The sequence below is a fragment of the Populus nigra genome, chromosome 5, assembly GCF_951802175.1.
Source record: "Populus nigra chromosome 5, ddPopNigr1.1, whole genome shotgun sequence".
In the NCBI taxonomy this organism is placed as follows: Eukaryota; Viridiplantae; Streptophyta; class Magnoliopsida; order Malpighiales; family Salicaceae; genus Populus; species Populus nigra.
Genome location: NC_084856.1, coordinates 22,459,263 through 22,530,107, shown reverse-complemented (window position 1 = coordinate 22,530,107; position 70,845 = coordinate 22,459,263). Strand labels below are relative to the sequence as shown.

Below are 70,845 nucleotides of genomic sequence, written 5' to 3'. Positions count from 1 at the left end.
TTGTTTTTGAGTGGAATTGTTCACGCTATTGTTTTTTTATATACGAAAACCGAATTATTATTGAATTGGATTTTAAATCACTTATAAAATTTGTATATAGATAGAAATATTCATAGTTTTTTTTTTTAATCTTTCAGTGTATCCAAGTAGTGGAGAAGCAAAGTACCCACCTTTTATATATTTTGGCGAACACCATAATGATAATAATCATGATTAATTTCTACGAATAAAGAAGTGTTTTCCCCTTAATGCTAGGTCCACTACATGCTTATCTTCTTCATGAACTGGTATTCTCCAGGTCTGAAATATTTTATACGTACCTGGGGAAAAAGATAGAACACTTGAACTCCACATTTATCATTTCATTCCCATTTTTTTTTTATATATATATATATATATATATATATATACATACATACCTAAGCTAGCACACCCTGCAAAGTTTTTCACTACTTGGAGCCCCGTTTGAAAATGTAATCACACCTGCATGCAACCGTGTGATTACATTTTAGGTGCATGAAGGTGGAGGTGTCTTCGCTTCTCAACCGAACACGCTCAATGAGTGAAACCTCACCAATAAAACCTTTAGTCAAAAGTTCAATCATCAAGGAATAACAGCGTGTAATGTCTTGATCCTTGTTTCAATCCATGTCGAAAACCCACAAAAACTGTCATAATTAGAATTAAAAATAAAATAGAAATGTCAAAATTCATCAATGTTTTCAATAATCTCCACTAATTCATCATATATACCTCATCTAATCATTCACAATAATCTAACCAAACATCCAATATCTAAATGATTACCAAAAAAATCCCCTAAAAAAATAAAAACAATTTCATTTTTTTGTTTTTTAAATTAACCAGGTTTTGATTGGAAATTAACATTAAATCAATTTTCTCTTTATTTTTTTTTTATAAAACTAGATAAAATCAAACCCTGAGTTAACAAGTTTTCAGGACAATTTATAAGGCCAATTCAAGTTTAATAACCAAAACAACAACAATTAGGTTACTTAACAGAAATTCTGTAAATGGAAAAAGAATAGGAAAAATAAAGAGAGAGAAAGTCTTTTACAAGAAAAAAGAGAGTCTACACTACTGGAGCAAAAACAGTGTTTTGTTTTTGTTTTTGTGTTTTTACGTATAACAAAAGAATTCTCTCTGTGGATGCCCTTGTTATATATCTTCTACACAGATAAAAAGAGAGATCAGGAAATTATTATGGACTGTGATTTATCTCTATATTCTCTTTCTCGAATTCTCAGCTCCTTGTCTCCCATTCCTTGCATCAAGTTCTCCCAGATGATGCTATCTTTCCGGCATGTTGATCATCACCAGTTTCTTGCTCTCTAAGTTCTTCTTTAGCTTCAAGGTCTTGTAGTACTGTTTTTGCTTCATTCTTTAATTATTGTTTAAAGGATCCTTTTAGGTTTTGAAGGAAGTCTTGATGACAGGCTACATCACTTTGTGTTTTGTGTGTTGTCATGGATAAAAAATAAAGCTTAGAATTGTTAAACAACGGATGATTTAAGGAGCTTGAATGAGCTGCTTCTTCTTTCTTCTTTTGGATGAATCTCTTATGTGGGTTTTGTTTGGTTGCTTAGAAGTGTCAGAAAGTTCAAGAAAAAATATTTCTTTGAATCTTTTAAGGTTCATTCTGTTTCAAGTTTTAGTTTGTGTTAGTAACTTTATGTCTCCGAATTTGGTTTTCACTTTGTCATTTCCTTTTTCTCTTTGCATTTCCCCTCATTTTCTTGGCAAACAAACAAAAGGGGGCATTCTTTATATTTGCCGGTGATGAATAAAAAGAGTAAAAGTGTGAATGTCTTTTCCTCTTCTTTTCTTTGATCCCAGCAAATGCCAAGTATGTTGTCATGGTCCTCATGGATATTGAAGTAGGTCCATGCTCTTGTAATTTGATCTTTCTTAATTATTTTCTTAGGATTCTGCTGATGATGCAAAATATTAGAAGAGATGAAATTCAATTATTACCCTTCTGGTTGAATTTTCTTAGCAACCAAACACAAACAGTAATGGAATAACCTGAAAAGTTTAATGACAAGTTGCTTTATTGTTCTGTTATTCTTGGCTTTTCTACAGAATTCTATATGCAAATTGCAATGTTGGAATTCCATGTCAGATTGAATATTCTGTGTGATGTACTGATATGCTTCAGATTCACAGATTTTTGGTTTTTGCTATTATTAAATTGTAAAGATTCTTTATCTTTCTGAGTCAGACAATGTCCCTTTTTTGTTTCACTGACTGTAACAAATTATTCTTTTGATTCCCAGCTAAGAATTTTGAGTCAGGAATACTGTAACATAGCTTCCTTTCTAATGAATTCTTTATAATTTCCTTTCTTTCTCGTGATCACCATACATGGCTGTACGTGTTAAATATTTTTTTGGATGTTCAGGGACTTGAGTCTACAAAAAGCTAGAGAACCATACCATATTGTTGCGTGTGGTGGCAATTTGAATTGAAACATTTGCCATGGGGCATTTATCCTCCATGTTTAATGTATTGGCAAGGTCATTTTCATTAAGGAAAGTGAAGAATAATGGGAACGGTGATGGAAGAGAAGCCGCAGATGTAATGGTGAAAGACGCAAAAAAGAATGAAATGATTTTGAGGTCATCTGGCTATGTAAATGTTGACGGTTCGAAAAATTTTGCAGCAGTTTGCTCGAGGAGAGGGGAGAAAGGAGTGAATCAGGATTGCTGCATTGTCTGGGAGGTAAGCGATTAGCATAGAGCAACGACAATTATATATGCATTCTCTAATTGTGTTCTAATCTTGTTTCTCTTTATATGGTAGGGATTTGGATGTCAAGCAGACATGATGTTTTGTGGGATATTCGATGGCCATGGTTCATGGGGCCATTTTGTGGCGAAAACAGTCCGAGAGTCGATGCCTTCATCTCTTCTGTGCAATTGGCAGGAGACTCTTGCTCAATGTTCACTTGATCCGGACATCGACTTGGAATCAGATAAAAAGCATCAAAGGTTCAACATATGGAAACATTCCTACCTAAAAACTTGTGCTGCTGTTGATCAGGAGCTAGAGCAGCATCGGAGAATAGATTCCTTCTCTAGTGGAACAACTGCCCTGACAATTGTTAGACAGGTGATTCAAGTTCCTACTTCCTTCTGCATATTTCTATCGCCTTCAGAGACCAAATAATTGGGGGGGGGGGGGATCAAGAAAAGATTTTTTATAGGTCAAGATTATATCAGGATGGCAATATAATGTGTCTGATCATGTTTTTGCCAGGGTGAACTCATTTTTGTAGCAAATGTAGGCGATTCTCGCGCTGTATTGGCAACCACAGGAGAAGATGGAAGCTTGGTACCAGTTCAACTTACTGTTGATTTCAAGCCTAATTTACCCCGTAAGTTCCACTAATCCAGCAAGCTAGGCAACCTAAACAAGTCATTCTTACAGCAACGTTCTTCTTGTTTGCAGAGGAGGCAGAACGCATACTTCAGTGCAAGGGCCGCGTATTCTGCTTAAATGATGAGCCAGGTGTGCATAGAGTTTGGCTGCCAGATGCAGACTCACCTGGACTGGCAATGTCCAGAGCCTTCGGCGATTACTGTGTAAAGGATTTCGGGCTAATTTCTGTGCCTGAAGTGACTCAGAGGCATATAACTAGCAAGGATCAATTTGTTGTCCTGGCAACTGATGGGGTATGCATAAGTAGACTGCTAGCAGAACAAGTTTTCAATATCTAAGGTTTATAATCTTCATCAAATTTCAAAAGAAGCATAACAAGATTGCTATGCTTGCTTTCATTGTTTAGGTATGGGATGTAATCACCAATCAAGCGGCAGTAGAGATTGTATCATCAACACCAGATAAGGCGAAGGCGGCTAAGCGTCTAGTTCAGTCAGCTGTCCATGCTTGGAAACGCAAGAGGAAAGGGATTGCAATGGATGATATATCAGCTATTTGCCTCTTCTTTCACTCCTCTCCTTCATCTCAACAAGTTCATGCTGCTAGTTCACCGAAATAGTGATCATAAAATGTAAATGAGCAAGGTCGTCCTAGCTGCTCCTTGATGTTTCTTTACTTAAACATTCCAATTTAGTTGATTAGAGAAAGTGTTCGTGCCATGCAATGACATGCTAGTATAGTCCCTTCCTTAGACTCGAAACTGAAAATTTCTGGATGCCTACAAGCTCATCAACAGCACGAGTTTAAGATTACCGTAACCACAAAAGCTATCACAGTTGCAGAAACACACTAAGGTAGATCCTTTTATGGGCCCGTTGATGATGTTTTTGACTGAAGTAACACATCAAAAACTAGGCCCATTTAGGTTTTTCAAACGGCCCATTCAGTGCAAAGATTTTTTGTGGGTTTTGTTTGCAGCAATTACTCTGAACATAGGAAGGTGAGTAAGAGTGGCCCATTATGGCCTGTTCACGAAACTTTAGAGGCTTTATTTACCATGACCTCTGTTGGGTCAAAGGGAGTGCGATTCCTAGTTAATAAGGCCAAGGCCCATCATTACACAAGCCTATTTACATGGTAGGAAACACATCATCAATCAGTGAAAATACAGAAACGGGAATTTTTCTGGTCTACCATGTTGTTCTTAGATGGAGACACTAGGGTTGTTAAACCTTAAACATGACCGAAGGTTTAATCTAGTGTTTGCAATTTAAAATCTAATTTAGACCGAATTCCAAATAAAACCATAGTTAAAATCCGGCCCGATCCAGGATCCGGGCCTGGAACCGAGTCGGGTTTATAAAAAAATAAAGGAATTCAGAAACCCAGCTGACCCGATCAAAAATCCAATTGTAACCCGTTGACTATTTTTTAAAACCAAAACGACATCGTTTTGATTTATAAAAAAAATTGGAATTGACCTGGATGACCTAGGTCTTAGGCTGGGTCAACCACCGGGCCGGGTTTAAAAACACTGAATAAAACTATAAAAATTAATTTGATATGACTCGATCGACTTGATGGGTCAATCCTATTAAAAAACCATCTCAACCTAATAGTTTAAACTGTTAGGTAATATCACATGATATAATTTATATTATTCTCTAACACATTCCCTTAAGTGAAAGCTTTTTGGGTTTGAAACTTGCACAAACCTATATTATCATATACTTGATTTTTATCAAATAAATAAGGATGGTGAGATTCAAACTTGTGACCGCTTGAGTCATTAATGTTTTAATACCATGTCAAAGAATTATCTCAACTCAATAGCTTAAATTATTAGGTAAAATATCAAGAATATAATTTATATTATTCTTTAATCAATCTATTATTTAAAATTAATTTGACTTTTTTTCTAATTTTTTATAAATAATATCAATTTTTTTGTATTTAAACAATGTTTTTAAATTGACTTAAATTAACTCCCTGGAACTAATAAAACTAAGAGAAAGAAAAGTCTCAAAGTATTATTATCCATTCGATGAGCATTTATTGTCCTGATATGGAATGCTGATAAGACTAGACAGGTTCTCAAAGCATTGTTCATCCGAGGAACATTTCTTGTCCTGGCTCTGGAAATTGAATGTCAATGAGAATGCTATTCTAGTTTGTTTTTAAAGTATTTTTTTATTTAAAATTATATAATATATTTTTTATTTTTTAAAAATTATTTTTGATATTAAAATATTAAAATAATTTAAAAATATCAAAAAAATATTAATTTAAAATAAAAAAATAAAAAATAAAAATATTTTTGAAATGGAAAAATAACCATAGGACACCATTCATTAATTAAAGGTTGATGTGGCCAAACTAATCTAATAAAGACCAAAAAACAAAATAAATTAACACACATTAATACGATAAAGACAAAGAAACAAGATGAACACAAGCTCTCTTTTCACTTATAATTCGATGATTTTAAATCTTGAAAAGATTTTATAATTATAATTTTAAAGTTTTTTTTTATTTTCTTCAGTTGACAATGACAAATAGAGTAATCAAATGCTCCTTCTTGAAAGAGTCAAACATATTTATCAAAGAAAAGGGCTGGATTTCAGATTTCCAACATTGAATTAATCATTAATTGTGGAATCCAAACCCATTTCAAGATGAAAATTCCAAACTTATCCAAATCTCTTTCCCACCCAGTCCACCACTAAAGCTATTCTTATTTTTGTGTTTTTTTTATTTATTTAAGATGATGTTTTTTAAATCTTCCAAACAGGCTTTAAGTATCCTTCATTTATTTTTATTTAAGATGGTGTTATTTTTGCTTTATTTTTTATATTCTTATAATATATTTTATCACGTTAATTAAATCTTAAAAATAATTATTTTTAAAAGGTATACCCTGTATATCTTTGTATTTTTAGAAAATAAAGCGATTAATATCTGGGCATAATATACTCTTTTTTTTTCCTTAAAAAAAGAGTGTTTCCACGATTCAATATTTTTCAACGTGCCCCCAACTTACGTCTTAAAAGTAAACATTATTAATTAGAAGGAAAACACGGTCGTTTCACTAGCAATCCCATGCCATCATTCCAACTTAATACTGCCTGTCAAGATTTGGTGGCAAGCTAATCGACTCGTGAAGCAGCCAATTTTGATCTCCACCCAATCAAGCTTTGTTGGTATCTGTTAGACTGTTACAGTGAAAGTCAACAAAAAAAAAACCTTTTTTTTTTTTTTTTTATAGAATGAAGCTTGCTCGTCAATTCATATTGAGTTCTTTTCTCAAGCAACCTTGAAGACGCAGGACTTCTGAGGTGAATTTCGTGATTTTCAAAGTTGTTGTTTGGAAAAATAAATTTAAAAAAGTTTATAAATTATATTATTTTTATAATTAAGGTTTTAAGAATATAGTTTTAGTTAGATTTATATAAAATTATGTTCTGTATTAATTAACCAAGTATTTTATCGAAATAAAATATAGTTCAATTATATAACTCTTATAGTTTATATATTTGAATAAATTTAATAAGTTTATTTCATTATTTCAAAAGCGATCCTCAATAAATTTAATTAGAACTCCTTAACTATCAACCTAACATGGATATAAAATCTACAATTTTTTTTGTTTATTCTTTTTTAATTTGTTTTTTAATGTTTTTTTTTCCTTTACACTTTTTGTTTTTGAAAATTTATTCTACATGGACTAAGAAAATGATGTTTCACTATAACAATTATAATATTTTTCTATTTTTCAGCTAAGTTAAAAATTAGTTTGAGCTAGATTTTATATATTTTTATTAACACATATAATCTTTATTATATTTTATTATATGTATGCTTTGATTTTGTGATTCATGGTTATATTTTTTACTTGATTTAAAAAAATATGTTAATAACATTACGCATTAATTCTTTTGTGTCGGAAAAAAATTATTCAACCTGCAATTAGATAAGTTAAATAGACGTATTAACACTTTATTTTTTGTATTTATTGATATAAATAGTTTTCATAAACTTTTTGATTTATAATTAGAATTTTTTTAAAAAATATAAATTTGAAAAGTGTGTGTGATATATATATATATATATATATATATATATATATATATATGTATATACACAACTCAAATATTGAAATCGATAAATAAATATGGAGACAGGAAAGGTGGTGGGTTTGATGGAAGGCAGTGAGCTATTTTGTCGATAGTTTGAAGGTCTAACGTTACCTTATACCATTCAATAATAGACATAATTTCTCTTAGGTCAAAATATTCAACGTCAACCCAATTGTAAACCCTAAATCAGAAGAATAGTAATGATTTCATGAAGACTCATATCCTTTCTTGATAACGCGTACACGTGTTGTTGTAAAACTTTATGACCAAATATCATGTTGGTGATGAACACGTGAAGAAACAAAGTCCTAGTCATTCCTTTTCTTTTTTTTTTTAAGATAATGTGTTGTTGCATTAAAATAAAATTATATATATATATATAGTAGAAATAAAAAAGATATATATTTTTATATTTTTTATTATAAAAAATGAAAATTCAATTTAATATCTCGTTTTTTATATATTTATCTTTTAAACACTAATGAAATTCAATAGTGTATGCATTTCTCACTCGTAAATTCTAGAGTTTTTAGCTAACGAGATTGGTTTTATAGTTAAGAAATATGTAAATATTATAAATAAATTCTAATAGGTTTTGAAATTTTAGTGTGAATGGGTATATTTTTAATGAACAAAAGATTAATTTAATCTTTGGTGTATGGAAATTGATATAAGAATGTTAACTTTCCATGAAAACTATAAAAAAGTTTGACATAAATAAAAAAGGGCTTAATCGTATTAATATTAAAAAAAAATGAACCTTATTTTTTTTAAAAAATATTTTCTTTGGATTAATTTATCATGGTATTAGAATATTATAATTAATCTAGTATCTTTTTTTTTACGGAATTCATGAATCTATTATTGGACTACCACTAGTAATTCTATTGAATTTATTTTAATGAATAAAAGGTCTAATTTTTTTGAAGGGTTTTTTCAATAGTAAAAACTCTTATATCTAATTGATTTATTTTTTGCAAAAGTATTTTTTCACCCACAAAAAACTAATTTTCATTTTTGGGAACGATAATCCCATTCAATTTCTTATCTTGTCTTTTTGAACAATCAAAATATTACTACTTTAGCCCTCTAGTCAAACCTTCCGTACCATATTATATATATAAAATACTTTACAACTGCCTCAAAAAATCATTTTATGAATGAAAAGTCCAATATTCTTAAAGGATTTTCCAATAGTAAAGTCCTCTAATCAATATAAACTTGTTCTTTGAAAAATGATAACATAATTTTCCACAAACAAAGCTAATTTAATTAGTTTTGAGAATATATAATTTTCCTTACAAGTCCTTAATTATATATCTTGTGCAATATTCAACTCTATCATTTTTAATCCTCTTAGCCAAACCTTACACACACACACATTCACACACATATATAAACACGTGGCTCAAAATGGGGGTTGAAAATTCAAAAACATAGACTTCAAAATTGCTTTTTTTTTTATTAAAAAAATAGGGCAAGACCCTAGCACTTGCAATTGTGTATATAAGCATTGAAGGAGAGCTACACATTCACAACAAACACATCATATAGGCCTAATTAAGACAAAGACAAAGTGCCTAAAGTTTGCACTTTGGTCATTGTCATTCATTCTTTCCTCTCAAGAAACTTACTAAGCAAATTAATGGAGGGTCTAATGGATGATGACCAGTTTAAGATATTGCCTGAAGGCTGTGTTTCTACAATTCTTTCCTTCACATCCCCACAAGATGCATGCAAGTCTTCATTGGTTTCAACTATATTTCAATCAGCTGCAGATTCTGATATTGTCTGGGAAAGATTTTTGCCTATTGATTATCAAGATATAGTCTCAAAGTCCAATGTCCCTTTCAAGTTTTCTTCAAAGAAAGAGCTTTTTCTTCATCTTTGCAACTCTCTTCTCATTGATGGTGGTAGAAAGGTATGGACACCTTATCCTATTAAATTTGGTAGAGGAATATAGCTAGATTAATATTTCTTAATTAGGGTAGAAAACTAAGATATGACTTATTTAATCTTAATATTTCTTACTTTTAATTTGCGATGCAGAGCTTCAGGATAGAGAAATCATCAGGCAAGAAATCCTTTATACTTTCTGCAAGAGATCTTCACATAACATGGAGCAATGAACCACAATATTGGCACTGGGCTTCTCTACCAGAATCAAGGTCCCTTTTCTTTCTTAACAGTATCTTATATCTTTGATTAATTATCATGAGTGCTGGCTTAAGCAAAAGCAAGTACATGCATTGATATTTACAGCTTGGCTACTTCCTCGTTTCAGGTTCTCTGAAGTGGCCGTGCTCAGAACAATGTCCTGGCTAGAGATTGTAGGCAAGATTGAGACACAAATGCTATCCCCAAACACTAAATATGGAGCATATCTTATTCTAAAAATCAGTGAACGTTCATACGGGCTTGATTCAATGCCATCAGAGGTATCAGTTAAAGTGGGTAACAATCAAGGATCAACTACCACAGCCTATTTACGTCTTGCCCAAGAACATGCCAGGAAACAGCAAATGGAGAGACTGTTTTACGGGAATCGCACGGAGAGGTTAAAATCAAGGGTGGCAGAAGGGGATGGAAAAGTCGCAAGCGAAAGAGAAGATGGATGGTTGGAGATTGAGCTGGGAGAGTTCTTTAGTGGTGAAAATGACGAGGAAGTGAAGATGAGTTTGATGGAAGTAAAAGGTCATCACTTGAAAGGTGGACTTATTATTGAAGGGATTGAAGTGAGGCCTAAACATTAACCAAAATATTCAAGAGTTCTTTCTCAGAGGGGATCATGCGTCTCTAAGGATCAAGAGGCAACAGATTGTTCATGTCAAAAGAATAGACAAAATGCTTACGCTGTATGCTTTTTTTTTTTTAATCAATATTTTGATTCTTTCATTTTATTCTTATATATATACCAAGAAAACAAAATACAGTGTGTGTATGTATATGGAGAATTTATACACTAAATTTGATTGGAGAATTTTACGTTGCTCATGTTATAACTACTCGATATTTACAACACAGTGAGATAGACAAAAAAAAAAAAAAGAGAGAAAAAAGTTTAAAAATAATTTTTTTAATAAAAAAAGAGAACTTTTATCACTTTTTAATAGAACCGGATATTATTATTATTATTATTATTACGTATTTGTCTTTCTTTTATACTATAAGCATTTAATTATTACAGTTTAAACAACATGAATTTCTTTAATTTGACACAATTTGACACGTGAAAAAAAAATTATATTTTAACTCTAAGCTCTAATCCGAAAGTAAAAAAATAAAAAAAGTCGTGTTTTTTAAGAAGTTTTCTGAAAAGTCCTGTGAAAATGACCTCTTCAAATGGAGATGCACTTCAACCTAGCTCAAAGTCTGAATCTGTTCTGGATATGAGGATGTATTTAATATTTATACCAAAAAATTACCACAAATTAACTTATCAAGATTATTTTCCTAAATATTCATCCTGTCCTACACATAATTATTGAAATGAGTGACATATCCATGTGGAGGCACATGGCTTCTGACAATCCATGAACACATCCATGCTAGATGATGCTAAGAGATGACCTCATGTGTTCAATTCATGTCGACATAGTGAGAACAAGCAAGACATAATGACGCCACAATGAAGAAATTGACCTGTGCATGGCTGCCTGCCTGCCTTTAATTACCACCTATATATATGTATATATGTATATATGTATATATATATATATGTATATATATATATATATATAAACACATATTATTTGAAGACCCATTTCTTGTTTCTTAGTCTATTGTCTAGCATATGTTTTAGTTCTTACAAAAGGAATGGACTTGGATCTGTTGCCTGGAGATTTGTTTTCACACATAATATCATTTGCTTCTCCTCGTGAGGCATGTTGTGCTCCACCTAATTGTTTCCTTGTATTATAGAATATATTTATATAGGAAATATTGTATGTAGGAAATATTGTAGACATACTCTTGTGTGGTAACCTCCACTATTACTATTGTATATTGCCCTACCTATATATATAGAAAGGGTTGGCTAACCATCAGGTTAAGCCTCCCAATTATTCTCAACTTGGTATCAGAGCTTTCTGCCGTCAGAACTCTTTTCTTCCTTCCTTCCTTTGCAGCCGGCCCTCTCTTTACTTTCTCTACATGGATTCTACTACTGCCGCCGGCTTCTCCCTCTCCACAGGTGGTGCAGCACAGCCGGCCAACCCTCCCCAAGCTGCTGCCGCTGGTGCCCTTTCTTCTCCACAGCAGCCTCCACTTGCAGAGCTTGTCTCTGATTCTTCCTCCCAAGTCTCTGCCGTTCCTTTACCTCTCATGGGAACTCACACTACAGCTATTGTTCCTTTAGCGAACACTCACCAAGTTGTTTCGCTAAAGCTTACGAACACAAATTATCTCTATTGGAGAATGCAGATGAAGCCATATCTCCTTGGTCAAGGTGTTTTTCACTTTGTTGACGGTTCCGTGCCGTGTCCTCCATCTCATATTTTTGACAGTTCTGCTAGTTCTTCCTCCATTATCAGCCCTTCTTTTCTTTGTTGGAAGCAACAGGATCAACTTATTTTGAGTGCTTTGCTCTCCTCTCTCTCCGTGGATGTGTTGCATCTCGTGGTAGATTGTTCTACTTCGCATTGTGTTTGGCACACTCTTGAGAAAGCGCTTGCCTCTCCGTCTAATTCTCGCATCATGCAACTCCATGGCTCCTTTCAAGACCTTTGGCAAGGTGACTCCTCGGTTAGTCTATATATGCAGCAAGCCAAATCGTTATTTGATGAATTGGCTGCTGCTGGTCGTCCCATGTCTCTTGAAGATTTCAATCTTTATGTGTTTCGTGGCCTTCGTGGCGAGTTCAAAGACTTGGTAACGAGTCTCATAACCAAGGCAGAACCGCTATCCTATGCTGATCTTCACAGCCACCTTCTTACCCATGAATTTCTGCACAAGAACTCTTTCCATTCCATGGCTGCCGCTCCTTCTCTGCTGTCTTCTTCTTCTCTGCCGCAGCAGCCACCTCTGCTGCCAACACCACAGTTTTCTGCACACCATGCTATGTCTCATCACAGCTCTAACTTCAGCCGCAACAGGGGTCGCTCTAGAGGTAATTGGCGTCTCCATAGCAACCGTTCCACTCCCCAGAACAGGGGCCAATCTGCTGCAGATTGGTGACCAAACCACTGGCAGCAAACCAGGCGAAATTCCAGTGCTGGGCAGTGGTCTGGACAGCAGCATGTACGCTGCCAATTGTGCTCCGGTTTTGGGCACACAGCTCCCCATTGTTCCCAGTTTCGTAGCAGCTCTCCGCAGCCCTCTGCTCATCTTGCGGTTGGGAATATCTTTGCTGCGACTTGGTTCCCCGACACCGGCGCAAATCAACACGTCACACCTGATCTTGGAACTCTGACCGATTATGCACCCTATCTTGGTAATGATTATTTGCATGTTGGTGACGGTAAGGGCCTTGACATATCCCATATTGGACATACTAAATTACATTCCTCAAAACGCATGTTTACATTATCTAATGTTCTCCATGTGCCTCACATTACCAAACCGTTGTTATTAAAATCAAGGCATGCAATTCCAGAAAATGTTTCCCAAATTGTATTATGTACTAAAATAGTTCCAAAACACTCTCGTTTTGGGTGCGTGAGGGACACAAAAAAAAAAACTAAAAAGACTCGTAATTCATCTTGAATTTGAATTTTTCAATATGGTTCATGGGGTTCTAGGGATATGTTTGGATTGTTAAAGAATTATTTCAAATTAATAGCTTAAATTATCAGATAAAGTTCCAGGATATAATTATATTATTCTCTAATATCCCCCTCAAGTAAAAGCTCTTTAAGTTTAAAATTTGCATATACTCACCATATCTTGTGTTTAATTTTTGTCAAATAAATGAGAAGGATGATATTTGAACTCATGAACATTTGATCATCAAAGCTCTGATATCATGTCAAAAAATAATCTCAACCTAATAACTTAAGATATTATGTGAATTCTCAAAATATAATTTATATTATTTTTTAATATATACATATAATTATATACACGAAGACAAAGGTGGAAGTAGCATGTTTTTTTAAGTAGCATGTTTTTTTTTTCTTTCTACCCTTTTCCTTCAAGTTTTGAAGTACGTTTTACATTGCATTCTATATATTCTGAATTATAGAGTTCAAGGAACCTCGAGTGGGCTACTTCAAAATTTTAAACGTGGAGGTTCTATGCATGGCTGCTCTTTTCGAATTTAGTAACGAAGATATGCTCATCGAAAAACTTGCCAGGAATATGCAGGGAAGACCAATAAAGGTGTGTGTTAATCTTCCATAGAATGATTTTTTCTTTAGGATTCCAACCCCACAAAACCAGCTAGTTTCTGTGGTGCGGCGTGTTTCATCACCTACAAAAAAGGAAACCATCTGAAGCTGTCCTATATATTCTGCTGCGCTGACTAAAATTGCAACAACTTTCTAAGATTAGGGCAGTTTTTGGTCTATTAATACTAACAGTGAGATGCCGCAATAGAATCATTTCCCACAAGAAGCTCTTATTTTTCTCAGACAATGGGTTCCAAGAATCCTACTTTGATTTTTGCCATTGTCTTGTTCCTCTTCCTGAATTTTCCTTCTCGAACACAGGCAAGTGTAGGGGCATTAGTGAGTAAGGTTTGCATGCAAAGCGATAACTATAAATCCTGCGTTCAGATCCTGACATCCCATCCACAAATATTGGCAGCACATACTTTAAAGGCAATGGCAAATAATGGCCTGAAAATGGCAAAAAAAGATGCCATTGCTACAAGCAATTTCTTCACTGGCTTGGCCAACACAAACCCTGCGTCGAAGCAAGCCCTTGTGCTGTGTGCAACCTATTTTAAAGAGGCAGTTACATTCTTGAACCTCAAGGGGCTAGAAGAGGGTTCGGCAAGCTTGGATGTGCATTATGCTCTTGATCAAGCTGGATATTGCGAAACTGCATTGTCTACAGGCCATGTTCATATTGCTTCAGCTACTGATAGAATCCAGAAATGGAAGAGTGTCTTTTCTGCTGCCTATGCAGCAGTAATTACTGTCGAAAATTAATTCCTGATTTGAAGATTATTGCTATTATTAATGTATGAATTCTAGTATGAATTCTTCCTATTTCTTCATCTATATATTCAACACTCATGCATGAAATCAAGGATTCTGCTGAGTGCAGCCATGTATTATTAGTTTTAACAGGATTTATTTCATCAGAATCATTTGTTAGTTAGCTAGGGATGCAAATATTGTTGCTGTTGCTATTTAGCTAGGTATGCAAATGTTGTTGCTGCTAGTGTTTTCTTTCCCTTGTGGCTCCTCTGTTGTGATCAAGAATGTCTTCCAAAATATCTTTACTTGATTAATGTTTTGATCTAAAGAAAAGTAATTTGGGTTAACATCCTTCCCGAAGATTTCAAGGTAATAGGCTTCAGTCCTTTTTGCTGGATATCTCGACAAAAAACAGGTTGAGAAACTAAGACAGACGAGCTCTTAGTTACGATTCAAAAGTTATTTTTCATAAATATTTTAGGACAAATAACCCAAGATACAATCAATTCTAGCAAAAGAATGACTAAGCATTTGTTTTTATATAAAGAAATTAGGTGTCTGTTTGTGTTAGAATCAATAAATTAAAAGCTAAAATTTTAAGTTTTGATTAAAGCAAATTTCATCTTAATTTTCCAAACAAATGCCATTTGGTAGATCAATTTTTCCCTCCTCCATTTTAGTGATTTTATTGTCCTCTGCTGCATAATACAGCTCTTACCTTTCCGTGTCTCCTTCACTGGATTTCTTGTTCCACAAAATCAGCTAACTCTCTGTGATGCTGCGTATCCATCGGGCCAGAAAATAGACAAAAATATAAAATCTGAATGTGATCTAACCTGTTCTGTGTATCCTGTCAGGACAGCAGAACTTGCAATAACATTCTAAAATTAGGCATGTTTCTGCTCTCTAAAATGCCAGCAATTAGATGCAAATCCAACACAGAACATCACAGCAAGAAGCCTTTATTTTCTTTCGTTTGAACAATGGGTTCCAGGAATACTAATGTTTTGTTTTTTGCTGCCATTACCTTGTTTCTCTTCCTGCATTTTCCCTCTCAAACCGAGGCAACAATCCCAACAGAATTGGTGAGCAAGGTCTGCCCACAAAGCGAAATCCATAGCTATGAAATCTGCGTCAAATTCCTGATGGCCAATCCAAAATCATTGATGGTGACCAGTGCCTAGGCTGTTGCAGAGAATGCGTTGGATATGGCAAGAAGAGAAACAACTGCTACAAGCTGTTTCTTCGCTGCCTTGCTCAAGAGAAAAGACATTCACCCTGCATCCAAGGCAGCCCTCGAGAGTTGTTCATCCTTTTTCAAACAATCAGTTACATTCTTTAACCTCGATGGGCTATCAGGTGGGACTGCAAGCTTAGACCTGCATTATGCTCTTGATAAAGCCACGGAATGTAAATCAGAATTATCGGCAGCCCATGTTAGTATCAAATCTGTTGACACGCTCGAGGAATGGAGTAATTTCTATTCGTTTGCCTCTGCAGCCGTAAATGCAGTTGAAAACTCCGAGCATTGATTCCTGCTGATTTGAAGATTATAGAGGATGATATTAATGTATTATTGATATGAATTTGGTCTGCAATAAAAACTCGTGTAAGAGCTGATGTTGTTGTGTTTTCGTTCCCTTGTGTCTTCAATGTTTGCGGACAAGTATATATATTGAAGGAAACTTTTACGAAGGTTGAATATGAAGACAGTCCTCCAGAGTGTATTAGCAGGTTAAAACAATGGCTTAGCAAATAACTTTTCTGGAACCCAGTTTTTTACCATAATTTGAGATGAAAAACATGTTTAAATGATAAAACCAAGTTAGGTCCAAATTTGATCTTAAAATATTTGTTAACCAGTTTTGCGAGATTGAACGTATCTTTCAAACAGTACATTGGATAGAGCTAAAATTTTAGAGGAAAATATTAAACACATGAAAATATATTGTGGTAAATTTTCAGGTCAAATAGAATTCAGACACATAATATCATAGGTTCAAAGTTAGTAGACGAATCTTGTCAAATATATCAAATTAAACCTCAATGAACTGTTTGGGACATATCTGGAGTTACCGATGGAATTTTGCTGTGATTAAAGTTGGGATGAGAACTATACATCTGAAGCTTTCCAATCATATATCGTAGGCTCAGTAATTCATCCAGATGAAAGAAAATGATATGTTTGAAATCAGGACTTAAATCTGCCAAGAATATGCGAAAATTGGAGATTCTGGCTTCATGGAGGAATTTTAACATGAAAACATTTTTTATTATTCTATTTTATCTATTTATTTATTTTTAAATAATTATTTTTAATTTGAATTATTTCTAGTGTATTAAACATTGTTTAGGGGTTTAGTTTATTATTGAATTTATGTTAATTAATTACTAGTTTATACTCATTAGCTTTCAACCCGAAAGGGGACTTTTAGATTTCTGTTTACCTCCTATCATTCAATGATTCCCCTGTATTGAAAAATTTTGTTTTAAGACTTTTTATTTTTCATGTTATTAATTTATTAATTCATACTATTTATCTATCTCATTTTATTTAAATCACTCATTGATTATAATATCGTTGACTTACTTTATCAGATTTTAATGTAATTTAATTTCTTAGCTGGAATTGTCAATATATAATTAGTTAAAAAAAATAACTTATGAGTTTACTATCTAAGTTTATATTGTATTTTTCGTATTGTGTCAAAAAAATATTTTTGACAACCTTGTTCGTACTCATCATATTGGGTTTTGTCAGGATTATAGTTGTTAAAAAAAAACCTTGAAACTGTCCTGGATATCCCGATTTGTATTCCTTTCGATGAGTGTGATCCAACCTGTTCTGTATATCCTGTCAGGACAGCAGAACTTGCAATAACATTCTAAAATTAGGCATGTTTGTGCTCTATAAAATGCCAGCAATGAGATGCAAATGCAACACAGAACATCACAGCAAGAAGCCTTTAATTTCTTTCGTTTGAACAATGGGTTCCAGGAATGCTAGTGTCATGTTTTTTGCTGCCATTGCCTTGTTTCTCTTCCTGCATTTTCCCTCTCAAACCGAGGCAACAATCCCACCAGAATTGGTGAGCAAGGTCTGCCCACAAAGCGAAATCCGTAGCTATGAAATCTGCGTCAAATCCCTGATGGCCAATCCAAAATCATTGATGGCGACCAGTGCCAAGGCTGTTGCAGAGAATGCCTTGGATATGGCAAGAAGAGAAACAACTGCTACAAGCTGTTTCTTTGCTGCCTTGCTCAAGAGAAAAGACATAAACCCTGCATCTAAGGCAGCCCTCGAGAGTTGTTCATCCCTTTTTAAACAATCAGTTACATTCTTTAACCTCGATGGGCTATCAGGTGGGACTGCAAGCTTAGACCTGCATTATGCTCTTGATAAAGCCACGGAATGTAAATCAGAATTATCGGCAGCCCATGTTAGTATCAAATCTGTTACTCACAAGCTCGAGGAATGGAGTAATTTCTATTCGACTGCCTCTGCAGCCGTAAATGCAGTTGAAAACCCCGAGCATTGATTCCTGCTGATTTGAACATTATAGATGATGATAGTAATGTCTTATTGATATGAATTTGGTCTGCAATAAAAACTCGCGTAAGAGCTGATGTTGTTGTGTTTTCTTTCCCTCGTGTCTTCAATGTTCGCGGACAAGAATATGTTGAAGGAAACTTTATATTATTTCAACGAGTTCTTTTCATGGTATCAATCATGACATAATGTAAGAAATCAAGGTTTCTTAAGCCTAAAATTATAACCTTAAATAGCATAGAAAACTTTGCTTTGATAAATCTTGAACATTAATAAATTTAAACCTTTTATAATCTCTAAGAATATCATACAAAATTGTTTATGTAGGGTCTAAAACAAATCTAGTTATCGAGTACCGAATAAAATTTTGAAATTTAATTAAGAAAATAATCTTAAAATAACTTGGAATTTTTTTTAAATACCTTTTGAACTTAATTTGGGCATGATCCTGAACTTTGCTGGTGCTATCAAGCCGACCTTGTAACAAATTAGATATATAAAAAATACTCGTAAAATTTATATACAATTTAATAATAGGATTAAAAATTGTTTATTTTTATAAAAAAATTCACTTGATTTATCCAAACTTCCTTCTAAGATAAAAAAATAATTAACTAAGATGTGGATATAAATCAGCCAGTGGCCTTTCATTGCTTCTCACATCTCTGTTTGATTATCCAATAACAGCAGGGAAACACAATGAACTAGATGAAGCATAAAGGGAATTGTGCATCATCCTCTTCTGCCTATCTCATGAAATTAAAAACATACAAAATTATGCAATCCATGCAAAATTCTCCATGGTCCCTCTGGCACCACATTATAAATAATTATCTTCTCTTGTATTTTATATGCATTGAACTAGACTAGATAATTTATTACAACTTGTGTTTGGTAAATGTTGAACAAAATAAAACAATATATTATCATGACAAGTCGATCTGGACCTGACAGACCCGAGATCTAGACCTGTTCAGGTTTAAGAAAAAAATAGAGGAAAGATTTATCAGACTTTTCCCGATCAAAAACATAAATCAACCTAAGACTTGGTCGACTCGGGTTAAAACACAAATAGAAAGCCCATTGACTTTTTTTTATATTTATTTTGTCAAAAAAAGTTGCTTTGATTTTTTTAGAAAAAAATGGGTCAACTCAGGTTGACCCTCCTACCTCGTGACCTAGGCTTTGCTCTTGGTCGACCGTCGAGTCGGGTTTTAAAACTATAATAATAACCATTTTATCATTATCTTGACCCAATTCAACCTGAGTTGACCCTTCCATCTCGTGACTTAGGCCTTGCTCCTGGTTGAACTCCTAGTCGGGTTTTAAAATTATGATAATAATCATTTTTATTTTTACATTGACTCGGATCAACCTGAGTTAACCCTCTTGACTCGTGACCTGGTTCTTGCCCCGTGTTAACCTTCAAGTTGTGTTTTAAAACTATGATAATAATTGTTTTTATTCTTATATTGACTCGGCTCAACTCGGGTTGACCATCTTGACTCGTGACCCGAGCCTTGGCCTAGTCGACTCCCAAGTCAAGTTTTAAAATTGTAATAATAACTACTTTTATCTTTACATTGACTTGGGTCAACAATCAACCGAACTCGTGACTTAAGTCTTTTCCCGGATCAATCCTCAAGTCGGGTTTTAAAACTATGATAATAATCATTTTTTTCATTATATTAACCTTAGAAAACCCAGGTTGACTCTCTCAACCCATGACCCGAGCCTTGTCCTTAATTAACTCCTGAGTCGAGTCATCACTCATTAATCAAATTACTAGGTCAATTACAAAGGTATGTGTTTAAAAAAATATAAAGAAAGAATTAGCCTGACTTGACCAAGAAAAGACTCGAGTTGACTCGTGACCCGTGTAAAACCTAATGATTTTTTTTAATGTTTTGATCCTTTCAAAAAAATTGATTTTATATGAAAGACATTATAGTTATTTCATAAATAACAACCCTTGTATAGAGAATTTAACAAGCTTATCATGCTCTTTTTAGTAGGACAAAAATCTCTCCACTAAAACATCCTCGAACAAGACAAAAAATGATTTTTGTACTATTCAAAAAAACACCAAACAACTTCATTTGTTTACAAAACACCAAACACCAAAAGATTATCTTGTTCAATCTATCTTTGTCCAATGTACAAAACACCACCTAGGAGCCCATTTGTTTACGTAGTTGAGGCACTATCTTTGCCCCAACCACATATTAATCCCATTTGGTTAATAAAAACAGTCGGGTCTCATTAAGAACTCTTTCTTATATCTTTGTTAAAAAAAACTATATTTTATAGTATTTTTTTTAAACTACAACCTCAAAAGCTAGTATAATATCAAACACATACTAACATAATTTTTTATTTTTCCTTGTCAGTAGAAAATTTTCTTTTGTGGGAAATTTAGCATTCCCTTTGTTTCTATTTTATGAAGAAATCATCATTTTCTTCATAATGTTTAACAAAATGAGTGAGAAAAATAAACAATCTCAAGGATCATATAAAAGGTTTAATGTAAGACAATCCTCTAAAGTGTATTAACAGGCTAAAACAAATGGCTTAACAATTGTTTACAACTAATTTTTTTAATGTTGAAAGCAAAGTACAAATAACTACATTTTTTTAAATTATTGTAATGAATGAGGATTCAATACTAAATAAATCGAATCTCGATTCTTTATATAAATTGAGCATTTGGAGTAAATCGGTGCTAAGGGTATATCCTTGCAGTCGTACTCATTGTTATTAAAATTACGAGTTAACATAAAATCGTATAATTTTACAAATCAATATATATTTAACGTGCAAAATCGAACTAAAAACTCAAAAACCAGTAAAATCGGACTTAACTGATGCAAAATCAATAAAATCAGTAAACTCAGTTCGAGTTCACTAAATGTATGATATAAACCAAGTCAGATCCAAATTTAGCCTTAAAATGTCCGTTAACCGGTTTTGCAAGATTGAGCATATATTTCAAACCGTACATTAGATAGAGTTGAAATTTTATAGGGAAATATTAAACACATGAAAATATATTATGGTAAATTTGCAGGTCAAATAGAGTTTGGAAACATAATATTTCATAGGTTCAAAATTAGTAGACGAATCTTGTAAAATATGTCAAACTAGACCTCCGTGAACTGTTTGGGACATAATTGGAGTTACCGGTGGAATTTTGTTGTGATTAAAGTTGGGATGGGAACTAGACATCTGAAGCTTTCCAATCATATATCGTAGGCTCAATAATTCATCCAAATGAAAGAGAATGACATGTTTGAAATCAAGACTTAAATCTGCCAAGAATATGCAAAAATTAGAGATTCGAGCTTCATGGAGGAATTTTAACATGAAAACTTTATTTATTATTCTATTTTATTTATATATTTATTTTTGAATAATTATTTTTAATTTGAATTATTTCTAGCGTATTAGACATTGTTTAGGGGTTTAGTTCTTTATTGAATTTATGTTAATTAATTACTAGTTTAGAGTCTTTAGACTCATTAGCTTTCAACCCAAAAGGGGATCATTAGATTCATGTTTACTTCCTACCATTCAGTGATTTCCCTGTATTGAGAAGTTTTGTTTTAAGACTTTTTATTTCTCATGTCATTAATTTATTAATTCATACTATTTATCTATCTTATTTTATTTAAATCATTCATTAATTATAATATTGTTGACTTATTTTATCAGATTTTAATGTTATTTAATTTCTTAGCTGTAATAGTCAATTTATAATTAGTTAAAAAAATTACCTAAGAATTTACGATCGAAGTTTATATTGTATTTTTCATCTCATGTTTTAAATTTTTTTTTGACAATCCTGATCCTGGTCATCATATTGGGTTTTGTGAGGATTATAGTTAAAAAAAAACCTTGAAACTGTCCTGGATATCCCGATTTGTATTCCTTTCGATGAGTGGGATCCAACCTGTTCTGTATATCCTGTCAGGACAGCAGAACTTGCAATAACATTCTAAAATTAGGCATGTTTGTGCTCTATAAAATGCCAGCAATGAGATGCAAATGCAACACAGAACATCACAGCAAGAAACCTTTAATTTCTTTCGTTTGAACAATGGGTTCCAGGAATGCTAGTGTTTTGTTTTTTGCTGCCATTGCCTTGTTTCTCTTCCTGCATTTTCCCTCTCAAACCGAGGCAACAATCCCACCAGAATTGGTGAGCAAGGTCTGCCCACAAAGCGAAATCCGTAGCTATGAAATCTGCGTCAAATCCCTGATGGCCAATCCAAAATCATTGATGGCGACCAGTGCCAAGGCTGTCGCAGAGAATGCCTTGGATATGGCAAGAAGAGAAACAACTGCTACAAGCTGTTTCTTTGCTGCCTTGCTCAAGAGAAAAGACATAAACCCTGCATCCAAGGCAGCCCTCGAGAGTTGTTCATCCCTTTTTAAACAATCAGTTACATTCTTTAACCTCGATGGGCTATCAGGTGGGACTGCAAGCTTAGACCTGCATTATGCTCTTGATAAAGCCACGGAATGTAAATCAGAATTATCGGCAGCCCATGTTAGTATCAAATCTGTTACTCACAAGCTCGAGGAATGGAGTAATTTCTATTCGACTGCCTCTGCAGCCGTAAATGCAGTTGAAAACCCCGAGCATTGATTCCTGCTGATTTGAACATTATAGATGATGATAGTAATGTCTTATTGATATGAATTTGGTCTGCAATAAAAACTCGCGTAAGAGCTGACGTTGTTGTGTTTTCTTTCCCTTGTGTCTTCAATGTTCGCGGACAAGACTATGCTGAAGGAAACTTTATATTATTTCAATGAGTTCTTTTCATGGTATCAATCATGACATAATGTAAGAAATCAAGGTTTCTTAAGCCTAAAATTATAACCTTAAATAGCATAGAAAACTTTGCTTTGATAAATCTTGAACATTAATAATTTTTAACCTTTTATTATCTCTAAAAATATCATACAAAATTGTTTATGTAGGTTCTAAAACAAATCTAGTTATCGAGTACCGAATAAAATTTTGAAATTTAATTAAGAAAATAATCTTAAAATAACTTGGAATTTTTTTAAAATATTTTTTGAACTTAATTTGGGCATGATTCCTGAACTTTGCTGGTGCCATCAAGCCGACCTTGTAACAAATTAGATATATAAAAAATACTCGTAAAATTTATATACAATTTAATAATAGGATTAAAAATTGTTTATTTTTATAAAAAAAATTCACTTGATTTATCCAAACTTCCTTCTAAGATAAAAAAATAATTAACTAAGATGTGGATATAAATCAGCCAGTGGCATTTCATTGCTTCTCACATCTCTGTTTGATTATCCAACAACAGCAGGGAAACATACAAAATTTTAGTGTGCTAGCAATCCATGCAAAATGCTCCATGGTCCCTCTGGCACCACATTATAAATGATTATCTTCTCTTGTATTTTATATGCATTGAACTAGACTAGATAATTTTTTATAACTTGTATTTGGTAGATGTTGAACAAAATAAAACAATATATTATCATGACAAGTCGATCTGGGACCTGACAGATTCTAGATCTAGACCTGTTCAGGTTTAAGAAAAAAATAGAGGAAAGATTTAACAGACCTGACCCGATCAAAAACATAAATCAACCTATGACTTGGTCGATTCAGGATAAAACACGAGTAGAAAGCCCAAAAGCCCATTGACTTTTTTTATTTATCTATTTTGTCAAAAAGAAGTTGCTTTGATTTTTTTAGAAAAAAATATGTCAACTCGGGTTGACACTCCTAGCTCGTGACCTAGGCTTTGCTTTTGGTCGACTCTCGAGTCGGGTTTTAAAACTATAATAGTAACCATTTTTATCATTATCTTGACCCAATTCAACCTGAGTTGACCCTTCCATCTCGTGACTTAGACCTTGCTCGTGGTTGAACTCCTAGTCGGGTTTTAAAATTATTATAATAATCATTTTTATTTTTACATTGACTCGGATCAACCTGAGTTAACCCTCTTGACTCGTGACCTGGTTCTTGCCCCGTGTTAACCTTCAAGTTATGTTTTAAAACTATGATAATAACCGTTTTTATTCTTATATTGACTCGGCTCAACTTGGGTTGACCATCTTGACTCGTGACCCGAGCCTTGGCCTAGTCGACTCCTAAGTCAAGTTTTAAAACTGTAATAATAATTATTTTTATCTTTACATTGACTTGAGTCAACAATCAACCGAACTCGTGACTTAGGTCTTATCCCGGGTCAATCCCTAAGTCGGATTTTAAAACTATGATAATAATCATTTTTTTCATTATATTAACCCTAGAAAATCCAGGTTGACTCTCTCAACCAATGACCCGAGCCTTGTCCTTAATTAATGTTGGGAAAACTCGGAACAACTAATCGGATCAATTCAGCGGAATACACTTCACAAATCACAAGTCCCAATCCTTTTTCCCTCTTTGTGCAGTAAAAAACATAATCAAACAATGATCAAATATCATGCAACAATCACACAAATCAACACTAAGATTTTTACGTGGAAAACCCGATGCGGGAAAAACCACGGGACCGAAGTCCACCTAAAAAACTTCCACTATCACAAATAATGGGTTCACAATTGTTCTTCCTCAGATTCAACTAAGGGCTATAACATATATATCATCAAGAACTACTTATTCTCGGATTATAACAATATTAAAGAGAGTAATGTTAGAGAAAAGCTCACAACACTGACAGCCCCGTTTTCTATCAAAACGACCAGCTTCCACACCACCAATCTTCAATCCAACCGTTCAGAATGAAGAGGAACGTGTCTAGAAGCTGCTGTCAAAATCTCAGCCCAATCCAACGGTGAACGAACTAGAAATCGAAGAAAGAAGACAGACTGCTCTGCTGCCTCCTCTTCTTTCTTTCTCTCGGTTTTCTTCTCCTCTCTTGTTCAAAATAGCTGCTGCATCTACAGTACCCGACCCACATTAATTTAAATTCCAAGAGACAACATGTGTCTTGAAAATTAATGTGGTGGTCCCACCATCACATGGTGCGGGACCACACAACAAATCTCCCCCTCACGCACCATGTGAGGAATTCGCCATACTGGCGATCAACATGTAAGCTTCAATTTAGGAGGCTCTGATAAGCCTGCTTCCCTTTTGCAAAACTCAAACTTCTCTCTCTGTAGAGGTTTGGTCATCATGTCTGATACATTGTCATCGGTATGGATCTTCTCGACAACAAATGACTTCATCTCCATAGCATCTCGAATCCATTGATATCTAACCTCAATGTGCTTTGACCGAGAGTGAAAAGTAGGATGCTTACTGAGATGGATTGCACTTTGACTATCACAGTGCAACACAAAGTTCTCTTGAACTAGGCCAAGTTCATGTAAGAACTTCTTCATCCATAACAACTCTTTGCCCCCTTCAGTAAGAGCAATATATTCAGCCTCTCTAGTGGATAATGCCACACATTTTTGCAACCTTGATTTCCATGAGACTGCTCCCCCTGCAAACTTCATCAAGTATCCTGATGTGGACTTTCTAGAATCAACATCACCAGCCATATCTGCATCTGTGTATCCATCCTACACAGGTTTATCATTACCAAAACATAAGCTGAAACTAGAAGTACCTTTGAGATACCTAAGTATCCATTTCACTGCTGACCAGTGTTCTTTACCAGGATTGGAGAGGAACCGACTAACCACACCAACTGCATGAGCTATATCCGGCCTTGTGCAAACCATGGCATACATCAAGCTACCAACTATGGATGCATAAGGAACCTTTTTCATCTCATCTCTTTCTTCATCACTTGAAGGACACTGCTTAGAACTTAGTTTAAAGTGGCTTGCAAGTGGAGAACAAACCGGTTTGGAGTTGCTCATGTTGAATCTCTCAAGTACCTTTTGGACATATCTCTCCTAAGATAGCCAAAGTTTCTCCTTCTTCCTGTCACGTGTGATCTTCATGCAAAGAATCTGTTTTGCCGGTCCTAAGTCTTTCATTGCAAAAGACTTGCTTAACTCTTCCTTCAACATCTGAATCTTCTTAGCATCATGGCCAACAATCAACATATCATCCACATACAACAGGAGAATAATAAAGTTTCCATCTGGAAACCTTTTCATAAATACACAATGATCAGAAGTGGTCCTGTCATAACCATGATCCACCATGAAAGAATCAAACTTCTTGTACCATTGTCTTGGAGCTTGCTTTAATCCATATAGGCTCCTTTTCAACTTGCAAACTAACTGCTCTTTACCTTTTGCTTCAAACCCTTCAGGCTGCTCCATGTAGATTTCCTCATCTAAATCACCATGGAGAAAGGCAGTTTTCACATCAAGTTGCTCAACTTCAAGGTTCAAACTAGCAGCTAAGCCAAGCACAACTCGGATTGAAGACATCTTGACCACTGGTGAAAAGATTTCTTCAAAATCAATATCCTTCTTCTGACTGAAACCTTTCACAACCAATCTTGCCTTGTACCTTGGCTGTGAGCAATGTTCATCAATTTTTAACCTGAACACCCATTTGTTCTTGAGTGCTCTCTTACCTTTAGAAAGTTTCACTAACTCAAAGGTATGGTTTTCATGCAAGGATTTCATCTCTTCTTGCATTGCTTTCAACCACTCACTTTTCTTCTCATGTGACATAGCTTCATCAAAGCATTCTGGCTCTCCCCCGTCAGTAACCAATACATACTCATGAGGAGAGTATCTGGTGGAAGGTTGGCGAGGTCTAGTTGACCTTCTCAATTGTGGCTCATCTGGAGCTTCCTGCATAACCTGTTCAGGAATAACATCAATATCATCATTAGCTGATTCAGGATCACCAACTAATGGCTCATTAAGAAAACCACCATTTTCATCATTTTGCAAGTCTCCCCCATGATTAGCAGGCATCAAAGGTAACTGTGGAGTAGGTGCTAGATTTGAATTAGATGGAACAAAAGTAGTAGACTCTGTTTTCTCCTTCAGTTCAAAGTCTTCAATGGTTTGATCTTCAAAGAAGATAACATCTCTGCTTCTCACAATTTTCTTCTCCTTTGGATCCCATAACCTATAACCAAACTCATCATCTTCAGAGCCTAAGAAAATACATTGTTTTGTCTTGCTGTCAAGCTTAGACCTTTCATCCCTTGGAACATGTACAAATGCTCTGCATCCAAACACTCTCAAGTATGCATAGGAAACATCCTTTTCTTTCCAAACTCTATCTGGAACATCAAACTCAAGAGGAACTGATGGAGAAAGGTTGATCATGGCAACTGCAGTCTTCATTGCCTCACCCCAAAAGGACTTAGGCAGCTTTGCATGAGAGAGCATACATCTAATTCTTTCAACAATGGTTCTATTCATTCTCTCAGCCACTCCATTCTGCTGTGGAGTCTTAGGAACTGTTTTCTCCAATTTGATACCATGTTCCCTGCAGTACTTCTCAAAAGGACCCCTGTATTCACCACCATTGTCTGCTCGAACACATTTCAGCTTTCTACCAGTTTCTCTTTCAACTCTGACATGGAAATCCTTAAAGACATCAAGCACCTGATCTTTGGATTTCAAACAAATGGCCCAAATCTTCCTGGAGTGATCATCAATAAAACTAACAAAGTACAATGCACCTCTAAGAGACTTATCAATCATTGAGCAAACATCAGTATGAACTAAATCAAGAACATGTGATCTTCTATGTGGAGGTGATCTTTGAAATGCAACTCTATATTGTTTACCAACTAAAGAATGAGTACATGTGTTCAAGTTCATACCTTTTAAAGGAAGGTAGTTCTTCTTGGCAAGGATGCCAAGGCCTTTCTCACTCAAATGTCCAAGCCGCTTATGCCATAGATCAGTAGAGCAATCTTCAATTGCATTCACCCCCCATTTGATCACCTTGGCTTGTGACATGTAGAGACCCATCTTCTTCCCTTTAACAATAATTAGGGAATTTTTGGAGAGCTTCCATTTACCATCTCCAAAGTAACTGTGATAGCCTTCTTCATCAAGAGTACCAGTAGAGATCAAATGTAGGCGCATATCAGGCACATGCCTAACATCTTTGAGTAGCAACTTGCACCCAGTATTGGTTTCCAACCAAATATCTCCAATACCCACAACACTAGCCATCCCTTGATTTCCCATCCTAACTTGACCAAAGTCACCAGCAGTGTAGGATGTGTAAAAATCACATCGGGGTGTAACATGATAAGAAGCTGCTGAATCTGCAACCCAGGTGGTATCTTGACATGCAAGATTAACACAACCATCATCACACACAATGGCAACATCACCATCAGACACAACTGCAGCTGTACCATTCTCTTCATTCTTGTCTTCATCTCTACCCTTTTTATCTCTCTTATACTTTCTGCAATCTTTTTGCATATGCCCAGGCTTGTCACAATAATAACATTTAAAACCCTTCCTTGACTGAGATCTTCCTCTTGGCTTCCATTTGCCTTTTCTATTGCTGGATTCTCCATCTTGCTTGCCGTGAGAGAACATGCTTTGACTTCTCCCTCGACTTTCTGTAACAAGTGCATGAGACTCGGAAGTGCTTGTCCCTTTCCTCCTCTTCTCTTCATTGAGGATACAATCCTTCACTGTTTTCAAAGTGAGCTTTCCATTCAGAGTAGAATTGCTAAGTGACACTACCAAAGTCTCCCAACTATCCGGCAATGAACTCAATAGGATTAATGCTTGCATTTCATCGGCTAACTCAAGGTTCATCAATGACAGCTGATTCAAGAACCCTTGGAATACATTTATATGCACTGAAGCATCTTCACCATCTCTATACTTCAAATTCACAAGGTCTCTAATTACAAAAACCTTGTTTTGTGCACTCTCCTTGGCATATGTTTCTTCCAACATCTTTCAAACTTTATAGCAATCATGTTTTTGAGAAATATGATTAATGGACTTAGAAGATACCCATTTTCTAACATTGGCTGTAGCCTTTCTATTTAGTCCATTCCATTTTGCATCATCCATGTCATCAGGCTTTATTCCTTTACATTCAATCGGTAAAGCCAAATCATTGCAATATAAGTGATCCTCCATCATTGTTTTCCATAGGAAATAATTTGAGGAAGTGAGCTTTATCATACCCGAATCTTCCTTTTCCATTTTAACTGCACAAGAATTCAATCTACACAACCAAATGCTCTGATACCACTTTGTTGGGAAAACTCGGGACAACTAACCGGATCAATTCAGCGGAATACAATTCACAATTCACAAATCACAAGTCCCAATCCTTTTTCCCTCTTTGTGCAGTAAAAAACAGAATCAAACAATGATCAAATATCATGCAACAATCACACAAATCAACACCAAGATTTTTACGTGGAAAACCCGATGCGGGAAAAACCACGGGACCGGAGTCCACCTAAAAAACTTCCACTATCACAAATAATAGGTTCACAATTGTTCTTCCTCAGATTCAACTAAGGGCTACAACATATATATCATCAAGAACTACTTATTCTCGGATTATAACAAGATTAAAGAGAGTAATGTTAGAGAAAAGCTCACAACACTGACAGCCCTGTTTTCTGTCAAAACGACCAGCTTCCACACCACCAATCTTCAATCCAACCGTTCAGAATGAAGAGGAACGTGTCTAGAAGCTGCTGTCAAAATCTCAGCCCAATCCAACGGTGAACGAACTGGAAATCGAAGAAAGAAGACAGACTGCTCTGCTGCCTCCTCTTCTTTCTTTCTCTCGGTTTTCTTCTCCTCTCTTGTTCAAAATAGCTGCTGCATCTACAGTACCCGACCCATATTAATTTAAATTCCAAGAGACAATATGTGTCTTGACAATTAATGTGGTGGTCCCACCATCACATGGTGCGGGACCACACAACAATTAACTCCTTAGTCGAGTCATCACTCATTAATCAAATTACTAGGTCAATTACAAAGGTATGTGTAAAAAATAAAATAAAAAAAGAATTAGCCTGACTTGACCAAGAAAAGACTCGAGTTGACTCGTGACCCATGTAAAACCTAATGATTTTTTTTTAATGTTTTGATCCTTTCAAAAAAATTAATTTTATATGAAAGGCATTATAGTTATTTCATAAATAACAACCCCTGTATAGAGAAGTCAACAAGCTTATCGTGCTCTTTTTAGTAGGACAAAAATCTCTCCACTAAAACATCCTCGAACAAGACAAAAAATGATTTTTGTCCTATTAAAAAAAACACCAAACAACTTCATTTGTTTACAAAACACCAAACACCAAAAGATTATTTTGTCTAATCTATCTTTGTCCAATGTACAAAACACCACCTATGAGCCCATTTGTTTACGTAGTTGAGGCACTATCTTTGCCCCAACCACATATTAATCCCATTTGGTTAATAAAAACAGTCAGGTCTCATTAAGAACTCTTTCTTATGTCTTTGTTTAAAAAAACTATATTTTATAGTATTTTTTTTAAACTACAACCTCAAAAGCTAGTATAATATCAAACACATACTAACATATTTTTTTATTTTTCCTTGTCAGTAGAAAATTTTCTTTTGTGGGAAATTTAGCATTCCCTTTGTTTCTATTTTATGAAGAAATCATCATTTTCTTCATAATGTTTAACAAAATGAGTGAGAAAAATAAACAATCTCAAGGATCATATAAAAGGTTTAATGTAAGACAATCCTCTAAAGTGTATTAACAGGCTAAAACAAATGGCTTAACAATTGTTTACAACTAATTTTTTTAATGTTGAAAGCAAAGTACAAATAACTACATTTTTTTAAATTATTGTAATGAATGAGGATTCAATACTAAATAAATCGAATCTCGATTCTTTATATAAATTGAGCATTTGGAGTAAATCGGTGCTAAGGGTATATCCTTGCAGTCGTACTCATTGTTATTAAAATTACGAGTTAACATAAAATCGTATAATTTTACAAATCAACATATATTTAACGTGCAAAATCGAACTAAAAACTCAAAAACCAGTAAAATCGGACTTAACTGATGCAAAATCAATAAAATCAGTAAACTCAGTTCGAGTTCACTAAATGTATGATATAAACCAAGCCAGGTCCAAATTTAGCCTTAAAATGTCTGTTAACCGGGTCTGCAAGATTGAGCATATCTTTCAAACCGTACATTAGATAGAGTTGAAATTTTATAGGGAAATATTAAACATATAAAAATATATTATGGTAAATTTGCAGGTCAAATAGAGTTTGGAAACATAATATTTCATAGGTTCAAAATTAGTAGACGAATCTTGTCAAATATGTCAAACTAGACCTCCGTGAACTGTTTGGGACATAACATGAGTTATCGGTGGAATTTTGTTGTGATTAAAGTTGGGATGGGAACTAGACATCTGAAGCTTTCCAATCATATATCATAGGCTCAATAATTCATCTAAATGAAAGAGAATGACATATTTGAAATTAAGACTTAAATCTGTCAAGAATATGCAAAAATTAGAGATTCGAGCTTCATGGAGGAATTTTAACATGAAAAATTTATTTATTATTCTATTTTATTTATATATTTATTTTTGAATAATTATTTTTAATTTGAATTATTTCTAGCGTATTAGACATTGTTTAGGGGTTTAGTTTTTTATTGAATTTATGTTAATTAATTACTAGTTTAGAGTCTTTAGACTCATTAGCTTTCAACCCAAAAGGGGATCATTAGATTCATGTTTGCTTTCAACCCAAAAGGGGATCATTAGATTCATGTTTACTTCCTACCATTTAGTGATTTCCCTGTATTGAGAAGTTTTGTTTTAAGACTTTTTATTTCTCATGTCATTAATTTATTAATTCATACTATTTATCTATCTTATTTTATTTAAATCATTCATTAATTATAATATTATTGACTTATTTTATCGGATTTTAATGTTATTTAATTTCTTAGCTGTAATAGTCAATTTATAATTAGTTAAAAAAATTACTTAAGAATTTACGATCGAAGTTTATATTGTATTTTTCATCTCATGTTTTAAATATTTTTTTGACAATCCTGATCGTAGTCATCATATTGGGTTTTGTGAGGATTATAGTTGTTAAAAAAAAACCTTGAAACTGTCCTGGATATCCCGATTTGTATTCCTTTCGATGAGTGGGATCCAACCTGTTCTGTATATCCTGTCAGGACAGCAGAACTTGCAATAACATTCTAAAATTAGGCATGTTTGTGCTCTATAAAATGCCAGCAATGAGATGCAAATGCAACACAGAACATCACAGCAAGAAACCTTTAATTTCTTTCGTTTGAACAATGGGTTCCAGGAATGCTAGTGTTTTGTTTTTTGCTGCCATTGCCTTGTTTCTCTTCCTGCATTTTCCCTCTCAAACCGAGGCAACAATCCCACCAGAATTGGTGAGCAAGGTCTGCCCACAAAGCGAAATCCGTAGCTATGAAATCTGCGTCAAATCCCTGATGGCCAATCCAAAATCATTGATGGCGACCAGTGCCAAGGCTGTCGCAGAGAATGCCTTGGATATGGCAAGAAGAGAAACAACTGCTACAAGCTGTTTCTTTGCTGCCTTGCTCAAGAGAAAAGACATAAACCCTGCATCTAAGGCAGCCCTCGAGAGTTGTTCATCCCTTTTTAAACAATCAGTTACATTCTTTAACCTCGATGGGCTATCAGGTGGGACTGCAAGCTTAGACCTGCATTATGCTCTTGATAAAGCCACGGAATGTAAATCAGAATTATCGGCAGCCCATGTTAGTATCAAATCTGTTACTCACAAGCTCGAGGAATGGAGTAATTTCTATTCGACTGCCTCTGCAGCCGTAAATGCAGTTGAAAACCCCGACCATTGATTCCTGCTGATTTGAACATTATAGATGATGATAGTAATGTCTTATTGATATGAATTTGGTCTGCAATAAAAACTCGCGTAAGAGCTGACGTTGTTGTGTTTTCTTTCCCTTGTGTCTTCAATGTTCGCGGACAAGACTATGCTGAAGGAAACTTTATATTATTTCAATGAGTTCTTTTCATGGTATCAATCATGACATAATGTAAGAAATCAAGGTTTCTTAAGCCTAAAATTATAACCTTAAATAGCATAGAAAACTTTGCTTTGATAAATCTTGAACATTAATAATTTTTAACCTTTTATTATCTCTAAAAATATCATACAAAATTGTTTATGTAGGTTCTAAAACAAATCTAGTTATCGAGTACCGAATAAAATTTTGAAATTTAATTAAGAAAATAATCTTAAAATAACTTGGAATTTTTTTAAAATATTTTTTGAACTTAATTTGGGCATGAACCTGAACTTTGCTGGTGCTATCAAGCCGACCTTGTAACAAATTAGATATAAAAAAAATACTCGTAAAATTTATATACAATTTAATAATAGGATTAAAAATTGTTTATTTTTATAAAAAAAAATTCACTTGATTTATCCAAACTTCCTTCTAAGATAAAAAAAATAATTAACTAAGATGTGGATATAAATCAGCCAGTGGGTTTTCATTGCTTCTGACATCTCTGTTTGATTATCCAACAACAGCAGGGAAACACAATGACCTAGATGAAGCATAAAGGGAATTGTGCACCATCTTTTTCTGCCTATTTCATGAAATTAAAAACATAGAAAATTTTAGTGTGCCAGCAACTTTGTTATCAAACCCGATTTAGAGATTGACCCGATCAAGAAACCTAATCCAAGTTAATAATAGAATCTTTAGTTAGCTCACCACTCATCAATCAAATTAATAGGTCAATAATAAAAGTATGTGTTTAAAAAAAAATAAAAAAATGTTTCGCTTAACTTGACCACAAAAAGACTTGAGTTGACTCAAAACCCGTGGAAAACCCATTGATTTTTTTTTTCTATTCTTTAAAAAAATTGATTTTATATGAAAGGTAATATATTCATTTTATAAATACCAACCTTTATATAAAGAATTCAACAAGCTTATGGTGCCTTTTTTTAGTGAGATAAAAAACTCTCCACCGGAACATCCTTGGAAAAGGCACCAATTTTAGTGAGATAAAAAATGATTTTATGTACTATTCAAAGAAGCACCAATTCTAGTCTATCTTTGTCCAGCATGCAAAACACTACCTATGAGCCCGTGTTTAGCGACATTTTGCCTTAACCACGTATTAATCATGTTTGGTTAATAAAAACAGGTGGGTCAAAATATAAATATGTTTTGTACTCCTTTTACAATATGTTTTTTTTAATGTATTTTGAGCTTATTTAAATTTATTAAAAGTTATTTTTATGAGTTTTGCATACTTAAGGGACTTTGTGAATTAATTGTTAGAGATAAAAAATTCTGCATTTTATGTTTTGGACCTAGTTTCTTGTGACAAATGTTTTATCAAGTTAGAGTTCCCGAATGAGAACGTGGGCTTAATCTAAGTCTAAGTACACATGTCAAGCTTTCCAAGAAGGTATAATGGGCAAAAGTATGATCTCTTTTGGATCTCTAATCAGATCTGCAAACTCGAGCCAGAATCATACTCGTAGCAGGATTCTCTGCTTTCACACTAGATATTCAAACAAGAATATCTTGAGCTTTAGATATCAAAATCAGGCGATTCAAAATTCCAAATTCGTCTACACATCCAAGACTACAACTTTCATAAGGACTCCAAGTCAGATAAAATCTTTTTGAAGGCCAAACTCCGGATGCAATCTAAAGGACGAGATGGGTCTCCTGATTTAATCAAGAAACTAATGGTGCCAAGTATCCCACTACAGCTGAGAGTCTGACATAAAAACGGCGGGCCTTAAGACCCAGTAAAAATACAGATCAAGCCTCTAACATGCCATGAATGAATTAATACAACTGGGACGGTCGGATATTGTAAGAAACCAAATCAGAAACAAAGTCTAAGTTGCAGTAGAGTGGAATTACAGTAGAGTTGTGACAACAACAGAGTTAGTTCTCAACACAAAATTTGAGAGATCTATCCAACCTTAAAGATGAGATAAAAAAAGAATGAATTAAGTATCATGAAGACTTCTAATTAGCCTAATAATTCTAAAGAAATTCGGCAGCCAAGGGGGGGTAAATAGAGCAAAACACAGTTGAAAGTTGAAACAAGGGTTGCAAAACATTATTTTCTTCTCTGCTTTTGTCAATTTTCAAGCAACTATGAACTAAACTTTTAAATTCGGTTCAAGAAGGACACACACCATCTCCATGAGCAAGTTGTAAGAAGTAACGTTATCATTATAATTCTTTCAGATTCAAGCATTTATTTTTCTTTATTCAGAATTATGCTATTGATTGTTATTTAAGCTTATTGAATTATTTTGAGATGACATGTATGTTTTCTAGTTTATTTCAATCTGTAATTGTTGTTAGGAACTAGAGTAACGAGCAAAAGAATTAATTTAATTGCTGCAACTCTCATCTTGATTTAGGGAAGAATAAACTAAGTTAAATTGTCAAACTTTTGAACGTTTGCTTAGAATAAATGCAAAGATTTTATTCCTAAGACTACTTCTGATTGAATGAAAATTGCTTTCAATATTACATTCACTTGATGGTAAGAAATTGATTAGAGAACTTTTCCTAATTAATATACTCGTAATCTCATTAATTTCCCTTAGCTTTAAGGTATATCAAATTTATTTTCTTGACGTGAAAGAATATTATTTTACTTCAATGATCAACATATTTATAGGAATGAATGCATGAACACTTGAACTGATTTAATGGCATATCAATTTATAATTTTAAGAAATATTTTTTTTCTTGAATTTTTCATTTAAAACCCTCGTTCTTTCTCATTTCAGTATATTACAGAAAGATTAAACGAAATTTTCCTTAGGTTTGACCTGGTTTTCACAATCATACTATAAATTTATTTTGTTTGTGATAGTTAAGTCAAAATTATATTTTAATGGTTCCGACGACCAACTACTTTTTTTCAAATCTTTGTTAAATAAAAAACTATAATTTATAGTTTTTTAAATCTATTTTTTTCAAACTGCAACCTTTAAGCTACCATAATACAATTTTTAGTTTTCCCTTGTCAATAGAACTATCCTTTTTGTGTGAAATTTATCATTCCCATTGTTTTTATTTTATGAAGAAATCATCATTTTCTTCATCATGTTTAACAAAATGAGTGAGAAAAATAAATAATTTCAAGGATCCGATAAAGGTTTAATGTAAGACAATCCTCTAAAGTGTATTAACAGGCTAAAACAATTGGCTTAACAATTGTTTACCAAATAATTTTTTTAATGTTGAAAGAAAAGTACTAAAAACTACAAATTTTTTTTTAATTATTGTAATGAAGGAGAATTAAATACTAAATAAATCGAATCTCGATTCTTCATATAAATTGAGCATTTGGAGTTAATGGGTGCTGAGGGTATATCCTTGTAGTCGTACTCATCATATTGGGTTTTGTGAGGATTATAGTTGTTAAAAAAAAACCTTGAAACTGTCCTGGATATCCCGATTTGGATTCCTTTCGATGAGGGTGATCCAACCTGTTCTGTATATCCTGTCAGGACAGCAGAACTTGCAATAACATTCTAAAATTAGGCATGTTTGTGCTCTATAAAATGCCTGCAATGAGATGCAAATGCAACACAGAACATCACAGCAAGAAGCCTTTAATTTCTTTCGTTTGAACAATGGGTTCCAGGAATACTAGTGTTTTGTTTTTTGCTGCCATTGCCTTGTTTCTCTTCCTGCATTTTCCCTCTCAAACCGAGGCAACAATCCCACCAGAATTGGTGAGCAAGGTCTGCCCACAAAGCGAAATCCGTAGCTATGAAATCTGCGTCAAATCCCTGATGGCCAATCCAAAATCATTGATGGCGACCAGTGCCAAGGCTGTCGCAGAGAATGCCTTGGATATGGCAAGAAGAGAAACAACTGCTACAAGCTGTTTCTTTGCTGCCTTGCTCAAGAGAAAAGACATAAACCCTGCATCTAAGGCAGCCCTCGAGAGTTGTTCATCCCTTTTTAAACAATCAGTTACATTCTTTAACCTCGATGGGCTATCAGGTGGGACTGCAAGCTTAGACCTGCATTATGCTCTTGATAAAGCCACGGAATGTAAATCAGAATTATCGGCAGCCCATGTTAGTATCAAATCTGTTACTCACAAGCTCGAGGAATGGAGTAATTTCTATTCGACTGCCTCTGCAGCCGTAAATGCAGTTGAAAACCCCGAGCATTGATTCCTGCTGATTTGAACATTATAGATGATGATAGTAATGTCTTATTGATATGAATTTGGTCTGCAATAAAAACTCGCGTAAGAGCTGACGTTGTTGTGTTTTCTTTCCCTTGTGTCTTCAAGATTTGTGGGCAAGACCTGCATTAATGTATTATTTTTTTTATGATAATTGATCCCATGGTTCAATAATTAAAAAAAAATTCTAAGTTAATCCTCATATCAAATTTGATTTATGTTCGGGATTATATGATTTATCACATTAATGTATCCAAACTCAAAATTTATCGTCGAGTCAACCTTCCCAGTGTTTATCTTCACTTTGGGCTGAAGCTTAACCATAAGAAACAGGTTGGGCTCGTATGTCCTCCACTTTGGATCAACTGGGCTCATATGGCCCATGTTTCATATTCCAAGCACACCCCTTACGTTACCCAACTCGACCGAGTCTGCATCTGTAATTAACCATAAGATTAGGGATACAGTTGGAAACCAGATCTCTATCAAACCCTAACCCTAGCCTCCCATCTTTTCCCTTTTATAAACCCTAACCCCCGCTCTTTCTTCAAAACTTTCCTGCTGTTTCCCCCTCCTAACAAACTAGTTTTCAAGTTCCTCCTCTCTCTCTGTGTTTTTAGTTCTCGTTTTTTTTTTCTCTATGGATGTTTAATTGAGATTGCTTGTCTTAGCTATGATGATAAATGCTTATAATCCCAGCTCATTATGAGGCCTTTTTGTAAGGTCCGGGAATTTACACTTTCTCACATTTATCTGAGCCTTTACATTGTCTTTTACCTAAATTTCGCATCTGGGTTTATGGTCTTACTTGTGTTTATTCTTAATTTCTGTGAATTAATGTTCCCCGTCATACTTAATGCGGTGGTATCACTGATCGTACACCGACTGAAAACAGCACCATCAATTTACTGAGGTGACATGTTGTCTCTATGTCATAACATGTGTGCTTGGATTTAGTATCTTTGGTGTTTTTAACCTTCTGGGGTTGCTTTAAATCCTTGAAAGGCCATACTGGTTTAACTTAGCTTTCTTCTTGTTGAAAGTTTATGTTTTTGCTGTGTCATAAATTTTAGATTTTGCTTTAAATCTTGTCTTTCGTTTATTTTAACAATAGATTTTTGTAATGACTTAATGTCTTCGTGTGCTAGTCCATGCCCTGTTTGCTGTCAGATGGCTTTTAGTAGATTAAGGTTTGCTTATGGTAATTGAAACTTGAGTTGAATTGATGGATGTTCCCAGTGATGCTTAAATATGAACCATGCTAATGCTGATCATTGGATGACTGAAACTCTTTCTCAATCTTGCTGAGGGAACAATTGCTCTAATTTTTTGTTTACATTCTATTTCTTTAGTTCATCCTGGCTTTTGCATAGTGAACTGTTAATTAACTTGATGAAACAATCAAGTTCCCAATTTTATTTTCATGAAAAACTGCCTCCAAAGTGCGTGGTAAACTAAACATTCTGGTTTAGTTGTCCAAGTCCATCTACGAGCATGGCTCTAGAGATATCCTATCATCCTTTGGGCTAAGTTTTCTTTTCAGAAAGCCAATATCTTCAGATAGGCCTAGCAAGCATTTAGTCCTCACAACTGGCTCTGATGGGTGCTTGGGGTCAAGGTTCTAACTTCAAAGGGTTTGCTTAAGTAATGATGTCTTACTAATCCAACTACCAATTTTCCTTTAAATAAAAAAAATTAATAAATATTTTTTTCTTGGAGTGGATTCGGTTGGGTCTGGACTTGGTTACAGATGCCTCAAGATCGTGAATGTTTTGAATATTGAATACCGAAAGGGCCAAAACAGCTATAGCATCATGGAGATGTTTGAAGTTTCTTGGTCTGTATTGCGTTAGCTTTAAGTTATTTTATTACTTTTGAGGATCTATGTGTGATCCATTTTTAAATATTTTGCTGTTCTTGTTGCCATCTAGTACAGAGAAAATAGTAGGAATCGAGACCCCAAAAGAACCTCCAGGACATTGGCTAGCAGCATGGTGTTTTTCAATAGGAGAGGAATCGGTAACGTCGACGTCGGACTTGAGTTTTTGTTTGAGAAACCGAACATCTTTTGTTCATCAAATACTCGGAACATATCATTCTCATCTTCAAGACATGGGAAATCATGCATCATTAACTTGAAAATTAGTTCAATGAGCAAAGAACATAAAAGCGAGAAAAGTAACGAGGAAGGCGAAGATGAGAAAGGGTTTGTGACACTTGTTCGTTTAATAGAAGATAAATCCAACAACTCTTCTATATTGGAAGATATTGCCTAAAGAAGATGCAGTTTGTGCTCCTTTTGTGCATTTCAGTTCCTATAACTGTTATCAGAAATGAGAAAGGAAGATGGTGGGAGCTTGCTAATTAGGAGAAGACTGAAAGAAGCAAAACTTGGAGCTAGAGATTGGTTATGTGATCCTTCATCCTTCATTTTCATTTTGCATTTTTTCACCTTACCTTCAACCTTTGTATTGGAATGCCATAAGTTTTTTCACCTTGTGAAATCACGACTATCTGATCATAAAGTTTAGCAACTATATTTGTAAGAAAATAATATAAAATAAAAAAAATACACGAGATCACCAAATTAGTGGGGTTTATTACTTAATTCATATTCAATTCTGGTCGGATAGTCGTGATTTCTTGGGGGTTTTTTTTCCTTCAATATTTAGCATTTTCGTAGGAATTCCAATCTCTCTGGGTATATCAGAAGTTGCATGAAAAGTTGATTGCAAGTTTTTTAATCAGGATAATAATCCAGGCCCAGCAGAGAGATGCATGCTTTTTGTCATCAGATGGGCTTAAAAGTACGACACCAATCTTCTTTATATCTTGGTCCATCTTACAGATTGTAGGGATACTGAGCTTTTCGTTACTTTAAGTTGACTCAATAAATTAATTCAGTAATTTACTAATTCAAAGCTTGAGTTTCAGATCATCAGCCTGTTTATCTTAGTTAAAGCAATTGAATTGAAGCCATCATGTTGACATGGAAGCACTTGCTGCTGCTGCTGCTGTAACACGAAATAACATTCATGCTTGGCTACACACACAGAGCTCCACAGGAGCACACCATCCTCCCTTTGTCTTCTTCTTTTTTCCGTATTCGAACGCGCCTCTGGTTTTGTTCGTTGCCATGGATATTCTTCCACGAAATGCTGCATTACAGTGACATGATGGATGATGCGTCGGTTGCCTTGGCAACGTCAAGAGATTTACAAGTCTTTGAAAACATTGAATGTGGTCTTTTATCGTGGTTCCCGAATGCGCTTCCTTTCGCATTAAAAAATCGTGTTTGAAAATTCTTGATTTTAAATTATATTTTAATAATTTTAGATCTTTTAATGTGTTAATATTAAAAAGTAAAAAATAATAATAATTGCAGCACCGACCATTATAAAATAATGCAACTCTCTTAACATTGTGCGGCCAGATTCTAACTGACCAGCAATTTGATAGAGCAACATTTCTCCCCCGTTTCCTTCTCGGATACGAAACAAAAACGTCCTCCTATCCCAGTAAAAAAATCATTAAAATAACTTATTTATTTATTTATTATTATTATTATCATTATTATTTATTTATTTATTATTATGATCATTAAAATAACTTATGTGTCAGCTGATACTTAGATTTTAAAGACGTATTTTTCACTTCAAAATAGTTTAATAAATCACTTTAACCCAAGATTTAAATTTAAAAATCAAGGAAAATATCATATCTTTTCAACTACCAAACCAATCCATTGAATTTAAATCTATTTATTTAATTTTAAGCCATAGATTATATATTTATACCTTGAATTCATATGTAAATCTCAATATCATTAGTCTCAAGATAATTTTATTTGAAAAAAAAATGTGTTTAATACAATTTTTTTAATAAAAATAATTAGAAGTATACTTACCATGAATAGAAGGAACAAATAGGCACTAAACCCTGTTTTTTGGACCTGTTTGTTTCTGTGTTTCAAAAATGTTTTTGATAAAATTTAAAATTTTTTTATTTTTTTATTAATTTCAAATTAATATGTTTTTAATGTTTTTAAATTATTTTAATGTGCTGATATCAAAAATAATTTTAAAAAAATAAAAAAAATCATTAATATTTATTTTAACATGAAAAATTATTTAAAAAACAATTATAATTACACTACCAAACAAGCACTATTCCTGGTGGACACTGGACAGGTTGAATGCCAATTTTAGCAATAAAAAAGGGCACAGAAAATAGAAAATAAAAAAATCAATGCATGTGAGCACTAGGTTCTGTTCCGTGGGACCCACCGCCATTAAAGGAAGGTAAGCAGATAGGTACGGTCTCTCTGGGTCCCGCGAATACTAACCGTACAAAGGCTAGTAAGAAATCGTAGAAGGTGATGTACTCTTCTATTCACCTCACCAGAAAAGGACGGCAGGTAAACTATATCTTTCGTCCCTGAATCTTGATAAAAGCTCACTTCAGACCCTATAGTTTAAGATCTTAACTTTAACGGATTTGCTTGATTTGATTTTTGAAAAATACAATTTATCCCCATACCAACGAGTGTGTTTTTGGTTTGGAGTTTGTTCTAACGTTATAAAATATTTTTAAATATTTTTTTTTTACTTTTAAAAAAATTATACTAATTTTTTAGATGTTTTTGAATGGGTTTAATGTACTAATATTAAAAATTAAATTAAGTAATATAAATAAATATTTTTTTTAAAACACCCTATACCATAATACTAAATACATCAGAGAATAACCACAATAAAAACTATCATAATGCTTTTAAAATGTTTGTTTGCATTGAAATTATTAAATAATTACTTAGATAAAGTATTTGTTTTATACAATGATAAAATGTTTCGCATCTTTCAAATATTTTTTTTCATATATTAATGTTTAACATGATATGGAATAAAAATAATGGTTATTAAAAATCAATCCTAAGCACAATCACTAGATATCTAACAATCATGATCAATTTCGGGATTTAATTGAGAGTTTAAGACTATAAGAGTTGAAATAGAATACTTCTTCATCTATAGGGATCAAAAACTAATTTACCCTGAATAGAAGCTTGCTGTTATGTACTTTTTCCTGAATCTAATCTTTACCCGACACGTGTCGTGCGGTGGGACAGGGAGCACGGTTTTTACGACTTTTAATGCAGAAAAGTTCTTGACCAAAATGCCCTGATTATTTCTTCCACGTGGGCTGGTCTGGCTCAGCACATGTCCACGTACATTCGAGATATCAAACAGTTAAAGGATGTTTTGGTCAATTCATGTACTCCAAGAGAACCGCTTTGGATTTTTTCCGTTCTCTGAGCAATAATCAGCTGTGGAAGGCCTGTGAATCTCTAAAATCAACCAAGGAATAAAAATAGGACGTGTAAAGTAAAGTCAAATACTTGAATTCCTGCCATGATAGTCAAATTCTTGAATGTTTTGGCGATTTAAAATATTTTTTTAAAAAAAATTAAATTAAATTAATTTTTTTTTATTTTAAATTAATTTTTTTTTGTATTTTTAAGTTATTTTGATATACTGATATTAAAAATAATTTTTAAAAGATAAAAAAATTTTATTTTGATGTATTTTCAGGTGAAAAACACTTTAAAAAGCAACCGTTACTACACTCTCAAACAAAATAATTTTTGTTTTTATCCAATTAAAAAAATAAAATTTAGCTAGCAAAATAGCTTTTAATTCTTATACTTGATATTATATATACTTACATTTTAAACATTAATTTTATAAAGCTAGAATAATATTCTTTTTATTTTTTTAATAAAAAATATATTCCATAATAGTTTTAATTAAATATATATTTTTTAAAATTGTAATTAAAAATATTTTTAAAAATATATTTTTTGAAACTACAATCATAAAAGTCATCACAACACCAAATACATATTAAAGGGGTGTTTAAAAATGTGATATTAATTGATTTTTAAAGTATTTTTTTGCTTGTAAATGCATTAAAAAAATATTAATTTTAAAAAATAATTTTTTTCAAAAACAGTTTTGAAATGTAAAAAAAAAAAGCCCTAAGTTTGATGGAGTGCTAGTAATTTCTTTATTTTTTTTCTTACTGTTTTTTTAAAAGAAATTTTTTTAAAATTGATGTGTTTTTATTTATAACTTACAGTGAAATAATATGAATTTATTGGATTTTTCATAATTAAATTTAAAAATATTCTTAAAAAATTTTATGATCCATAAAAGCACAGAAATTTAAAATTACTCAAAATCAATCAAATTTAAATATGATACATGCATGGAAATTTTAAATGCATATATTTGCACATACCATTATCAATTTTTCTTTTTGGAATATGATTAAGTATTAAGGTTGGTAATAGGTATTTATGGGTATAGTTTTTAATATATTATATTCCAATATTTCATTCATTGATTTTTAGATATGCATATAAATGTTAATTGTCCTAATATTATTTACTATTTAATATAAAATAAAATAGCAGTACATTAATTTTGATATTATTTGTACCTTATTTTTTATTCATCAAATTAAATATAAATATCTAAACATTTTCCTATTTGTTGCCCATACCTAGGAGTTAGTATGCTATTGTGGTCGCCCAGACACCAAACCATTCTTCCATCTTCCCCGTCTCTACTTCTTCACTGCAACACAAACATTTTCATCTTCACCAACCTCATCAGATTTCCTTTCCTTCTCATCATCAACCGGTCACCGGAAAAAGAAAATGAATTGGATCTTCAAAACTTGTCTCAGCCTTGCTCGAAGCCTCTCTAAACCCTCCCACCACCCTCTCCTCCACCTCCGCCTCCTCTTCCTCTTTGTCCCCACCTAAACACCTCCACCACCCCAGAAACCAAAACACCCCACAATCCTTAATCCCCTAAAAAATCCCATAAAAAAAACACAAACCTTAATTTCCTCGAAGAACCAAGCTTTCTTGAAAAAAAGAAATCCTTCTCGAAAACTAGAAATTTTTTGCTCAAACTACGTTCTTCATCGGAAGAATCTAAACCCTTGCTTGCTTACAGCGTCGGAAAGAGAACTCATTTCTTAAAAATCAATGTCAACTCGGTCTACACCTATACTTTCTGTCTTAACAGAAGATTTACTCATTCGGGTCAATGAGAAACTCGTTCAAGAATCAGATCGCAAGACATGGAGGCTCGTTTGCAAAGAATTACATCGAGTTGACTCGCTCACACGCAAAACTCTACGTGTCCTTCATGTTGAGTTCTTATTAACTCTCCTCAAGAACTACACCAACCTCCACACTCTAGACCTCTCAGTCTGTCCACGTATCGACGACTGGACTATATCGTCGTTACTACATCATGTTGATCACTCGATATGGGCTAGGAATTTGAAGTGTTTGAACTTGAGTAGGGCTAATGGGCTGAAGTTTGCGGGGTTGGAGATGTTGGTGGGTGCTTGTAAGGGTTTGGAGAGTGTTGATGTGTCGTATTGTTGTGGGTTTGGTGATAGGGAGGCGGCAGCGATATCGGGTTGTGGAGGGTTGAGGGAGTTGAGGATGGATAAGTGTTTAGGAGTCAGTGATGTTGGGTTGGCTAAGATTGTTGTTGGGTGTGGAAGATTGGAGAGGTTGAGTTTGAAGTGGTGTATGGAGATTAGTGATCTTGGTGTTGAGCTTTTGTGTAAGAAGTGCTTGGAGTTGAAGTTTCTTGATGTTTCTTATCTCAAGGTTTGTTTGCGGTTTACCACGTTGATTTTGTATTTGTGTTTGATCTTGTTCATCTTGCGAAGTCACTTGGAGATTTAAGATCATAGTTTGTTTCATGAGAAAATGTAGATGCAGGATAATGTGGGTTTATAAGTTGGGGGAAAACAGGGAAAATGGAGAGAAACGTGATTTGTTTTTTTGAATTACTAACATTTTCCTTTTTGTTAGGCAAAAAATTGGATGGGATATATGTTGAGCGAATTTGGGAAAAATTTTCCCCTTGTTGTGTATTTTGCAATGAACTGGATTAAGTTAGTGTTAATGCATGTAATGAAACTTGATGGGTTGGCTTCAGGTGACGAGTGAATCGCTGCGTTCTATTGCTTCTTTGCCAAAGCTGGAGGATTTGGCTATGGTGGGATGCCCTTTTGTAAATGATGTTGGATTGCAATTTCTTGAAAATGGATGCCCTTTACTGCAGGTATCATACTTACAATGTGATGGGGTAAAATTGAAAATTGAAATTTTCAATTTCTTGAAAATTGAAGTAATCAATTCTTAATGTTCCGAGATTTTCATTTTCTTTTGGCTGCAGAAAATTGATGTTGCAAGGTGTGATTGTGTCAGTTCATATGGGTTAAGTTCATTGATCGGAGGACATAGTGGTCTTCTGCATATTGATGCAGGTCACTGCTTTTCAGTAAGTCAATGCTAACAATCTGTTGGATTTTTGGAAGTGATTATCTTTTCAGGTAAAATAAACTAAATTTAATCTGTCTTGCCGGCAGGAAGTTTCTCCAAGCTTTGTCAAGTGCACACAGAAATTGAAGAATCTGAACACTATCATAATTGATGGGGTTCGAGGTTCCGACACTATTTTCCAGACAATCAGCAGTAACTGCAAGTCTTTAATTGAAATTGGGTTGAGCAAATGCGAAGGGGTCACTAATATGGGAATTATTCAGCTGGTGTCTGGCTGTGTCAATCTGAAGATCATCAATTTAACATGTTGCCGTTCTATAGCCGATGCTGCAATATCTGCTATAGCAAAATCATGTAGGAACCTTCTGTGCCTGAAGTTAGAGTCTTGCAATATGATCACTGAGAAGAGTCTCGAACAGCTTGGATTACATTGCTTGCTACTTGAAGTGCTTGATCTCACCGACTGTTGTGGCATAAATGACAGAGGTAAGCTTTCAGGATATGAAGTCCATCATGTGAAGCTATTAGCATGTAGTTGATTTGATGACTTTGTTATTTGTAATTTGCAGGGCTTGAACGCCTTTCTAGATGTTCCAGGCTTTTGTGTTTGAAATTAGGACTTTGCACAAACATATCAGACAAAGGACTCTTTTATATTGCTTCTAATTGTTCAGAGCTTCATGAACTTGATCTATACCGGTAATTTAAGCCAAATAATTGTTGTGATTTTCCTCCCTAGTAGAAATGTGAGTTGTGATTTTCCTACCTATTAGATAGTAGAGTTGACTGTATTATTTGTTTTTTGGACACAGCTGTAAGAATATTGGAGATGGTGGTTTAGCAGCTTTATCAAGTGGCTGCAAGAAGTTAAGGAAGCTGAACTTGTCATACTGCATTGAGGTCACTGACAAAGGGATGAAGTCTCTTGGTTATTTGGAGGAATTATCTGACTTGGAGTTGAGGGGGCTTGATAAAATCACAAGTGTAGGTTTGACAGCATTGGTTACCAGGTGTAAGAGGCTGACCTATTTAGACATGAAACATTGCGAGAAAATTGATGATTCAGGGTTTCAGGTACTTGCCTATTACTCACGGAACTTGCGACAGGTATTGAATCGTGACTTCAACCTGGAACTGCTATTTCTATTAAAGTATCTATGCTTTTGTATGCAAATTAGAAAAGAAAAAAAATGCTAGAAGCAGTTTATATATCTCACGCAGGAGGTCACAAGACATATAAATGACATTTTGGGTTTTACTTTTTGGGGGGTTGGGGGAATCAGGATAATGCAATGAATAAAAATGAATGCATAGCCATTTTTTTATGGAAACACTAGGTATTTGAACGAAACTGAATAGAGCTGTCATATTCTAAATATCTACATCGCCTGATTTCTTTTCTGTTTCAAGTGGTACAAGTTAGTTTATTTTGGGTGTTAAGGTAGGGAATTCCATGCAAACACAATGAAATGTTTTGATGGTGGCAGTTAAATTTGAGCTACTGTGCTATCACGGACATGACATTATGCATGCTGATGGGAAACTTGACTCGCCTGCAAGATGTGGATTTGGTGCACCTCACAAATGTCACTGTGGAGGGGTTTGAGCTCGTGCTTAGAGCCTGCTGTGTCAGAATCAAGAAGATCAAGTTAGTTGCTGCTCTAAGTTTCTTGCTTTCCTCTGAAGTACAAGGGATTTTGCATGCCAGGGGTTGCAAAATTAGATGGGATTAGAGAAGTTTTAAGAAAGCACTAGAAAGTGATCCACTTGGCTCTATTCTTCCCTTAGGGAGGGTGTTTCATCATAAGCTTTTGGGTTCATAAGATTTCATGAGGAGTATTTTTCATGCTAATCGCTTTGTATAAGACTACAAGTAATAAGTTGAACTTGATTGGTGAGATCAACAACATTGCAATAAGAATCATTTGAGAATGAAGACTTTTTAACTCTTTGGTGTGCTTTGATTGAAAGCTCAGTTCTGGTGTCTTGACACAAGTCCTTGCTCATGAAGTCATGAGGTGATTGTCTTTCATTTATATGTTGAATGCAGTATTCAAATAGTTTGATTGGCTGAGGATGCCATGTTTCCTCCTGGGCTTAACATGTTTTGGGTGCTTCCTAATCCCTATATGTGTTGGGCTACATATATGCAAGCCACAATCTGTTCAAATACTACCAAGTCAGTGGGATCCTATCTGGGCTCGTGCACACTGCAAATTTTGCAGAGTGCAACAGACAGTATAGGATTCCACAGGTACAGAGAAGCGGTAGGCTTACCTAACAAGGGAAAAATAGTGAAAGAATATCGAACACCGTGCCCTCAGAAGTAAGCATAACTTGAACTTTGTCCAAGGAAAAAGGCAGGCAAGAAGGTATACTTTGCAACTCAAAAGGTTAAGCCCTTCCTTTGAAAGCAGACAATCCACATTCCCTAAAACGTTTTTCTTTAAAAAGGGCAACCAAACAACTCCTTTCCCCTTCCTATCTTTGCCCAAATCATGGCCTTGGCTAATTTTCTTTTTATTTTATTTTTCCTACCTTCTCTTGAAGCTTTATCCAATGTAACCTCATCAGAAGAACAAACATTAAATGCACAAGCTTTGACTATGCAAGCTTGTAGCGATGTTGAAAACCAGAGCTCATGCCTATCAAATTTTCAAGCTGAGCTCAAAAAGAGTGGTCCTACTGCACATTCTATTCTCCATGCTGCCCTCAGGGCAACGCTCGATGAAGCGATGCGAGCCATTGATATGATCACCAAGTTCAATGCGTTGTCTGTCAGTTATCGTGAACAAGTTGCGATCGAGGATTGCAAAGAGCTTCTTGATTTCTCAGTATCTGAGCTAGCATGGTCCTTAAAGGAGATGAACAATATCCGAGCAGGCATAAAGAATGTTCACTACGAGGGAAACTTGAAAGCTTGGCTTAGTGCTGCACTAAGCAACCCAGATACGTGCCTTGAAGGATTTGAAGGCACAGATGGACATCTCGAGAACTTTATCAGAGGAAGCCTGAAACAAGTCACGCAGCTAATTGGCAACGTCTTAGCTTTGTATACTCAGTTGCATAGCTTACCTTTTAAACCTCCACGAAACCATAATGGTACTACTACAAATTCAGGTTCAGATAAGTTCCCAGAGTGGATGACAGAAGGTGATAAAGAGCTTCTGAAAGGCAGTTCTCTTGGTATGCACATAGATGCAATTGTAGCTGGAGATGGCACCGGTCACTACCGTACCATCACAGAGGCCATTAATGAAGCTCCAAGCTATAGTAATAGAAGGTATATCATATATGTGAAGAAGGGCGTTTATAAAGAAAACATTGACATGAAGAGGAAGAAATCCAATATCATGTTCGTCGGGGACGGTATTGGACAGACTGTGGTCACAGGCAATCGCAATTTCATGCAAGGATGGACTTCCTTTAGAACTGCTACTGTGGGTGAGTATCTAAATATTTGTGCATGCTGTTCATTACTCGTTTTTGGCTTACATCTACATGTTGATGTTTGTTCTACAATGACGTTTTTTTTTTGCTTGTAGCTGTTTCTGGGAAGGGATTCATAGCAAGAGACATGACATTTCGCAACACGGCTGGACCACTAAACCATCAAGCTGTGGCTCTTCGAGTTGATTCGGATCAATCCGCTTTCTACCGGTGCAGCATGGAAGGCTATCAAGACACCCTCTATGCTCACTCTCTCCGCCAATTTTACCGCGAATGTGAGATTTATGGCACCATAGATTACATTTTTGGCAATGGTGCTGCTGTGTTTCAAAATTGCAAGATATACACTAGAGTGCCACTACCATTACAAAAGGTTACAATCACTGCTCAAGGCAGGAAAAACCCTCATCAAAGCACCGGATTTTCGATTCAAGATAGCTATATTTTTGCCTCACAACCGACATACTTAGGGCGACCATGGAAGCAATATTCCAGGACAGTTTTCATGAATACATACATGAGCGCTCTGGTCCAACCTAGAGGGTGGCTTGAGTGGTATGGAAACTTTGCATTAGGCACATTGTGGTATGGTGAATATAGGAACCATGGCCCTGGAGCATTACTATCTGGCCGGGTTAAATGGCCTGGCTACCACATCATTCAGGATGTTGCCACAGCTAAATTTTTTACTGCCGCACAGTTCATCGACGGCTTGTCATGGTTGCCATCGACCGGTGTCAAGTTCACAGCAGGCTTGAGCAATTAACCCACCTTATATATTATACAGTTATATACAATTACTTTTGAAGCTTTCTGTTCGAATTTTTCTTCAACACTACTTAATTTGTATGAAATTGAAGTTTAAAGGCCAATCTCGGCCCATCTATCTAGTGGGGATCCAATTGATCCAAATATGTGTATGTTTGGCTATAATCAAGGAAAATAACTAGTTAGTATTAATTACTTTTTAATTTTAGTAGGTTTTTGGTTAATATTTATTTCAGGATAAAAAGAACAAACACCGATTATGAATTTTGCTTCTTAAAATTTGTGATTTGTAATTTTGGATCTCTGGATCAATTCCATGATTTATCAATTTAAAATCTGATCTAAACATTATTTTTTAAAAAAATTAATCTAGTTAAATTTAAGTGATTTGAAAAATCAATTCATGAATTAATAAAACCCAAATAAAATCTAATTATATCAATTCTATGAATTTTTTTTAAAAAAACATAATTATATCAACTTTATGAACTGTTTTAAAAAAAACATTATATTCAGTTCGCATCTTGATTTCATCGGCCTGCACGCAATATTGGACTGGATTTTATAACTATATCAATCCTGTACCATTGTATTTTATATATGAAGACTGAAACCCATGACCTAAACATTAATAAGCACATGTATTTACACCACTCCCTCCACTACATGATTCAACGGCAACAGTGGTAGTAGCGGTGGTGGCAGGAGGAGGAGGAGGAGGAGTGTCTAGGTGATGAACACCTGAGGCAAAATTAAGCTTGATATTCATGGAACTCAAGTCAAGTAAGATTGTTGGATGGAGGTGTTTACATGGACACCACTACCTCAAAATAATTGATTAAGAAGTTGTCCTTGTACTATGAATCTTAGTTTTCTCTTCGTGGGGCTACATAATATCTTTGGGGGTGGCATTTTATTTTAAATACCGACTTAGATTTCGGAAGAAATTATTGAAATTCGATCCATTTTTTAACCAAAAAACTTAATTAAAAAGACTTTCAATTATAAGTTATACATAATTTATATTCTAATTAAGGTGTCATAACTATGGCCAAAACCAATAAAATATAAATGTAACTTTAACTAGTTATATTAAAAAGTCTTGGGATCAAGGGCTAGTAGGTGGCCTAGTAATTAGAATTTGGGATCAAGAAGTTTATTTTCCCTGTGATTTAAAGTTCGAGTTATGTAGTTGCTAATATGATAGTCACTGGAGGCTTACATGGTCATTAACTTTAAAGTTTGTAGGATTAATTGAGGTGTATGCAAGTTAGTATAAATATTCATGTTAATAATAATAATAAAAAAAAAATCTTAAAGAATTTAAGATTAAACATATTTGTGTTTGAAATGATTTTTTTTATTAAAATCTTTAGATATTGTTTAAAGACAATACAAACAAATAATATACAGAAAATGTTTTAATGTACTTTACATTTTTTTATTCTAAAATTATTAAAAAAACAAATTTATTTTATATTTTTATCTTTATTGGCTGAGGGGCCTACAAGAACTTTTTGTTTTTGCTAACCTCTCCTTGAATAATTTATAGTTTTGGCCATAAAACTAGTAAAATCTAAATTTTAACCCTCCTAGAAAAAAATTGATAATTTCCCATCTAATTAAATTTCCTAACCCTGCCCCATTTGTCCCCTTTGTCCTCCTGAAACACTACTTAAATGCAATCTTGTAACAACGGATTTGTGATCTCTAAAAAAACAACAGAAGTATTTTTAAGTTAGCTTTAATTATGTATCAAAACTAAATAGTTTTCCAATAAGATCTTTAATTTGTTTATACATTCACAAGAATTTATTTTCTTAGGATTTAATTTATGGATGACAAGCTTCATCTGTCCTTGTAGATTGTCATCTCTGGAGCTTGATTGAAAGGTTGAAGACAGTTAATTACCATACTCATCAAACTAAACTCTTGTTATAATTGGATCATGTATCTCCCAAAAACACCGAGAGAGAGAGAGAGAGAGAGATACAAAATTACTTCCTCCACTACAGTTGTGGTGGCACAAGCATGAAGATGAACGCGTTTTTGACAGGTAATAATGCAAGATTACAAACAATTCAATGATGTGTATAAAGCTCCATTTCAACATTTCCATTCACAAAATCTTGTGTCAGCCATGGCTTCCAAGCTAATCACCTTATGCACAACCTCTCTCCTTCTCCTGCTCTTGTGTTCACCCTCTCTTGCAAATTACTCGTTTTCATCCATCTTTAATACACCAGAAACCATTTGTGACAACACACGTTTCCCCCATTTCTGCAAATCTTCTTTACCACATAATAAGCCTGGAACCATACATGACTATGCCAAGTTTTCATTTCAACAATCTTTGTCCCATGCTCAAAGTTTTCTTTGGCTTGTTCAACATTACTCAAGGCTTCCCTCAACACTGTACAAATCCACCATTCTTGCCCTTGAAGATTGCCTGTTGTTAGCTCAAGAAAACATAGACTACTTATCATATGTAATGGAAACTTTAAAGTCTAGTGCTGATGATGCCCTTCAAGGCTACCAAGCTGAAGATTTACAAACCTTGCTTAGTGCAACTTTGACCAACCAGGAAACCTGCTTGGATGGGCTTCAATAAAGATCATCATCCTCAAGCATCAAGAATGCCCTATTAGTCCCTATCTCGAACGGAACCATGCACTATAGTGTTGCTCTTGCACTTTTTACTCGTGTTTGGGCTCATAGCACAATGAAAGGTAGATATTTAACCGAAAGAAAGCATGTGTTTTCTGACTTGGAAGATGGTGCAAGCAAAGGCTTGCCATTGATAATGTCAAGCAAGGATAAACAGATCTTCGAGTCGGTAAGTGGAAGAAGAGTCCTTAAAGCATCAAACCTTACTGGTGTCTTGGTGAGCAAAGTGGTGGTTGTGGATCCATATGGATCCGGGAAATTTCGAACCATTACCGAAGCTGTAGCTGCTGCACCGAATAACACCGTTGCTAGCAATGGATATTATGTGATTTATGTGGTTGCCGGGGTCTATAATGAGTACGTTTCCATACCGAAGAACAAGAAATACCTGATGATGATCGGATCAGGTATTAACCAGACTGTGATTACTGGCAACCGAAGTGTAGATGATGGATGGACAACATTTAATTCAGCAACATTTGGTAAGCTTAACATTTAACTAAGACTTGATTGATCAGGAAATCTTATCCAACGTTATGAGAGTGACAATTTATCTTTGCAGCTGTACTTGGTCAAGGATTTGTTGCAGTGAACATAACGTTTCGGAACACGGCAGGAGCAATCAAGCACCAAGCTGTGGCAGTAAGAAGTGGAGCAGATATGTCCACATTTTACAAATGCAGCTTTGAAGGTTACCAAGACACCTTATACACTCATTCACTTAGACAATTCTACAGAGATTGCGACATCTATGGCACGATCGATTACATCTTCGGTAATGCTGCAGTTGTTCTTCAGAATTGCAATATCTATTCGCGATTACCCTTGGACAGCCAGTTCAATACTCTGACTGCTCAAGGTCGGACTGATCCTAACCAAAACACAGGCACTTCAATACAAAATTGTACCATCAAGGCGGCTAAGGACTTGGCATCAAGTAATAGTTCAACAAAAACATACCTAGGCAGGCCATGGAAGGAATATTCAACAACTGTTATCATGTAGTCTTTCATCGATAGCCTAATCGATCCGGCCGGTTGGTCCGCATGGTCAGGAGATTTTGCACTTAGCACACTTTATTATGCAGAATTCAATAACACTGGTCCAGGATCAAATACTACTAACAGGGTTCAATGGCCTGGTTATCATGTGATTAGTGGGACCGAGGCGGCTAATTTCACCGTGTCCAACTTCATAGCAGGAGGTTTCTGGTTGCCAGGAACAGGAGTGCCTTACGTTGGTGGTTTACAGTGAATGTCATGATCATGATGATTTGCATGCTCTTTGTTCTTCCATTTTCATTAATTTGTTTGAATACCATAATTTTGTGGGCTAATTTTGGTACCCATTGTAATTTTTTTAAAGTTGTGTGACAGAATATTTATATAAACACATTTAACCACACATTAATTGTTAGTATGATTTAGAAGACATTACATGAATTCGATTCACCACTTGTGGTTGGTTCATAATTTAAATGGGGTCCCAGTGGGCAAAATGGTGGCTGTGGATCCATATGTAACAGGGGATTTTACGAGCATTAGCGAAGCTGTAAATGCGGCACCAAATAACTCTGTTGCTAATGATGGATATGTTGTGATTTATGCTGTGAATGTCTCTATGACACGAGTATGTTTCTTGAGGTTTAACTTCTAACAAATGCATTTATGAATTACATCGACATTGTGTCAAACGAGTTTTTCTATATAAACTAGGTCGGTTTAGCTACTATATAAACAATTAATGTTTTTTTTTTTTTTTCTCCCGATCAGTTTTAAGAATGATTGAATTTCAGAATATACAGTTTAAGGCTAGATAAACACTAGTTTCCATCGTTCTACCTACCGCATTTCCATCCCTAATAACAAGAATATTTGATGATGATTAGAGAAGATATTACAGGACGGAGGTAACCGGCAACTGGAGTGTAGCTGACGGGCGGGCTACATTTGATCCATCAAAATTCAGTACGCAGAAACTTGCAGCAATATGGATCATGCGACATGTTTATTATATATTGAGTCTAGTAGCCTTAATTTTATTGACAGAGTAAATGATCAGATCATAAGGTAAGGCATATGACCCCTAGCTTATTCACAGGGCCAACCAAATCTTGTGCTGTGCACCATGATTCATGTCCTCCGAGAAGAAGCTTCAGTATATTGTAGCCATTATTGAAGCCATTCTTGCATTGCATTTGCAGACTGTGACCTATACAGGAAGGTTGATTTCATACTTGGTCTCCAAATTTGCCGTATTTATCAGCAATTACCAGTGGACAAAATGTTCAATGCAATAACTTATCAAGGTAGAACAGATCAATGCATAATTGTTGCCATTGAAGCAGCTAACGACTTCCCTCAAGTAAGGGTACTACAAAAAAAACGCCTTGGAAGGAATACTCAAGAAGTGTTAACATGCAGTCTTCGTCGATAAGCTAATCAAACTGACTGGTTGGGCAGCATGATCTGGAGATTTTGCTCTAAGCACACTTTAATTATACAGAATTCAAATGACATTGTTCTGATGAAAAAAAAAATTTCTTTACGAAATATTTTGCGAACAAAAATTGTTGACCATTAATTAGTCTCTTAATGCAGTGAATAAACCTCCTCACACAGAAATAAAAACACATAAAACAGGTTCCGCATCAGAACAGCAATATATTTATTTCTGCAAGTCGCTATTGAGTTGCCATCTGCTATACAGCAATGCTAAGATATGACCTCAGAAACAACAGATAAGCTCAATGTGTGCATCTAATTCTAAAAATAAACAGACCAACTTTTTCTTAAAATTTGGATGGTGTATACTACACGTACGGTAGAATACGAGTATTTATCCATTATTAGAAGAGCTACATGTAAGTGGTCAATCACCTAAAATTAAGATGAAACACCAATAAAATTGTCCCTCAAAACTTCAAGCTGTAGAGCTCCATTTTTAGGAAACAATGACAATGATCTAGCTTGTCTTACGTTGTCCCTTTTTCCTCTGTACCTCAAATTTTGGAAAACTATCTTTCTTTCAATCTCTTATAAATATTCCTCTTCCTTGAATCACTTCAACTTAAGTAGTTCAGGCTTCAAAATCAAGGGGAAGGCCAACCGAGCTTTGCCCCACTGCAGCTAAAAGAAAACAAAAGCAAGGGAAAGATAGTGAGATCATTTTCTTCAGCTTTCTTGGCATTGAAGTTATTGATCCATAGTTTTATTTTCTTAAGATAAAAATGTCTTATGGGGATGATTCAAACAGAAAGAGGAGAATAGCCGTTATCGGCATCTCTTCTTTCCTCTTGGTAGCTATGGTTGTAGCTGTCTCCGTTGGCGTCGGTCTTGGCAATGACGGCAATGAGGACCTCAATGACAGCAGTCACAAAAGCACTAATCAAGTATCTGCCTCCATGAAAGCCGTCAAGGCCATTTGCCAGCCCACAGATTACAGGAAAACATGTGAAGAAAACCTCCAAAAAGCTGCTGGAAACACCACAGATCCTAGAGAATTGATCAAGATGGCATTCAAGATTGCAGAGAAGCACGTTAATGAGGCTTCCAAGAAATCAAAGGTTTTGGAGGAACTCTCAAAGGACCCAAGAACCCGTGGGGCCCTTCAGAGCTGCAGAGAGCTTATGACCATGTCGGTTGATGAGCTCAAGCAATCTCTTAACAAAGTAACAGATTTTGATATTACCGAGATAGAAAAATTGATGGCAGATGTTAAGACTTGGCTTAGTGCTTCCATCACATATCAAGAAACTTGCTTGGACGGATTCCAAAACACAACCACTAATGCTGGAAAGGAAATGAAGAAGGGATTGAAGCTTTCCATGGAGCTTAGCGCCAATCTCCTTGCCATCGTTTCCGGGATCTCTTCCGCAATCCCTTCATTGGAAAGTTTGGGCCAGCGCCGCCTTCTCCAAGATGATTTACCTGTTCTTGGACATGGTGATCAAATATTCCCCACCTGGACTGACTTTGGAAAGCGCAGACTTCTGGCAGCGCCTGCTTCGAAGATTAAGGCTGACATTGTTGTGGCTAAGGATGGAAGTGGAGATTTCTCAACTATCAGAGACGCATTGCATCATGTTCCCATTAAGAGCAGCAAGACCTTTGTGTTATACATCAAGGCAGGAATTTATCAGGAGTACATTGATTTCAATAAGAGCATGACTAATTTGATGGTGATTGGAGATGGCAGGGAGACTACTCGCATCGTCGGAAACAAGAACTTCGTCGATGGAATCAACACCTATCACACCGCAACAGTCGGTACGTAAGCCTGAATTATATTTCAAAATTCTGTACATTATTCCCAAATTTAACACATTCAACAACAATGTATTGGAATTTTACAAATTGCCTGATTGCTTGCAGTTGTCCTCGGAGATAACTTTGTGGCCAAGAATATTGGTTTCGAGAACAATGCTGGTGCCATCAAACATCAAGCTGTGGCATTGAGAGTTTCGGCTGATTATGCTCTCTTCTACAACTGCTCAATGGACGGACACCAGGACACAATGTACACACACGCCAAGCGTCAATTCTACCGCGACTGCAGCATCTCCGGCACCATCGACTTCGTCTTTGGTGACGCTTCTGCAGTCTTCCAAAACTGCAAATTCTTGATCCGCAAGCCATTGGAAAACCAACAGTGCATTGTGACAGCTCAAGGCAGGAAAATGAGGAGGCAACCATCAGCTATTATCATCCAAAACAGCACAATCACAGCCCATCCTGACCTATTCCCTGAAAGGAAACTATTCAAGTCATATCTCGGCCGTCCATGGAAGGAATTCTCAAGAACAATCATCATGGAATCCTTCATTGACGATGTCATCCAGCCCGAAGGATGGCTACCTTGGCTCGGAACTTTCGGACTCAAGACTTGTTGGTACACAGAATTCAACAACAATGGTCCTGGTTCTAGCAAGGCAGCTCGTGTGAAGTGGAATGGTATCAAGACCATCGATCGTCAACACGCCTTGGATTTCACACCAGGAAGGTTCTTCAAGGGCGGTGCCTGGATCAAGACTACCGGAATCCCCTACACACCTTTCTTGGCCAGAAAATGAGCTCGGAGAAGGGATTGATTTGACAGTGTTTTTCCTTTTCTTCCTCTTCTAAATTTTCGTGATCTATTTGCATGTAATGCCAATTATTGTTCCCCTGATTAGACCTCAACCGAAGTCTACAATGATTATTTATTAACTTAAATCATTAATTAGATTACTTAATTACTTGTCTCCCTCTCCGTTCTTTCTTTCAAATATTGAAAACGAAAGAAATATTTTTTCACAATCTCCTGTTCACAATTTTTTTTTTTTGCAGATATACATTGATTTGCTTATCTTTATCTTGTGCAAGATTAGAGCCATGTATAAGTCAGGCCATGTAATGATAATGGACATAAACAATTATTATTATTATTATTATTAACGTGGGTGTCCGGGTCAATTTGCGAGCACACAATTAATTTCATGAGCTCTGAAATTAATAACCATGTAAGTTTTCCGTGGTCATTATATTAGCAAACATGAAACAATTTTAGATACCTTAGTAGTGGTTGTTTTATTTGAAAATATATTAAGATAAATTTTTATTTTTTAAAATATATTTTTAATATTAATACATCAAAATAATTTTAAAAAATATAAAAAATAATTTTAAAAAATTAAATTTTTACAAAATAAAAAAAACTTTGTATGATTCCTTTGTTTAACTAGGGCACCTGAGTACTTTTCTCAATCTTGGCCCTAATATGATGCCCTCGAGCGAAATTAAAATGGATAAATTCTATAATTTTTTTTTTAAAAAAATCCATATACCATTTTTTTAATGTACTTAATTAAAACAAAATGCATTAGCTAAAACACTAATAAAGTACTGCTAAATTGTCATTTAATTGATTTAATTAAAGGTGACATGAGGAATCATATAAAAATACTAAGTTTAAGAGTATTTGTATGTTTTTTCTTATTAAAATATTAAAAGTAATTAATTTTAAAATGGATTTTCTGTACATTCTTAAAAAAAAAAAGAATATACAAGGAAAAAAACAGTAGATTTCACTTAAATATTTATGATTTTATTTTCCAAGCGTAAAAGTCACATAATTGTTTTTCCTCACAAAATTAATATTGAGTTGATAAATATTACAGATTTTATGACTAAGTCACTCAATGAATCATGCTTCTAAATTTTCCGGTACAAAATATCATATGTTATACTAATATTTTAGTATTGTTACATGATATAATAACTTTAATATTAAAGATATGTTTTAAAAACTAAAAATTATGGCAATTATAGATTCCAATTACTATTTGGCAAGTTTGATATTCCAAGATATGTTATTTTAGAAATTATATATTGTAAAATACAAAATTTGAGCCAAATACTAAAGACAAATAAAATATGGACTTACCTTTTCTTTTTCTTGTGTGATCTTTTTAATTTCATCATAATATTTTTTTTTAAATAAACATTAAAATGAATTTTAAAGGTTAATATTAAAGAGTAATTAAGAAGATATATATATATATATATATATATATATATATATATATATATATATATATATGATAAGGTTATTTTAATCCTTGCAATAAATGATGGAATAGAAACAATAAATTATGGGGTTGGAATGACACTATCCTTGAAGAAAAAACCAATCTTATTTCTAATTTCTAAAGAAACCTGTTTGGGAAAGAAATGATTACACATCAAAGTTATAGTATTCAACTTACACATATTAGGTTTTTTTGGATTTTCCATGAGATATAAAAGAGATAGAATAGTTTGGGTTTGGGAGTTATCATAGTTATAAAAATCAATTTGAATCTTGACCCAGTTTATAGATGAGAAGAATAGATTTTATAAATAAATTTAGGGTTGACAGTTGAGTTTTGATAAAAAAAATTAGATTTTATTAATTTTATTTTTAAAAAGTCAACATGTTAAGAGTTAGGTTTTGACCGGATAAACAGATCAACTCAGGATTTTGATTGGATAAGACAAGTTCTTTTTCCTGTTTTTCCTTCAACTGGAATGTGTCTAAGCCCTCAAGTTGATCGAGTCTGAATTTTACAACTATAATTATAATTATAGATCGGTATTATAGTTAGGGATGAAAACAAAAACAAAAAAAATATGATATATTTTCACCTAATCACCATTCACTTCTCAATTATATCATATAATGAAGTGAAGATTCAATCTATTAGGTTTGCAAATTAAACTTGATTTTAAATTTTTTGGCCTTTAAATTCATTAAAAAGGGATTTACTTATCCTGAAACATAAAAAATTTGTTTTTAAACTTTCATACTCATATTAGATATATTTTGATACATAAAATTTTTTATAGTTTTTAAACTAAGATTTAGAGAAAGTTTTGAATCATAAGTTAACTCAAGTTTATTTGTTATTTATTTTTTTAAAATATTAAAATAATATTATTTTAAATAATATTTTTTTAAATTAAAAAGTTTTTAATTGTGTTATGAATTAATTAAAATTTTTAATTAAATCATAACAGATTAACTTTTCTTATTTATTTTAAAACCTCACCGGGGCAAGCTCCGAGGCGGTCATGCCAGTCAAGTTTAATTATATGGGAAGATCCAACTATGAATTTTGTTTTAAGGATCCATTTGATAATCTTATAATAGTTGGGGACCAAATAAGTTATTTTCCCAAAATATAGAACTAAAATAAACCACTCCTCACAAAGAAACTTTCAAAAACCGACTTCTTTAAAGGCCTTTTCAATCTCCCAAATCTTCATCAAACCCTAATCAATCAGTCAATGGCGGCCTCATCTTCTCTGTCCTCTGATTCCTCCTCCTCTTCCCGCAACCGTCGTCGGCACCGCAATCGTCGGGACAGAGATTCTCTCAAGATCCGAAAAAAGAGTAGCAGCAACCATAAATCCCAGTCCAAACGCCGCCGTAAACACCACCACCGCCACTCATCTTCCTCCGATTCTTACGATTCCTCTTCAGATTCTTACTCCAGGTTCTATAAAACAAACCCACATGTCAAGTTTCTTTCTTTTTTCGATTCTCTGTGTTTTTCCCATCCAGCTTATTTTTTTTTTAATTATCGTGTTAAATTGGGTTTGCTTTGTTCGGATTGGCTTCTCTGTTTAATCATGTAAATTATGATCGTTGTGGGTTTTTGTTGTGATATTTTAGATTCTTGTTGGTGTAATTGCATTTGCTCTGTTGTGTATAATTTCTTGTAAGAACATGACTGGATTTTATTTCGGGGAAGAGTAGAATTTGGAGCTTCGCACATTAATGTCTGCTAAAATTATCCCATGTAGGCCTTTAAAGTATGCTACCTTTTGGTTTAATTAATGTTAATGATGGTGATCAAAGTGTTAGATTTAAGGAATCTGATTGAATAGGAGACTACATTATGAAATGGAACCGTGTGGAATAGTAACGCTCCAATTGTTTTGAACGTGAATTGTGGTGTAATTATTGATGAAGTTTGTTACTTTTTGGTGTAATTTTATGTTTTTCTAACTCAATTTTTGCTGGCTTGGGTTTTTGTTTCTTGCTTTGGAATGTGGTTTGATGTGTCCATTGCTATATCTTTAGTTGGAAATTGCAATGATTTAAAATACTAATTAATATCTTGTGTTTTGTTATTGGTTTAATGAGATAGTTCTGATAGTGAGCACGAGACATCTAGTCGTTCGAAGAAGCACAAAAAGAATGACAGATCGAAGAAGGTGGTTGTTTGATACTGCTATTGTTTTTTGATCTTTTTTATATTCTCTGCTTGTGTGACAGTTTGTGTTAGTTCTTTTTTGTGTTCTAGAACAAAGAAAAGGATCGAAGTAAGAGTCATCACCATAAACGTCAGAAGCAAAAAGTTAAAGAGGTAGGCCTGTAATCTCCCGTTTGTTTTTTAGTTCCATATGGCTGTTCAGTTTTAAAAAAATGTATTGCTTTCCATCTATCTATATCATGGTGATTATACTTTAGAGCATCTAAGAGCTGTAAATGCTGGGCACTTTCTTAATTTTGCACTGTTTTGATTGGTTATCCTATCTAGAAGTGATCACTAGTTAATTCAAAATTGTTGAGAGTAGATGTAAACATGTAATTTCAATGTCTGAGATACTTATATTAAGTTTTTGCCTGTGTTATGGTTGGCTCTTCGAAAATTGGAGCTGGGGCCTGGGACATGATGTCTGGGTGCTTGGTTGGTTTGCCTGGATTTTGTTTCAGCAGCAGGACGAGAGGAATAGCAGCCCTGTACAGCTTTCTAAGGTATATAGCAGTTTAGCGAATTGTGATTTGCTTTCTACCTTTTGCTCTCTTAGTTTTCGTTAACCTTGTTATTATCATGCCCTTGTAACAGTTTCTAGGGCGTGATAAAGAGGATGGTGTGCGTCGTAGCGCTGTTTCTGGTAAAAAGGTGAGTCTTCTCTCCTTTACTTTGCTGTGAACTTTAGAGAGATTGAGAGGTACACTGATATTTAGCATCCTTTATCCAATTTTCCTCTCTAGATTTTATTGAAACTTGAGAAATCAAAGGAGGACAAGGCGGCAGAAAATAAAAGGAACGAATTGTTGAAATTTCTAAATGCCAGTTGTGATTGATGTTTCGGAGTTTGGGGTCAAGTACACAAAGCCACTAAACAAATGGAGGAATTCCCCTAGGAGGGCAGTCTACTACAAGATCGTTGGGGACAAGGTATTCTAATGGAGGTGCATTACAGGTTATCCACCATGGATTTGCTTTTACCATTGAAAGTGTAAAACACTGTTAAATTGATCTCTTGAGCCGGTGTGGCTCTGACAGTGAGGATCCTGATTGTGGGTCTAGTGATGTATCAGGTGTATCAGGTCTGGTATTCCTGTAAACGTTGTTTTCTTTATTTAGATTTAAGATTTTTGATTATCCAAGCTGCAGATAGCGTTCACACATGCATATATATGGGCAATTTATTTCATATGATTTGGCCACCACTAGAGATTTAGGGGGTGTTTGTTTGTCCAGAAAGTGGTTTTCGGAAAATCACTTTCCAAGCTTTCTTGTGTTTGTTTGCCATTAGAAAAGTTGGTCAACGGAAAACACTTTCCAGTTAAAGGAAAATTTGGCTCGATTTTTAGGAAAGTGTTTTTTCTTTATTTTGGACATAAAATACTTTTTAGAAATTGTGAAAAATTTAGAAATATCATATTATTTGCTGATTATATCAAATTTGGTCATCAAATTTTTGATTGTTATGTATATTTTATTTAATTTTATTCTTTAAAATTTAATATAATTTGATTTTTATATAAATTTTGGTCTTTATTTTATGATTGTTGTTTGTTTTTTTTCTTATTATTTTTTTAATTAAAATTTTTTATTTATTAAATTTGATCTTTATTCTTTTGATTGTTACTTATTTTATTTAAAATAATTTATGAAATTATAATTATAATTATTTTAATTTCATAATCTTTTAATTTTTTTATTTTTTAGATTTGATTTCTATTATTTTAATTAATATTTATTTTATTTGAGATAATTTATGAAATTATATTTTTTTTAATTATATTTTTTTTTAATTTTTTAATTTGTAAGATTTATTTTTTATTATTTTAATAAATTTTAAAAAAATAAAATTAATAAGTTATTTTTTAGTTTATTTTATATGAATTAACAAAATACTAGAAAATATTTTTTAATTTATTTTTTATTATATTATCAAATATTGAAAAATAATTTATTTTTTTAGAATTTATATTTTTTTAAAAATTATTTTCTAACAAAAAATAATTTCTAGAAATCCATTTTTTAATACTTCATGTTATATCTTTGCATGTTTATTAAGATAATATTTTTTTAAGCATATGACGTCCTTCATGATATAATAAACTATGGTTGTGATAATTTGTGAGAGTTTTGAGGCATTTCAGTGTCAAATCACTTAGTGTGATATTGATAAGCTAGGAAGCAATTGATTACTATCTCGAGTATCTCGAGACAGAAGAAATTGACACAATTCAAAGATGATATATATCTCAAACTTTCATGACATAAATTTATTCTATTCCAAAACTAACCTGTAGTAAAATAATTTTATGTTTATATCTAAACACATTTTTTTCCTTTTTGTACTTTCTTTTATGTTTTGAGATACTCATAGAGAACTCTTGGATTGTGCTTACGTAGGTGGGAATTATTGAATGTTATGAAATAAGTTATTATAGAGGTCTTGGATTGTTCCACGTAGTTGGGAATTATTGAATGCTAAGCTCGACAAGCCCTTTTTCCATTTAGGTCCCCCATTTGAAATCCCATATCTTGATTTCCTCTCTCTCGATCATGTGGGATAGCTCATGGATTTCTTACCAAGAAAGGGTATAGCTTATGGATATTCCAGTCTAGACCAGAGAATTTCCTAATTTAGATAGTTAACAAGCTTAATAATGATTTCCCTTAAACATGAATAGCATCCTCAAATCCTGTTGAGATAATACCAAACCATTGCACAATTCTAGACTCATGTGCAAAGTTGTCAATCCATGACCTGGGGTGAATGTTTAAGTTATAAGTTAGATGAGTTAACTTGAATAGATTTAAATTGATTAAAAATTAGAACTATATTTTAAAAAAATGATGTCTGGATTGCGAATTAATTGGTAGAATTTGACTGAATTAGTCCGGTTGTGCTTAGTTTAATGTCAATAGTTAGTTTAGTATCAATTGTCATGTGCTGTTTATTTTATAAGTAGAAATAAAAGAAAATAAGGGCAGTATATTCATTCGGTTATCCTACCTGCTCTCTAAATATATAACCTCTTCTAAGAAAAGGATGGACTAGGGTTTTACAAGCAGAGAGAAGTTCTGCCAGCCACATTTTTAACTCTTGGAGTCAGTTTAGATCTTCATGGGTACTATTTTCATAAGAATTCGTTTATCTCATGTAACTTCATGAGATTTTTGATGTTTTTTGCTGTGTTTAATGACTCGCACGTAGTTCTTCCTGGGAATCCATTTTGCAGTTTCCAGGATTTTATTTGTGCGTATAGCAAACTGAATACTATCCTTTCTGCTTGAGCCTTCTCCCTGATATTTTCATGGAGCTGTGCTCCAATGTTATTGGATTACAATTTTTTCAAGATATGAAACATTTATCATAGCTTTTTACTCATGTCAAGGCAGAGGAAGTGAAGAAATTCAATTCCAAGAATTTCCCTTGTTCACTTTTGATTCATAAACAGTCAACAAGGCCCACTTTTACAGCCAGAGACACGAATGTTTCCCTTATTTCACTTTGTATATTGGGTTATAGAAGAATACTTGAGTGTTTTGATCCTGAAAATCTAGACTCGTCTAAACAATTAATGTACGATAAAAGTTCTATCCCCATTTGATATTGGAAAGATTAAGGTAAAGAAACAGGTTTATGATGGCCTGATGCCTGGCCAAAGTCGGCCTAGTGAACTTCTTAATTAAAGGAAAAAATGATATCAGAATAATAAGTTCCAGAGTCCTGCCATGAAAAATCCCTTTCCTATAGTAGTTTAAATACATCAAGTAGGCCAAGTGGCCAGCATATATTTAAACTCGTGTTTGTGTTCTTCAATTGGTTGATCTTTCTTTCCATAAGGGCTGCTATTACTCTTTTTCCAACAAAGAATTAACAGAGAAAAGACCAGTTTTTGTTTTTATGGTTTATGTAATGGATGTTTGAAAAGAGTTGGTCCCCTCCCGTGGCAAGCACCAATTACTTATGCTGCAAGGGACCAACCTCCGAGCTTAGCTAGGCAGGTGAAAGAAAGTATGCAGAAATACAAGAGGCATGAATGGATAGGTGACTGATCAAATATTCAACTTGACAAATGAAGCGAGTAATACTAAAGTAAATTCATGCATCAAAATTCATATTGAATACGGCTTCTGTTTTATTCTCATGAAATTTTCAATGATACTTAATCTTTCTGTAATTTTTGAAGTACATTTCTTGTTTTGAGACCCAATGGAAGAGCTTGTAGATTTGTGCGCAGCAGCCACCTCAGGTTAATTTACGGCTAGCTTTTTGATGACAACTAAAGAAATAGAGACTTGCTTACTAAACTCTATTTTCATAGGTGTCAAAGGAGATATCGCGTTTGATTTTCCAGCAAACACACCCTCGCATGTCTCCGCCGAGTCTATGGCAGCTCCAACCCATGTACTGGCATCACCATAACGATTACAATCCAAAGCTGGCAGCGACTCCTTAATCTTTTCAATTGCAGTCAGGTAGAACGCAGAACAACTTTTAAGTTTTTTCAGAACGCATTGATCTGAAGTTGTTTTTAGCAACACACTGATGTGGTTGTGGATTCTGGTGCCATCTTGCAATGCTTTCTGTACTGCAAGCTTGGCCAAGCCATGGATACCAAGTCCTTTGTTTTCCAGGAAGAATACGACTGTAGATTTGCACAGCTCCTTGTCTAAGGTGTGGCTACAACCTTCAGTTATCAAGCGTTCATTCTGGACTAACAGATTGATGTGTTTTAAACCAGTCAAGCATAGCAGGCCAAACTTTGCTTTCATGAATGTAAATGGGGAATTTCGTTGTAATAGTTCCTCGAATCTATCTTCGCATTTCGTTGAGTTCGCCAAGGCATCCGTGATACATGTCTTGGCATCATCGTAATTTTTAGCATCCAAAGCAGCCAGTGATTTGTTAATAAGGCCAACTGCATCTTTGTAGTTGGTAGAACAACCTGTTAGGCTTCTCGTAGTGTACATGTCCGAAGTTTTGAGTAGCAACGAGTTGACGCGGTGGTATATTGCATTCCCATTTGATATTGCTTTCGTTAATGCAAGCTTGGCTAGGCCTTTGAAATCAGCATTTGGAATTGCATTCTTTCCTGCAAGTTCGGCTATGATTTTGAAATCAGCTTCTACTTTGATTTGATTCGTGGAATTTTTGTGGGCTTTAGCAATGAGATGATTGGAAGAGAGGACAAGAACTAGGACAAGGCAAAATGGAATGAGCCCATGTAAAGAACCCATGCTGTTCAATCGGTTCAAGCGGCCGGGATCGTGCAGGAATCAGTGTGTTGAAGGAAGGAATGGTTGATTGGAAAAACAAGGACAAATTAGAAGATTATATAGCCTTCATTTCTTACAACATTTTTCTGTTGTGTTCCTATTTTTACGTAGGAGAAAACTCAGAAGTTGAACCAAGCTATTTTTGAACTATTTACATGGCTGTCTTGATTCTAGAGTTGTTGCTTCTATTTTACATGGCGTTGTGGTTAAATTTGGGTTGAAGCTTTTAGGCTAAAAACAAGGACTAGCTTAAATTTTTGAACTTGTGATGTTCTGAAATATATGAGTTGGAAAAGGCAACGAAAGGCCTTGAAGACCTAAAATTAGATATAAATGAATGAGGAGTATTGTAGTAATTGAATAAATATAATAAATATAGATAGAAAAAAAGAAGAAGAAGAGATCTGAAAATTTTGAGAGAGAACCGGCAGGAGTGAAGGGAGAAAGAAGAAGAAGAAGAAGAGAAAATAAGGAAAGATAAGGGAAATAGAAAGGAGTTGAAGAAAATAAGTTTAAATGTAATATTTAGGTTTTTAAATGTATAAATGTGTGTTCTATGAGCTTTAAATTTCTGTTTTGATAAATGTTAGGGTTTTGAAGATTTTATTTTGAGTTTATTGTTGAATTGATTTGCATGTTATGTATTGATTGTTATGGGTAATGAGTTGTTAAGTTGATTTTGGAAGATTTTAGGTAAATATAATGATTTTGAGTTATGATTTGTGTAAATTTTGAATTTTGAGTTAGAAATCAGGAGACAACAGTAGGTTTTCTGTGGAAATTATGGGTTTGAGGTTGAAGATGACAAAATTTCGGGTTGGTCCCTGAATTTGTGAAAATTACAGTTTAGTCCTCAACTTTGGAAACATTATAGATTGGTCCCTGAAGCATATTCCGAGATTCTGGACAGAATAAAAAATGAATTATGAGCAAAATTCCAATATAGTTATGAATTTTTAACACTTTCAATTTGGTTCTTCCATTTGACAAAAATTACAATTTGACCCTAAAAATTTAGAAAAACATTCCAGAATGGTCTCTGGAGCATAATTAGAGATTCTGGACAGAAATTAGGATGAATTATAGACATAATTCCACTATAGTCATGACTTTATGATATTTTTAGTTTGGTCCTCCAATTTGTCAAAGTTACAATTGACCCTTAAAAATATGATAAATTCCAGATTGGTCCCTAACTGTAATATTAGCTTTTGCAGATTTGTTTGATGAATAAATTAAGGTTATTTAGTGAATTATTATCAGTTTTATTATTTTTTATTATTATGGATTAGATTTCGAGAAAACCATTTAATTGAGTTTTTAAAAAAAAATACTAGTTTAGTTTAAAAACATATAGGGTTATGAAATAGACCCTTAGTTAAGTGTATTAAATAGGTTGTATGTTCTTTCGAGTCAGTTTTGAATATGTCTTCTTTGTATTCAGATAATCATAATATTTTACCGGCGGGATATTAGTAAGATTTCCTTCGGTATCTGCTTTCGAGTTCTGTTTGCTTTCAAGTCAGGTGAGTGGATAATTTTTCATATGCATGAGAAATATTATAAATATTTTATTTGTTATTATGAATTGGATCATGCTTCTTAATAATATATGCTGATTATTATCCTTGTTACGATAAAACATGATCAATTGTTGAATATGAATTCTTGATATGAACCAATATATGCTTGAATTGACTTCTGAATTGATAGCTCCTCATTTGATTGATGTCATGAGTTGAGCTTTGAGATATGAATATGTCTGTTTGATTATGATTATAAATCTATGGTATGTAGTCAGAATACTCATGCTAACATGGTAGTGCTAGTCTTTGTGCACATCGTATATGAACCCTAGTTGGTCGGGGGAGTCATCAACCTGTGTGGACTGATCATCCCACAGTACGGAGCCTCATGCTCATTGCATTTTGATTTTCTAACGAACTTTACCTTATGATATTTTTGTTATGGCCTATTTAAGAAACCTTTTTATAAGAACCTAAGCCACAATTGTATATATATATTCCTCATTGTTGTATTATCTCATGTGTGTATATTGAATATTTTCTACTCACTGAGTTGTTGAACTCACCTTCTCATTATTTATCTTTTCAGGCTTATAGCTTGTTAGCGGGTCACTTTTGTTGAACCTTCAGAATCTGCTCTTTTATTGAAATTAGTACTTTTTCTATATGTCTATTCAATACTCCACAATTATGAATTTGTATTAACTTTTGTATTAAGACAATCAAATTGTTATGAAGTTATTTTTTTTATTAGTGTTGCATTGAACTCTGATTGAGTTATTTGAAGGATAAGTTTATATGTAAGTTTGGGTTCGCATAGGTATGGAACCTTGGAGGAGAACCTTGTCTATATGGCTGTCATAAATTCGAGAATCCGGTCGTGAGACTCATGAATTTGAAAAGAGCTAGCTTGTGACGCTTGAGGTAAATGAAGTTAAGGAAAAAAAAAATACTAACAAAGAAAATTGTGGGTCAAGGAATTAATTAATGCCTTTCAGAATTTTTGTTATCGTCTTCTGTATATCCCAAGTTCTGGTGTCAATCCTGATCCTATGAATTTTGATAGAGCTTTTTCTTGACAGTCCAGAGTGACAAGATGTTTGGCCAAAGGCCTGTGTATGAAACCAGAATGACAAGCTGTTCCTGACCTAAAAGAATCCTTGCTCCCCAAAGAGTTTCAACATATCAATGGGGAAAAACCTAGATTTTCCAGCCACATGTTCGTGTTCTTCAATTGAAATATCAAGAAGAATTCACTGTTGAAAACCCGGCGAAAAACCGACGTCCTGCATGCCCGCACGCGCCAACACGCACCGACGACAGCACTTCCCACACGCGCCCACGCGCAACACGCTCTCCACGCGTCGTCATCGCCCGATTGTCTGCAACTGAACCGGGTTGACCCGCCACGTCATCAGCCACGTCGTCAGACCAGTCAGCAGACACATCATCACCTACCACGTCAGTCCAAAACGTGTGTGCATCTGCCACATCAGCACAAGTGGGCCAGGTGAAGCTTACGTGCCTGACACGTCATCCTGCCACATCATTGATTTGGGGTTTGATTCAGTGCTTCGCAGATACTATTTTGGCCTGACATGCGGCTTCATCTGCACCGTCTGTTGACCTAAAACTTTGACTGTTAAAATCTGAGCCATCCGAAGTCCGATTTGGGTGATCTCAGTGTCGTTTCCAATATTTTTGGCCGTTCCGGACATATCTGTAAGGTCAGATTTGACATATTCAAATCCGAGATGTATTAAAAATGGAAGATGAAATAAAGGCCGCGGGAATTGAAAAATTTGATGGAACAGATTTTGGATATTGGAAAATGCAAATTGAAGACTATTTATATGGGAATAAACTTCATCTTTCTTTATTGGGGAGCAAACCGGAGAATATGCCAGATGAAGATTGACAAATTCTTGATAGACAGGTTTTGGGCATTATCCGGCTATCCTTGTCAAGAAGAGTTGCTCACAATATTACAAAAGAAAAATCCACTGCAAAATTGATGGAAGCCTTGTCTGGGATGTATGAGAAGCCCTCAACAAATAATAAAGTGCACCTGATGAAGAAATTGTTAAACTTGAAGATGACAAAAAGCACCTCTGTTACACAGCATCTCAACAACTTCAATACTATCACAAATCAATTGTCATCTGTAGAGATTGAGTTTGATGATAAGATCCGTGCACTCATTTTGCTAGCTTCACTTCCAAGAAGTTGGGAAGGTATGAGGACAGCCGTGAGCAACTCAGCTGGAAAATCCAAACTGAAATATGATGACATCCGAGACTTGATTTTAGCTGAAGAAGTGCGAAGGAAAGACTCAGGTGAAAGTTCAAGTTCAGGATCAGCTCTCAACATTAACACTCGAGGGAGGAGACAGGATAGAGGTTTATCCAGAGGCAGATCCAAATCAAGATACAGAAGTAAAAGCAAGTTCGGACCCAGAAAGCAGGTTGAATGTTGGAATTGTGGCAAACTTGGTCATTTCATGAGGAATTGCACAAAACCGAAAAAACCTGGAGCTGACTCTGCAAACGCTACCACAGATGAGGTGCAAGACGCTTTGATTCTTGCTGTACAAAGTCCAATTGATGATTGGATTCTTAATTCTGGTGCTTCATTCCACTGTACACCACACCATGAGATGATG

At 34.4% G+C, this 70,845-nt stretch overlaps 6 protein-coding genes, 1 long non-coding RNA gene, 1 other non-coding gene and 2 pseudogenes across 10 annotated transcripts; all 10 read left to right on the top strand.

Moving 5' to 3' along the window:
- Window positions 1-1,078: 1,078 nt before the first annotated feature.
- Window positions 1,079-4,126, top strand: LOC133693139 (probable protein phosphatase 2C 34). The gene is made up of 6 exons (XM_062114276.1): window positions 1,079-1,375; window positions 2,423-2,742; window positions 2,824-3,132; window positions 3,280-3,397; window positions 3,472-3,695; window positions 3,809-4,126. Exons 2-6 carry the CDS (start codon window positions 2,500-2,502, stop codon window positions 4,019-4,021), a joined length of 1,107 nt encoding a protein of 368 aa, XP_061970260.1. The 5' UTR covers window positions 1,079-1,375; window positions 2,423-2,499; the 3' UTR covers window positions 4,022-4,126.
- A 4,962-nt stretch (window positions 4,127-9,088) lies between these two features.
- On the top strand, window positions 9,089-10,433 carry LOC133693260 (F-box protein PP2-B15-like). Its single transcript, XM_062114442.1, has 3 exons — window positions 9,089-9,459; window positions 9,588-9,706; window positions 9,823-10,433. The coding sequence occupies exons 1-3, from the start codon at window positions 9,184-9,186 to the stop codon at window positions 10,289-10,291; spliced, it is 864 nt and encodes a 287-aa protein (XP_061970426.1). The 5' UTR covers window positions 9,089-9,183; the 3' UTR covers window positions 10,292-10,433.
- Window positions 10,434-37,842: 27,409 nt separating this feature from the next.
- LOC133693677 (uncharacterized) lies at window positions 37,843-39,951 on the top strand. Its single transcript, XR_009842149.1, has 2 exons — window positions 37,843-39,176; window positions 39,271-39,951. It is a non-coding gene; the product is annotated as an uncharacterized LOC133693677 (long non-coding RNA).
- Window positions 38,003-38,105, top strand: LOC133695505 (small nucleolar RNA snoR69Y; annotated as a pseudogene).
- Window positions 38,571-38,654, top strand: LOC133695510 (small nucleolar RNA snoR53Y). Its single transcript, XR_009842461.1, has one exon. It is a non-coding gene; the product is annotated as a small nucleolar RNA snoR53Y (small nucleolar RNA).
- Window positions 39,952-43,909: 3,958 nt separating the features above from the next.
- LOC133695014 (F-box/LRR-repeat protein 3-like) lies at window positions 43,910-47,662 on the top strand. Of its 2 annotated transcripts, none has more exons than XM_062116745.1 (7): window positions 43,910-45,035; window positions 45,370-45,495; window positions 45,610-45,714; window positions 45,803-46,202; window positions 46,286-46,415; window positions 46,529-46,790; window positions 47,204-47,662. In XM_062116745.1, the coding sequence occupies exons 1-7, from the start codon at window positions 44,397-44,399 to the stop codon at window positions 47,447-47,449; spliced, it is 1,908 nt and encodes a 635-aa protein (XP_061972729.1). In that variant the 5' UTR covers window positions 43,910-44,396; the 3' UTR covers window positions 47,450-47,662. The 2 variants fall into 2 exon arrangements, with proteins under 2 accessions (XP_061972729.1, XP_061972728.1); XM_062116744.1 differs by having other exon boundaries at window positions 46,529-46,823.
- A 133-nt stretch (window positions 47,663-47,795) lies between these two features.
- On the top strand, window positions 47,796-50,126 carry LOC133695015 (putative pectinesterase/pectinesterase inhibitor 22). Its single transcript, XM_062116746.1, has 2 exons — window positions 47,796-49,160; window positions 49,262-50,126. Exons 1-2 carry the CDS (start codon window positions 48,215-48,217, stop codon window positions 49,930-49,932), a joined length of 1,617 nt encoding a protein of 538 aa, XP_061972730.1. The 5' UTR covers window positions 47,796-48,214; the 3' UTR covers window positions 49,933-50,126.
- Window positions 50,127-52,074: 1,948 nt separating this feature from the next.
- On the top strand, window positions 52,075-53,855 carry LOC133693498 (pectinesterase-like; annotated as a pseudogene).
- A 1,975-nt stretch (window positions 53,856-55,830) lies between these two features.
- On the top strand, window positions 55,831-57,672 carry LOC133694537 (probable pectinesterase/pectinesterase inhibitor 21). The gene is made up of 2 exons (XM_062116076.1): window positions 55,831-56,869; window positions 56,975-57,672. The coding sequence occupies exons 1-2, from the start codon at window positions 55,831-55,833 to the stop codon at window positions 57,670-57,672; spliced, it is 1,737 nt and encodes a 578-aa protein (XP_061972060.1).
- Window positions 57,673-60,330: 2,658 nt separating this feature from the next.
- On the top strand, window positions 60,331-62,517 carry LOC133695229 (uncharacterized). 2 transcript variants are annotated; one of them, XM_062117123.1, is made up of 6 exons: window positions 60,331-60,615; window positions 61,273-61,339; window positions 61,429-61,491; window positions 61,845-61,883; window positions 61,975-62,031; window positions 62,124-62,517. In XM_062117123.1, the coding sequence occupies exons 1-6, from the start codon at window positions 60,407-60,409 to the stop codon at window positions 62,214-62,216; spliced, it is 528 nt and encodes a 175-aa protein (XP_061973107.1). In that variant the 5' UTR covers window positions 60,331-60,406; the 3' UTR covers window positions 62,217-62,517. The 2 variants fall into 2 exon arrangements, with proteins under 2 accessions (XP_061973107.1, XP_061973106.1); XM_062117122.1 differs by having other exon boundaries at window positions 61,842-61,883.
- The last annotated feature ends 8,328 nt before the right edge of the window (window positions 62,518-70,845 follow it).

What these genes read in the sequence shown, in the direction of transcription:
- LOC133694537 (XM_062116076.1), top strand. Translation starts at nt 55,831, where the DNA reads ATGTCTTATGGGGATGATTCAAACAGAAAGAGGAGAATAGCCGTTATC. An exon ending in CTATCACACCGCAACAGTCG is followed by an intron (nt 56,870 to 56,974) that starts GTACGTAAGCCT and finishes GATTGCTTGCAG; the next exon opens with TTGTCCTCGGAGATAACTTT.
- LOC133695229 (XM_062117122.1), top strand. Translation starts at nt 60,407, where the DNA reads ATGGCGGCCTCATCTTCTCTGTCCTCTGATTCCTCCTCCTCTTCCCGC. An exon ending in AGAATGACAGATCGAAGAAG is followed by an intron (nt 61,340 to 61,428) that starts GTGGTTGTTTGA and finishes TTTGTGTTCTAG; the next exon opens with AACAAAGAAAAGGATCGAAG. An exon ending in GCGCTGTTTCTGGTAAAAAG is followed by an intron (nt 62,032 to 62,123) that starts GTGAGTCTTCTC and finishes TTTCCTCTCTAG; the next exon opens with ATTTTATTGAAACTTGAGAA.
- LOC133695015 (XM_062116746.1), top strand. Translation starts at nt 48,215, where the DNA reads ATGGCCTTGGCTAATTTTCTTTTTATTTTATTTTTCCTACCTTCTCTT. An exon ending in CTTTAGAACTGCTACTGTGG is followed by an intron (nt 49,161 to 49,261) that starts GTGAGTATCTAA and finishes TTTTGCTTGTAG; the next exon opens with CTGTTTCTGGGAAGGGATTC.
- LOC133693139 (XM_062114276.1), top strand. Translation starts at nt 2,500, where the DNA reads ATGGGGCATTTATCCTCCATGTTTAATGTATTGGCAAGGTCATTTTCA. An exon ending in TTTCAAGCCTAATTTACCCC is followed by an intron (nt 3,398 to 3,471) that starts GTAAGTTCCACT and finishes TCTTGTTTGCAG; the next exon opens with AGGAGGCAGAACGCATACTT. An exon ending in TTGTCCTGGCAACTGATGGG is followed by an intron (nt 3,696 to 3,808) that starts GTATGCATAAGT and finishes TTCATTGTTTAG; the next exon opens with GTATGGGATGTAATCACCAA.
- LOC133693260 (XM_062114442.1), top strand. Translation starts at nt 9,184, where the DNA reads ATGGAGGGTCTAATGGATGATGACCAGTTTAAGATATTGCCTGAAGGC. An exon ending in TCATTGATGGTGGTAGAAAG is followed by an intron (nt 9,460 to 9,587) that starts GTATGGACACCT and finishes TTTGCGATGCAG; the next exon opens with AGCTTCAGGATAGAGAAATC. An exon ending in GCTTCTCTACCAGAATCAAG is followed by an intron (nt 9,707 to 9,822) that starts GTCCCTTTTCTT and finishes TCCTCGTTTCAG; the next exon opens with GTTCTCTGAAGTGGCCGTGC.
- LOC133695014 (XM_062116744.1), top strand. Translation starts at nt 44,397, where the DNA reads ATGTCAACTCGGTCTACACCTATACTTTCTGTCTTAACAGAAGATTTA. An exon ending in ATGCAGGTCACTGCTTTTCA is followed by an intron (nt 45,715 to 45,802) that starts GTAAGTCAATGC and finishes TCTTGCCGGCAG; the next exon opens with GAAGTTTCTCCAAGCTTTGT. An exon ending in ACTCACGGAACTTGCGACAG is followed by an intron (nt 46,824 to 47,203) that starts GTATTGAATCGT and finishes TGATGGTGGCAG; the next exon opens with TTAAATTTGAGCTACTGTGC.